Raw genomic sequence first — 70,831 nt, 5'->3', positions numbered from 1 at the left:
GAGTTATCAGCAGACAGTGAAGTGGTTTTTTTTTTTGTTTGTTTGCTTTGTTTTGAGATGGAGTCTCACCCTGTTGCCCAGCCTGGAGTGCAATGGTGGGATCTCGGCTCACTGCAACCTCCGCCTCCTGGGTTCAAGCGATTCTCCTGCCTAAGCCTCCCGAGTAGCTGGGATTACAGGCGCCCCCCACCACGCCCAGCTAATTTTTTGTATCTTTAGTAGAGACGGGGTTTCATCATGTTGGCCAGGCTGGTCTCGAACTCCTGACCTCAGGTGATCCACCCACCTCGACCTCCCAAAGTGCAGAGATTACAGGCATGAGCCACCATGCCCTGCCGAGTGAAGTGGTTTTAAAGATCCAACTATAGATTTGGCTTTAGAAAAGTAATTGCAAATCTTAGATGCGGAAGCCCAAGGGCTTGATGGCTAGAAGTGGCTGTAGAGGGTGGAGGTGGCAGAGGGGCTGCAGCTGCGTGAGAAAGCGCCTTTCCAGTAAGGGGCTGCAGCCATCTGCTCGCCTTTCCAGAACTCTAAGAAAGTGAGGATAGAAACGGGACCGTAGACGGACAGGATCCCAGAGGAAAGAGGAGTTTCAGTTAGAACGTTTTATTCAAATGCGAAGGGGAAGTTCCACCCCCAGTGAGAACTGGGGAGTGCGTTCTCAGACAAGGATGGTTCAGAAGCCACCGTGGTGTGCCCCGGAAACCAGGAGCATGCGCCACAGCTGCCTAATCCATGCACAGTAACCTCGCGGCCCATTCATCTGCGTTTTCCTTAGGTTTTCAGAGAAGTATAATTGTGTGAGAAAGTTGTTGCATTTGGACTTCTAGCCCAGGAACAAAAAGAAAGTCCAGCGGACTGTGTTAGCACACTCGGGAGCCCGTAGCAGGTGAGCATCTGTCTGGCACACCAGGTGTCGATCTCCCTGAGACGAACTGGAAAATGCTCTTCCCGGAAGTGCAACACCTGAGCGTGTGACGTGTACTTGTTCGTGTGGAAGGCCCAAGATGCCGTCCAACCCCATGGCTCTCAAACCGGGTCTCCAGACCTATGGCCTCAGCAGCATCTGCAGCCCCCAGCATTCCAGATTCTCAGGCCCAGCCCCCACCCACGAGTCGGAAACACTGGGGCTGGCTTGGGAAACCCGTGCTCTCCTGGGCTGTCCACACTGACTCTGATGCACCTGAAATCTAAGAGCTTCTGCTCGAATTTGACAGTTCTCACTCAGTCAGAATCACCTGGGGACACTGTTGAAATCTCATGCTGGGATCCTGTTCCCAAGGACCCTGTGCATTTGTCCTGGCCTTCAGCGAGTTTTAAAAACTCCCCAGAGGTGTTTACTGCGCATTCAGGGATGGGGCCATCGGCAAGGTGGCTCGTGGTGGAAGCAGACCTCACAGTTCGAATGCACAGCTCCCATTGTCTCAAGTAAAGAGACAGGTTTTGTGCTTTTGAGCCTTTTAGAAGAGAAGTGACATGGAGATCTAAAAGAATATGTGGTTTATGAAAGTTCAGTTAAAAAATAGTGAAGATGATAAATTGTATGTTATGTGTATTTTACCACAAGAAAAAATAGAGGAAAATGCAGGATATTAAAAACAGTGCCACCTGGAATTTGTACGCGCATGAGTAATTTCAAGTCCAAACTGACACAAGCTCCCTGGGCCGCCTCTGAACCCATGTGCTCCTGAGCCCTCTTCAGCCTCCCTGGGTCACGTCTCTGCAGATTAGAACCGTGCTATGCCGAGCCCACCTTCCTGTTGCCATTTTGTGGGGAAGGAAAATGACTTGAATCTCTTTTCCTGACCCCACCCTTCTTTTCCATAGTGAACAACAACAAAAGTCGTATAATGGAACTTAGAATTGATGGGGCCCACAGCACACCGAGGCTCATTAAGCAATAAAGATCGTGATTGAGAATATTGTTCACGATTAATGACAGGCTGGGGGCCGAAAACGCACAGCTGACGGCCAGGAAGCCCAGTTGGTGAGAACCCTGCCAAGCATCCCCCTCAAGGCAGTCAGTGCCATTGTCAGCAGCAGAGGACGCAGACCTGGGCAGGGTGGGACCCTCCCTGAGAAGCCCGCCCTCCATGCCCACACCTCCCCTCTGTCTGCCGCGCCCCTTCCCCGCGGAGCCCATCTGCGGCTGCAGCCACATCCTGCATTCCATCCACTTAAAGCCTGTTGTGCAATCCCTTTGGACCGGTGGACACCTAATTAAAACAAATTAACGATCTGAAGCAGAAACTGTGTTTAATGAAGCCTCGCTCAGGCTTGCGCGTGGTGCCAGGGCTGTTTGCCTACAAATATTTACCAGCCCTTGGTGCGGAAGAAGCACGGCCACCTGTCCCCAGCCTTCCTTCCATCCGCGGGCAATGCCAAGCGGGGTTCCTCCCACCATCGCCACGACGACCCCTGGTCCCCGTGCCCACGGAGCTGTAAGAGCGGCATCCGCCTCCCTCTGGCCTGCTCTCCCTCGGGTCAGGGTCCTGCCAGGCCCCTGCTGGCCGACCCTTCTGATCCAGTCTGGGTCCAGCTTTGGCAATCTCAAGTTCACCCAGCAATTGGGTGGGGTTTCCTGTAGGTGGGGCCAACAGCCCAAAAGCCACCTAGGGTTAAAAGTAAAAAACTTGTGATTATTTTCCCAAAACAGAGATGAGACCCACCTTGAGGGTACTTGCTCCTAGAATTGCCTCAACTCTCATTTCAGGTCTGGTAAGATGGTGCGATTACTATAACAAAGAAGAAATAATTTGTTTTAAAGACAAATGAAAGGAGATAGAGGAGAGGGGCAAAGAGAAGGCAAGAACTGAGGCAGAAAGTTGGACCAGGACAGCAGGGAGTGGACCGGCTGAGGGAGGCAGGAGGATGCCCCGGAGCCCTGACCTCCGTCCGTCTTGAGTTCTTGGCCTCACCTGCCTCCTTCTCAGCATCTCACCTGACAGTGACTCCAACGAGCACCTCCAGCCGGGGGCCCCCAGATCTGCACACTGTTCCCACCATGAGACCCTACACACGCCCCCGCCCAGGTGAGGGCTCAGCTGCTCTCAGCCCTCCACACAGCACAACACTCTGCTGCCACAGGCGTGGGTGATTTGGATGTCAACCCCACAAGGCAAGGCCCAGAGGGAGCTCAGGGTGAGCCCCTTCCACAGACAGAGGCCCTGAGCCACACAGGAAGCCAACAGTCTCTGCAGGATCACAGACAAGGTGCGGAGCAGGTGCAGAGCTCTGTCACTGCTCCCAACATGCCCAGGACGGGACGGGATGAAACAGCCTCTCCACCAGGTGCCCAGGGCAGGGCCTGAGTCCACAGGACTGTCAGGGCCCCACAGAAATGTTTTCATCTCTTTCAAAATAAGAAGGAAGAAAACAAACTGCTAGGTAGAAGAAAATGTTTTATTGTATACAAATGTATTCACATTTTCCCAATGTGGTTGTAAAATGTCATTTATAATCTTTCTTATGGAGGGCAGGCCCTGCACCAGCAGCTCTAGGGGCCAGACCTGTACATCGTTTCCAGGACACTTCCTGGGCCGGCAGCGACTGCACCAGGCAGCCAGCAACCTTCCCCATCAGCCCCAGCCTGTGGTCTGGGCCTCTCCTTTAGAGCTCACCCTTCCCCTTAAAAGAGCCTGTGTGCTGAGGATGATGTCTGGGCTGGCCCCTGGCCCATACTCTAAATAAGACAGCCCCAATGCTGCCGCACACAGACAGGCAGGTCGCTACCTGTCAGCTCAGGTCACTGGAGACTCCGGCCCCACTGACCACCCCTGTCTCCTGGGCCCCGCTGGGGACAGGGCCGACACAAGTCCATGCCCGCCTCTTCTTCCAGACAGTCCCCGCTTCCCTCTGCTCTGCATTCTTGGTCCCTGCCTGCAGCCCTGAATTCCTGCAGTGTGCGAGGCAGGATGCGCATAACTCTGGAATCCACTTTCTCACCTGCCTGTCGTGGCCTGAGCCCGTGAGCCCGCAGGGTTCAGCACAAGTCCCATCTGCTCACCGGGCAGACGCATGGCAGGCTGTGACTCAGGAGAGGGAAGTCCCTGGGCTACAGACTATTAATTTTAAACCCAGAAGACCAGGTGACACCCTATTCTGAACATCAAATAAGGGGAAATGAATGCATCGCATACCAGGTGGACCAGCTTCCAGGTGCTTGGGCAGGACACGGCCATCCCTGGGGTTGGTTCTCCCTGTGCCTGGCACTCTCCTGTCCAGGTGCACCAGAGCTGACTGCACTGCCAAGTGGGCTTGGGGAGCACTACACCCCACAGGAATGCTACCTGCTGGGAAGGGCACAAGAAGACGGGAAGCCATCAGCCACGCAAAGAGACAGCCTCCAAAATCAACACGTTTGGAATCAGCCACGCAAAGGGACAGCCTCCAAGATCAACACGTTCACAAGGAACCAGCAGCCAAAAAGAGGACTTTACCTCGAGCCATTCCCGGAAGCACGAGTCACTCCCACCTCCAGGGACACACCAGCGTTTACCTGGTTCGGAGCTGCCCAGCCCAGTCCAGCACTCTTGCCAGGGTACCAGAGCCTGGAGGAGGAGAAGAGGTGCCCAATCCCACTGTGCTGTGGGACTGGCAGGGCTGGACACACATGTGCCACTGTGTTGCACGGCCACAGCCTAGCGGGCTTCCTCTGCCTTCACCCAACCCGCTAAGGACAATGCTGAGGTCAAACGGGTCTTATATGCAGTTTTTTGGACTCCTGAACTGAACAGACTTTGTAAACATAGTTTACTTTTTAAATTTAGCCTGTTATCACGTTCTTCCAGATAGAGAATGGCTCTCTTAGTGACATCAAGATCACGTTTCTCCCAACCAGCCATCGTTTGCCAGAAAACCAAGCTCGTCGCCACCACATCCATAGCCCAGCATAATATCTGCGTGAACGGGTTAGTGCTGTCAGCATTAGAAATGCTGGATTCTTAATGCTTAGAGCTGACAGAGACCGTCCTCAAGCCCAGCACTGTGGCTTCACACGAGAAAAGCACGACGCACCATGTACTCTGAGGTCAGCCCTGCAGTCTGTGCAGCTCCACCTCCAGTCTCACCATCCCCACAGCCCTGCCCCAGTAAGTTCACTGGACGCCGGCTGCTAGATACTGGCCTCCTCTGCTTGTAGCTTTCACCCCTGCCTCCCGAGTATTTCAAGTGAGACGCCTGCTCACATCAGTGAGTGCCCGATAGGAGGAATCGTGATCTGAACAATCAGATTTGAATATCTTTCATAAGCCTTCTTTCTAAATCTCCAGCGAGCTCACACTTGCCTGATGGAATCTAACCATCATGCCCTCCCCAACTTGGCACCTCGACAACTTTTGCAATATTATCATGACCTGGCAAGAACGTGCTGTTTGCAGATGCAGGCAAACGCGTGTTCTTTGTTGACATGCCAACCAAAGGAGGCTGGAAGAGGAGCCCTTCCAAGATGCCACCTGCAGTTCTCACTGCTCTTGTCACTACATTGAACATATTTGGCCGTCGTTAGTCACTTCGGATAAAAATACAAGTAGATTTCAGCCATGTTTGGTAATTCCCAAGAGAGGGTTCACAGAGTCCCACGAGGGGCACTAAGACCCTTTATCCCCCAAGACGCCCACCAAGTGCTCCATGTCCCGCTGATTTCCACCTCACACTGTGAATGGTGGTTTGTGTTTTTCAACAACACCCAAGGCTTCATTTTCTTTCACCTTATAAGGAGTACTTTCCCCACGTGGTCTGCAGTGCAGGGGCTGGTGTCCTCGACTCCTGAATCTGCAGGGCCTGTGCCCACTGCTCTCTCCTGCCTGTGTGTGGGTCTGACCTGGGGCCCCCTGTTCTGGATGTGCCCAGGACTTCCCCTTGGTGTAGCCCTGGAAGTCCTGTGTCCTGGAAAGAGGCCTCTGTGCCAGGCAAACAAGGGTGGTTGGTGGGGTCATGTGCTGACCTCCTAAAATCACACCCCCTTCAATTTGTCTTATAGCAAGCAGATTTTGACAACACAAAGCTTTCTCTAAAAATTTAAGGCCGGGCACAGTGGCTCACACCTGTAATCCCAGCACTTTGAGAGGTCGAGGCAGATGAATCACCTGAGGTCAAGAGTTCGAGACCAGCCTGGCCAACATGGCGAAACCCAGTCTGTACTAGAAATACAAAATTAGCCAGGCATGGTGGTGCATGCCTGTAATCCCAGCTACTCGGGAGGCTGAGGCAGGAGAATCGCTTGTACCCAGGAGACCAAGTGAGCTGAGATTGCGCCACTGCACTCCAGCCTGGGCAACAGAGCAAGACCCCGCCTCAAAAAAAAATTAAAGCGCAGTTTTTAGTGAAGGCTAAAGAAAAATGGTGGGAAGCGCTGAGGGATGTGATCTGAATCCTGATAAAGGCCTGAGAAGAGCCATCAAAGGAGTCAGAACCAGAAGGGGATTCTAAGGAGCTCTGGGCCTCCCTTGTCCTCAGAATGCGTGGCTTTTATTTACACGTGATGTAGTCTGCATTTGCCGGGGGACTGCATGGGACATTCCAGCAGGTTTTGCATCTCGAGTTCCTGTAACGGCAGGAAAGCCATCAGAACAGCCACAGGTCACGAAGCAGGAATGCGTCCTGCCCGGTGGCTTCGCCCTGATCTTTGCTGCGTGGGCTCAGCTCTTCTCCCTCAGGAGCTGCAGGGGCTGTGGCCCACACTCCCGGGGCACAACCCTGTGAGACTGAGGCACCAACATCTGCCTGGTTCTCAGCACTTACTGGGATTGAGTTGAACATCACAACAAAACTTGCAGAGAGCAGCGGTCAGTGGCCCCAAGGCCGGGCTAGTGCCGAGGACTCGGCCCTGAGCATGCAGGAGGCAGCCTGCCTGTGCTCGGCCCAGGGCCCTGGGTTTCCCCTTTGCTTTGTTCCCCAGGGGGTGCTGGCTGGCACGCTGTCTCGGAGGGGCAAGGAGACGCCAGCCCAGGCAGTTTCCAGGGCAGACCACAGCAATGCCTGGCGTGCGTGGCGGGGAGTGCGGCCATCTGGTCATTAGGGCCGAGTTGCTGCCAGCACCAGAGGCTCTTTCTCTGTCTCATTCCAGGGGCTTTGGAGCCTACAGCAGAGATCCTGGGGAGAGCCTGGCTAAAGCTCATTCTCACATCTTCTCCGTTCTTGGACAGAGAGAACGAACTGCTCTGTGGGAAGATACACACACATGCATGTGTGTTCTTGCATGTGTGTGAAGATGAAGACACCAGGTGTTGAGGACAGCGGGACAGTGAGGAGCCGAGGGCGGCACGAACACCTCAGAGTCCCAGGGAGTTGCAGGAGGAAGAACGGAGGCCAGGCAAGGGCAGAAGACCAGGACATCGTGCGACGCAGAGGGTGGGGAGGCCCAGGGCAGCAGCCACCAAAACCTAATGAGGGACAAGTTCTACCCTGTGTTGCCAAGGAGAGAGGCTTTGAGCTTTGTTCCCCCATGGGAGCTGCCCCTGGAGCAACGGGACAGATGCAGAGGGGCTCCCGCACTGGCTGTGCACCGGGCTCTCACCTCCTCCTCACCCTCGTGCCGGGCTCTCAGCCTCTCCTCACCAACCATGTTTCTTGGCACATTTTCTTGTTCATCTCTAGCACGCTGACTTCCATGATGAAAGCTGCCACACACTTCAGAGCTAGTAAGAATGAAGCTGTTGAGGGAAAGTTTGCTTCACGCACTGGGTAAACCCCAGGGACTCAAGCTGATCAGGACCCGGTGGATAACACACCTCCCTCAGCTGAGCCTCCCACCTCACTCTCAGCCAATCACAGAGGAAGCCACTGATGCGGACACTGAAGTTGTCCCCCAGACCCTCGGCTCCCTCCAATGAGCCCCCGAGCAGGAGGCCTGGTCTTCCACCTCCGTGCACGGCAAGTCAGTGCTAATGTGACCTCAACCCTCAACTGTCCTGAAAAACATGTAACAAAGCATTGGGAAAATGCATGCACCCAAGAGCATCGCAGAGTCCTTGACAAACATTCACGATCACACTTTTTCAGAGAAGGAATAGGGGTTGGTAACACTCTCTGGTCCGGGGGCTCGGGGAGGTGAGGCGACTTCTCCACACAGCCAGGTGTCCGCTCCTGTCAGTGTGGTCTGCAGACCTCGCACAAAGTGCCCTTGGCACACCCAGGCTGCAGATGGCCGTATTCTCACCTCCACCTCGTATTCTCACTGCCACCCCATATTCTCACCTCCACCCCGTATTCTCACCGCCACCCCGCATTCTCACCGCCACCCCGCATTCTCACCTCCACCCCGTATTCTCACCTCCACGTCGTATTCTCACCGCCACCGCATATTCTCACCTCCACCCCGTATTCTCACTGCCACCCCGTATTCTCACCTCCACCCCGCATTCTCACCGCCACCCCGCATTCTCACCGCCACCCCGCATTCTCACCTCCACCCCGTATTCTCACCTCCACGTCGTATTCTCACCGCCACCCCGTATTCTCACCTCCACGTCGTATTCTCACCGCCACCCCGCATTCTCACCTCCACCCCGTATTCTCACCTCCACGTCGTATTCTCACCGCCACCGCATATTCTCACCTCCACCCCGTATTCTCACTGCCACCCCGTATTCTCACCTCCACCCCGCATTCTCACCGCCACCCCGCATTCTCACCGCCACCCCGCATTCTCACCTCCACCCCGTATTCTCACCTCCACGTCGTATTCTCACCGCCACCCCGTATTCTCACCTCCACGTCGTATTCTCACCGCCACCCCGCATTCTCACCTCCACCCCGTATTCTCACCTCCACGTCGTATTCTCACCGCCACCCCGTATTCTCACCGCCACCCCGCATTCTCACCGCCACCCCGCATTCTCACCGCCACCCCGTATTCTCACCTCCACCCCGTATTCTCACCTCCCACACTCACCGCACTCGATGCTTCTCAGCCTGAATTGCAATGTCACATGGGTCTTCCACTTCAGAGAAATAAACACGCTGAGAGAAAGTGAAGGAGTTTTCCCTAGGGACATGGAAGAGGGTTCTGTTTATCTTGCTCACTTCCCAGCAAATTCTGTTCGGGAGCCAAATGCCCCGATAGGACACAGACCTTAAAAATATGGGCCTAGTTGCTGCTGCTGTTTGTTCTGGAAGCTTCCAGACCCTAAGGGCTGGCAGCTCTGGTCTCAGGAACCTGGCTGTGCTCAGCCTGCCCTGGTGTGGGTCGCTCCAGCAAGGAGAAGGATGTGTGACCACTGGGACCGCACAGTGGAAAGGGAGGTGTCCTGCCCAGCAGGGCAGCTTTGCCTCATCAGCCCAGGGACTCAGGGAGACCCAGGAGCAACAGGAGCCACGGCCACTCACAATGCCACGGGGAGAGAGTTACACACGGGGGAGAGTCACACAGCCACAGAGAGTCCCATGGCCGTGGAGAGTCAGTCACACATCCATAGGGAGTCAGGCACCCGGCCATGGGCCTCAATCAGACGGCTGTGGAAAGTCAGTCACACCAGTCACGCTGTGCAGGGAGTCACATGGCAGCAGGGTAAGTGAAATCTCGCGGGAAGCTACCATGCCAGGGCACTGGAGGTCACTCGAGCTCTGCAGCTGGTGGTCCCCGATGGCCGCAAGAACAACGCCTCGAGGCTCTGCTGTGCCCCCCAGCTTTGTGCCAGGCAGCGTGCAAATGCGGGCACCGAGTGTGCTTTGGCCTGATCCTGGAAAGCGAGGCAGCTCCGATGCCGAGATTCATATCTTGGTGCCAGACAGGGCCCTGCACCAGCCGAGTGGCTGAGTGGGCCTAGAGGGGCTGGAGGGACGCAGGCAGGTGGCTTTGCATCCAGAGGAAACACACGGGTGAAATGGCAACTGACTAAATCCCAGCTTCTTCGGAGCTATTTGTAGTTGGCACACTTAGCACCCTCAGCGGGAGTGTGTGCCAGCCTATAAGGAGCCCAGGACCTGTGTGGGGGCCTTGCAGCCCTGTCAGCCTGCAAATCTGGCTGAGAAATCATGACGTTTTATGCATCTAGAATAAATTGTATTCAGGTTGGAGTGAAGTGCATTGCATTTTCGTGATGAAGGCCATGAGCTCTGAGTTACATGACAAGTATTTTGAGGGAGATATACGGTTGACTGGCTGTCCAAGCGCACTGCCCAGCTAGGGAAGGAGGGTGGAGTCTGGAATACTGGGGTGTTTGCAGGACTCTGGACTGCCCAGCTAGGGAAGGAGGGTGGAGTCTGGAATACGGGGGCATCTGTTGGACTTTGGGGGAGCAGCAGGTGTTGCATGTGGGTCCCATGAGATTATAGACGTGTCTCTTCTTTATCAAAGTTGCAGTTCCTCCAGCCACTCCAGGTTCTGTTTCCCTGGGATCATTTAGTCCCGTTGGAATCCAGAGTGGGCCTGCAGACTTTCATCCCACTCACTCACCCAGAGACACCACCCACAGAAGCAGGCACTGGGGAGGCCTGGTCTGGCCGCGGCTCCCAGGATCCAACGTGAAATGCCCCCTGGGTGTTTGGAGACAGAGCTTGCTCCTAAGGGGAAGCCACAGAGAGAGCAGAAGGACGCGAATGCTGCTGCCAGGTTGCTCCCACGGCTCAATGCAGAGGACACAGGTGATGGGAGGCTGGGCCGCGCGGGGCCTCTCACTGCTCATCTTCATTCATTGCATCTTAGTTCTCTCCTCTGTTATTGAGGCCAAACGTCCTGCTGCTAAACTGCTGTTTTGTGTTTCCTACACTGTGTTCAGGACACAAGCACAGAAGTCCACTCCCTCGGCCAACAGGCTGCTGGTTGGCACCCCTGGTGAGTAACAGGCCCTTGGGAATTAAAAAAATAACAACAATCAGCACCGCTCGCTACCCTGTGGCGGCTGCTTCTCCTTGGCTTTCTCTCCTCCTGGGTACGATGTGTGAGCCCTGCAAAGCCAAGGCTCCCAGAGCCCCACTTGAGGCTTTGCCATCACTCCTCTCTCCACGCGCCCCTTTTTCCTCCCCACTCCGGATAATGTGGGTCCCCAGGCTGCCTTTCCAGGTGAGGGTGATGGAACAGAAGAGCCACAGCTGTTCCTCCCGCATGCGGCCTCCCAGGCCAGCTCTGCAGCTTGCGGGAGTTGACAGTGTGAGATGCGGTTCTTTCTGTGCCTCTGAAGAAAGGGTTTGTTCCTGAACGGCGACAGCAAGACTCACTTTCCGGTGATTTCTCTCTCCTTTGAATCACACCCCTCTGGCTCTTAAGCTCCAAGCGCTGAACATGCCGTGGGGTCAGGAGCGCCGAGATTCGGCCCAGGAAAGGCTGCTGACGCCCCTGGCATGAGGCTCAGCCCTGACCGGATGCCCAGACAAGCTTAGCAATTTGCTGGACTATCCCGGAAAACAGCATCCTTGTCTACGGACTTAGGGAGTTGGACCTGGTCACTTCTAGGCTGTTCCTAACGCTGAAACTCCCTTCCCCTCAGCCAAGTCCACAGCAGCCCATGGAGGACCTGCCTGTTGTCCCATCTGAACAGAAGGGTGAGACGGGCCCGGGGAGAGCCTGCAACACTGACAGCGCAGGGGCCGGAGCAAGTCTGAGGTCAGTGTTGGGGCAGGTGAGGGCCGTGTGCTACCAGGAATAATTCAGAGGGGGTAACAAGCTAATTAATTAATAGGAGAGTTCTATGATCCTTACGTGAAAGCCACGCTGAGAGGTGTTATTAAGTCCCTGTCACAGAAAAAAATCTGAGAAACGAAGGCCTGGTCAGTTGCCACCTCCTCCACCCAGGGAGCTGCACTGTGGCCTGAGGGCCCGAGCACAAGGTCTCAGCTCCCACAGTGTCCCGACAGGCCCCCACCCTGGGTGAGGGGGATGAGGGCAGGGGCTAGCAGGACTAGTGGCTCCATGCAGGCCATGCTGTTTTCACTAATGTTTAGGCGTAATGTCTGTCCTATAAAATAACCGTGTTATCATTCAAACTGCTGACTCACTCACATCTTCAGAGTTTTGACCCGAGCTTAGACATCTGACATTTCAAATCTGTGAGTCAGCTCTTGCATCCGGTCACCTTTTGGAGTTTCTTCAATGGAAATGCAAGGACTTAGAGTCACCTCTGGCCGTTTCCATCCTGGGGTCTGAGCCTTCTCCTCTCTGCTTCCTGTGTGGGGAAGGCTCTTCTCACCTGGGGGGCACCTCGACCAGGAGCAGCCACGCAGCTTCTGCAGCTGCACATCAGCCAGGAGAGGCTTGCGTTTTATTTATTTTTATCTTATTTTTATTTTTTTGAGACAGAGTCTCACTCTGTCACCCAGGCTGTAGTGTAACCTCTGCCTCCCAGGCTCAAGCGATTCTCCTGCCTCAGCCTCCTGAGCAGCTAGGATTACAGGTGCCCGCCACCAGGACCAGCTAATTTTTTGTATTTTTAGTAGAGACAGGGTTTCACCATGTTGGCCAGCCTGGTCTCGATCTCCTGATCTCAAGTGATCCACCTCCCTCAGCCTCCCAAAGTGCTGAGATTTCAGGCATGAGCCACTGCACCAGGCCTGCATTTTAGATACAGCACGAAAATCAATCCCTGGCTTCTTTCAAAACACCATCTGCGCGTTCAGTGCTGTTTTCAATCCATGATGACATCATTTCACGTGAGGGAACAGTCAGAGTTTCAGAGAGCCAATCAGAAGAGTGGGCAGGTGTCTGCAATCTCCACAGACAGCCAACTGAAAGAGTGAGCGGGTGTCCACAGAAGGACAATTGGAAGGGTGGGCAGGTGTCCATGACATCCACAGAGGGCCAATCCAAAAGGTGGGCAGGTGCTCGCAAAGTCCACAGAGAGCCAGTCTGAAGGGTGAGCAGATGTCCACAACATCTACAGAAGGCCAATCAGAAGGGTGAGCAGGTATCTGCAGTGTCCACAGAAGGACAATTAGAAGGGTGGGCAGGTATGCACAGTATCCACAGGACAATTGGAAGGATGGGTAGGTATCTACAGGGTCCACAGAAGGACAACTGAAAGGGTGAGGAGGTGTCCACGGTATCCACAGAAGGACAATTGGAAGGGTGGGCAGGTGTCTACAGTGTCCACAGGAGGACAATCGAAAGCGTCAGCAGCTGTCTGTGGTGTCCACAGGGTAAGGCTCAGCCTGGAGAGAAGACAGTGCTGGTCACAAGCCAGGCCAGAAAGACACAGTCTGGACTTGAGCCCAAACCCTGCCAAGTGCCACTGTGGACTCAGCCTCGCGTGTTTTCTCTCTAAGCCTGAGTTCCTCTGCAGCAGGACCTGTCTCACAGGCTGATGTGACGATCCAGCTCACAGGTGTTCAGCACACTGCCTGGCAAACACAAGGTGCCAGTGTTACCTGTGGTTGACGCCAGACCAGGGAAGGACTCCCAAGCCCTCCCCACACAGAACACACAGCAGACCCTGTGACTGGAAGACACAAAGGCCTTTATTTTATTAACGACTCTTGATTTTCTGTGGATTTCCTTTTGTCAAAAAGAGCATCCTTTGCCCTCCTTTTTAATGTGTCATGCTGAAATCGCAGCTTTACGAAAGCAAATATCGCAGCAACACGCACTACAGAAACAAAGTGAAGTAAGAAAGAATTGCAGATTTGTTTACCCTGCATATTAAGTGGACTCCAAAATTACTTCAGAAACAAGCCCCTTTCAGGGAACAAAAAAAAAGGCTAGCACACTTATTTCAAGTGCGGAGAATAATCACGTATCAAAGGACCACTCGGACTCACCAAGCTTCCCGGGCGGAAGGCTTACCCTGTGTTAGGCTTCCATAATCAAGCTGACCAAGTCAAGAATGCAAGAAATGCCTCCACTTTAACATCAGATGCTGCTTTTCTCCCGTCCTCTCGGTCTCTGAAATCAGGGCAGCAGCGTCTGTGCATGGCCAGCAGCCTCCTTACCGGCCGTCTCTGGCCGCCGGGACCGCGCGGGGCTGCTGGGGAGGCTGTGGCCACCCTGACCGCTGCCTCAACTCCCTGGCTTTGTGGCCAGGATCATCTGTCTCCCTGTTGAGTCGCTCTTTGTCCTGCTGGTTCTAACTGTGGTTTTAAACATACAAGACTGACCAAAGACCCTTAGCACAGAACGGAGTTGTTAGACGTTCCCGTAAAGTAAAGCAGTGAGTTTTTCAGCAAAATTAGTTGAATTCTCCACTAAATTTTGCTTGTCAGACTGGATACTGCTCTTATTAAATCTTTGCTAGCAGATTTGATTAGACTCTGGGAGAAGATTTTAAAATCTGTAAAAGATTTAATACAATAGGATTTTATTTAAAGTAAACGATGACTCCATTAAAGGATCAATTAACAAAACATTCAAAAAAAAGTGACAATAAAAAATGTCTATTTGGAAATAAACACAAGATTCCACCAACAGTAAAAGAAGCTTTTTACAGATTTTTGTTGTGGTGGTTTTCCTGATATCTCTTGTCTGTGCTTTCTTTAAAAACACCGCCAATTAGATGGGTTTAACATTCAACCGAGGCGTGTTTTTATTCAAAGGAGACGATTTTCGCCTGAAGAGCAGTGGATTTAAAGCAGAGACCTTCCTGCTGTGCACTGATCAGCTATTGATTAGGGGGAGGGGGGGTCGTTAAACAAAATCATCAATGCCAAATAATAGGCCCTCAGCCTGCGGGGACTGACCTGGGCACATTTGTGATAGGAAAAGTAAAGCCAGCCTTTGTGGAGAACCAAAGGCTCTGGTCTCTCTTGAGGAAAAGAAATGTTAATTGAAAAATTCCTTAAATAGGTGGAGGCTCTGAAGTCTGCTTTACATAAAAGGTATGAAATCACAATCAGGGAGGAAAGAAAGGCCGTGGTGTTGAGTGGGAGTTTTCTCCCGAACGGCGCTGATTAATTTCCCATTCATGGATGACAGGGGCTGATGGAGCAAGTCCCTGACAGCTGGACCTGCCTGCACAGGGAAGTCTGATTTAATTGGCTCCTTGACAGGGAAAAGTAAAACAAAGAAACTTCCTATTGCACTCAGAGAAATAAAACCTGACGATTTACACAGATAATCAAGGGATGACTGTTTTCCATTTGTCAGTTTACAACCGCAGAAAAATGGTCACTTTGCCACCGTTAGTTTCTCACGATGATCCTTAAAATCACATCTGGGAAGCGACTCTTCCCCCCGCGGGAGCATCTCCACGTGACCACGCTCCCCAGATGGAGGCCCAGGTCGGAGGTCAGCCGCTCACTTTCCACATAAACTGAACTCAGAGCCGCACCAGGAAGCTGGGGCCTGCAGAGCCAGCTCAGGAAGGCTGGGGGGCCGTGGCTGTGAACGAGAACCGGGGAAGGGGTCACTGGGGGGTTCCTCCTCCAGAAACTGAGTTCCGCATTCCCCTATGAGACCTGCCCCCCTCCCTGTCTCCTGCCACCCCCCTCCAGCATCCAGGCCCCTTCCTCCCCTGACACCTTTGCACTGCTCCCCCACAGCCAAGGGAGCAGGTGATGCATCATTAGCCAGAGTCAACGGAAAGAAAACCCTTCAGTTCCTTTTTACTTCACCTAAAAATCAACCAAGACAGAAGAGGCAGGAGCAGCTAGCCAGGGCACCCGGCGTGAGCACTGGCCACCAGGACAGCTGGGGAGACACAGGCAGGCCCAGCATGGTCTCGAGAAGCTGCAGCACTCAAATGCCAGGTCCCCCAAAGACCCCGGGGTCCCAGGACTCTCGAGGCCACAGGAAAGCCTGCACGCCACACTCCTCCTGGGTGCTGAGCTGCTGAGAGCTGCTGATCCAAATACGGGCACACACTCCTTTCCCATCTACTCAACACAGTACATGGCAAACACACAACAGATCCAAGAGTAAGAGGAACAAAGATTTGGAGGGTGACTTTCAGATATCAACTAAGCAGGAACAGCAGAGCTGGCCGGCGTCTGAAACTAGCTTGTATGCCTCAGAAATTCACCCCTCCCCGCAGAGTAAACACGGCCTCAACACAGAGCCTGTGCTGCTGAAGCAAGACCCGGTGAACCTGGGCGAGTTTCAGCTTAAACCACTGCGTCTCCCTCACTGCGAAGGACAGTCTCGTGGGATCCCACATGTGCTCTGTGCCGTCCTCCCAGCCTTCAGGCTTCCAGAAGCGCAGGAGCCCGGTGCTGGGCTGGGCAAAGGAGCACCTGGTCCAGCGGGGCTCGCAGAAAGAGTAACTCCCAGGGGAGCCTGTCCAGGGAGAAACGCAGCCCAGCAACCCTGCGGCTTCCTCAGAAGGGGCCTATGCAGAGTGATGGAAGGAGCCCCAGAGCCGATTTGCACGTGGGGGGCCTCGCACAGCCTGAAGGGGCTGGAGCTCAGGGCAGGAGTCAGGAACTCTCTTGTGTGTTCTTGAAAACAAAACAGCCCGCAGGGTCCAGCGGGTCCTGACACCCCATCCCGGGGCCTCAAGTCCTCAGTCAGGAGCAGCTGCAGAAAGGGACTGCCACTGCCGTGCTCCGTGGAGATGCAGTCGGCCCTGGGTCCCCCCTCAAGCGAGCACTATGTTGCCCAGAGGCAGGTTGGGGGGCTGTGGCTTTCCGGCCATCGCAAACAGGAGAGACCCGTGGACAGCACACCGGGCCCTGGCTGCCAGGTGCCTTGGGGTCTCTGTTCGTACCGACCCCTCTCCCAAGGAGGGTCTTGCTCCTCGGCCCCGTCTGGTCAGGCCCCTGCCGCTTCTCCAGGTGTCTGCTCAAATGCTCCTTTCTCAAGGGAAATACTCTATGGCCTCGGCCGTCCTCAGACTCGGTTCAGGGCTCAAGTACAGCTTCTAGTGACCATGAGCCTGACCCTCTTGGCACTCAATAAAGCCAAGTCCTGAAGGGGAGGGGATTGTGTGAGTCTCTGCTCCAGCCTCTCCCCGGGGTGAGGCCGTGCTGTCGGGGTCCCAGGGCTGACACAGCATCTGGCTCACAGGACCTGAACAGCGGCGGAGCGAGAAGCCTGATGTCTGGGGGTCTCCGGCAGAGCCCCCCGTGGGTCTTCCGCCTGCTTCACGGTGATGCCTGCACCAGCCCACTGTGGAAGAAAGAAGCTCCTTGTCAACTTCTGTGCGGGACACCGTTCTAAGGGAGGTCGGGGGCCAGACTCCCCCAGGAAGAAGAAAGGCAGGTGCAGCGCCACTAACACGGCATGATCAGTTCAGAGCGTCGCTTTCTTCTAAGCTAAAATATCGATGCTTTGGGAGGCTTGAAATGTGTTTTCTAGAGATCCTGTGAGTATGCCTGTGTGGTTTCATCAGCCTCAATGCCCAGAGTGGCCTCGAAAACTAAACTGGGAGTGAGTGGTGGGGGCATGCACCGGCCACTGCTCCCAGGCCTCGGAAGTATAAAAAATGGGCTCAACTGCAAAGACTCCTGTTAGACAGAAGGAACCAAGGCTGTAACACACTAGGCATCAGAACAATAACTCAGTCATAAAAATATATATTTATAACAAAATATAGCTGGAACATAAATGTCCAACAAAAGGGGGCTGGTTAATAAACTTAGACTCTGTACCAACAGAACACCCTGTAGACACTAACGATTATGTGCAGAAGAAATTTCAAACTATCATCTGCAGTCAGGTTCGTTGCTGGCTAGCCTCCATCTCAAATGTCTCTGACTTCTCTGTCTCAGAGCCATGGACTCCTTTGATAAGCCAGTGAAATAAACTGGCCATCTACCTAGAAAAATTCACCAACACCCACCATTTTGCCCAGTTTTAAGAGTCTCACAAAACCAACAAAGCCCACAAGGAGACATCCTACTGGAAATGCCACATCCCCAGCGACCACGCCTCCAGCGGCCATGCACTGCCTGCTGCCTTGTCCCAGAAACCATGGCAAGAGTGCCCAGACTTGAGCCTACACGGGTGTCAGTGGGGTGGGTGACACACATCTCTTCAAAAAGCAGCATCCTTGCTCCCTGCATGCTTGCCGAGCTTGGCAGAAGTAGAGCCCCCCAAACCCAGAACTCAGGTCCCACCAGACCTCAGTTTGGAAAGACTGAACTATTGATCAGCGGGATACTCCAGCCCCAGAAGAATTCGGAAGGGCTGAGGGGTCTAGGGAGTGCCAGCTCCTTCCTAAGAACTCTCCAGCAGACCCCCATGTCCTGTAATACACAGAGAGGAGAGAAAACACCACTGAACCTGTTGTCCATGGGGAAGGGGCCCTGTGGTTTTGAAGAGACTGCAAGATTCCAGACCCAGTTAAAACAGCACAATTCTACCTGAACTCAGGGACACAGGGACGCAGGCCTTGCAAGTAAACCTGGTTTCCCCAAACCTTCTGCAGATCCCACGTCAGAAAAAAAACGGGGCCACACTTTCAGGAAGTAGTATGTAGCATCTGAAGTGGGTTCTAGAATGACCAGTTCACCAAGAGGAAATGCAAGTGAACCATGAACATACTTTTATAGGTGAACTTCACAAGTAATTAAAATTGTAAATGGTACCAAATTTGCAAACTTTTTAGCATGTATATTTATTATTAAGTAATGTGATAAATATTATAGTAAATATATTTATAAATATTCTATAATATGTATTTGGTGTCTGTATTTAGAGTTAGCAAGGACACAGGAAACTGATTATCATAAACTACTGGGGTTACACACACATGTTCAGATCTTGGGAGGACAATGTAGCATATAATTGAGAACCTTTCAAAGGTTTGTACATTTTAATCAGTAATTCTGCTTCCCAAAATTGATCTTAAAGAAATAATTAGAAGTTTATGGAACCATTTTTATACGAGCATATTCATCACAACTTTAATTTATAATAACTCCTATTACTTTAATAGAAGTAATAAATAGATGCAACAATAATGATCAATGAAAGGGGGTTAGTCAAGTAAATTTTAGAACATCTGAATAATTGAACACTTTCTAGACATTATAAAATTATGTTTTAAAGAATATTTAATGACACAGGAAGATGCTCACAACATTGTAAGTTAAAAAACTAGTTGCATTGCACGGCAATGAGTGTGCAGCTGACAGTATCACACCACACTCATGGGAATTTTGAGGAGAGTGAGCTTTATGCTACTTGGTTTTTCCCCACAATTAAAGAAAAGCTACTTACAGAATTGAAGGATCCCAGTTTTGAGAAAGATGTATGTAATATAGGCAAAGGGAGGAAAACTTTAGGGATGCACATTACATATTAATAGTGGCTCTGTTCATTTTTTCTTTCTTCTTTCTTTCAGCTAGCTACAACCTCTCTTTCCAATTTATCTACAATGAATACGTGTTATTTTGGCTCACTGCAACCTCCACCTTCAAGTGATCCTCCTGCCTCAGCCTCCCATGTAGCTGGGATTACAGGTGTGTGACGTCACTCCCAGTTAAGTTTTTTTAGTTTTTGTAGAGATGGGGTTTCACCATGTTGCCAAGGCTGGTCTTGAACTCCTGAACTCAGGCAGTTCACCTGCCTTAGCCTCCCAAACTGCTGGGATTACAGGCATGAAACACCGTGCCTGGCCTTGTTTCCTGTTTTTACATGTGTCCCATTATTCTACTCCTGGAAAGTTACCCCAAAGAAGTTAATTTAGCTCTAGAAAAAGAAAATATCCTGTTTGTTTTTTTTTGTTTTGTTTTGTTTTTGTTTTTGTTTTTTGAGATGGAGTCTCGCTCTGTCGCCCAGGCTGGAGTGCAGTGGCGCAATCTCGGCTCACTGCAAGCTCCGCCTCCCAGGTTCACGCCATTCTCCTGCCTCAGCCTCCTGAGTAGCTGGGACTACAGGTCCCCACCACCATGGCTGGCTAATTTTTGTATTTTTAGTAGAGACAGGTTTCACCATGTTAGCCAGGATGGTCTCAATTTCCTGACCTCGTGATCCGCCCGCCTCAGCCTCCCAAAGGCCCCACAGGTTTTATTTTTCATAAGGTATGCTATTAAGGGATGCCTACACCTATTCACACATACCCCCCCCCACACACACACACACAGCACCCTCATCAGCACACAAGTACACAAAGACGTGCTCACATACATGCACGGCAGACGCCAGTCCCTCCACATGCAAGCACACACCAAGCCACATTCTCCCTCCCCAGAGTCATACTCCTTTCAGTGAAACCAGAACGTCCTCCCGAGAAAGTTGCCAGAGTGGAATTTCCACCCCCAGAGGTCACGGGGAATTGGGCCTCTCCTCTGCCCGCTGACCTTCCGCCGAGGAGTCTGAGATTTGCAAGAACTTCCTTCTGGACACTTGCAATGGCGGACACTCTAAACTGCGTGCCGCCTGAGCTCATGATAAAGAGAGGGCGAGCGTTTGTCTTCGAATGAAAACAACCGACCTGGCACAATAGGATGACAGATAATGCATCAAACCAGCACAGGAGCCCTTTAGAATCGCACATTTGGAATTGGCCGACATCAATTATTTAAACACAAATTGAATTAACAAAATATTCAACATATGTTCTCTTTAAACTCTGCTAAATCGAAGGAGACATCTAAAAGCTGATCTGTGGGGTCAGCCTGCTTTGAGAGGGCGGCAGGCAGCGGGCAGGCCTCGGGGAGGGCGGAGTGCAGCACAGGAAGGCGGTCAGCTCTGAGCTGTGCTGGAGGCCTGAGCTCTCCACTCCCAGAGGAAGGTGATTAATGCCACCACCAAATGTATGCCTGTGCCTAACCCTGACCTCATCAAGCCCTGCTGCCACCATCTGCTGTTTTTAATTCCTCTGCAATATTTGTATTTGCTGCCTCCCTCCGACAAAGAGCGGGGGCGGGGAAGCAGTGCTCCCTACTTAGCGACGTGTGAGCTGGTTGGCTGGCGGGCCCGGCCAGAAGCATCTGTTGCTGCAGTCCAGCAGCATCTGCCACTATTTCTCACTTTCCCCAGCATGCTGGGAGATACGGTTTCTCCCAAAGGTGGCCTTTCCATGCACACTGTCAATCCCATCATTGTCCGCCCGCCTGTTCCCACGGTGCCGGCCCCGTTGCCATGCTGCCGGGCCTTTGCTTGCTGGCTGTCTGTAATCCAAGATATTGTGTGACTGAGTTATGCCATTAACCCTCCTCCTATGCATCGGGACATTCAATTAAGCTCACCAGGAGAGGCCGGCTGAGAGGGAGGTCTGTCTGCTGGGGAGGGACGGCCCACTTCTAGCAGCGTTTACAACAATAATAATAACTGCGACGACCAGCGGGTACTGTCATAAATAGTGCTGACGGCCGGGGAGACAGGAACTGGTTCTTGGCAGGGCAGCTTTCTCCTCTCTCACTGGTTTTGTTTTTTTAACTTAAAATGCTATAAAAGGATGCATTGTTTTCTCCTGATTCTTGATACGGCTATTAAGCATTGTGATAAAATGTGTGTGTGAACACTATTATTTCTGTGTCGAGTGTTAAACACCTTCTGCTCACAGGGTGCAGCCTGGCTGTGCATGCACGCAGCGTCCCAGGCAGTCCCTGGGCCTTGCCCTTGGTCAAACGCTGCTGCGGGGACCTTTCCGGGGCGGCGCCTGCACACAGAACCACATGCCCCTGGAAGATGCTCTGTGACCGTCCCCAGACGTAGAAGGACAGCAGCCTGTCAACAGCAGAGCTGCCCTTGACAACTCGGCTCTGTGTCCGCAAAACGCTCCCGAGAGCTCACGGAGGTCCCAGCGATCTCCCCTGATCACTTCCCGGGAGCAAACGGCCCTCTGGTGAATGGCCAGGTGTCAGGATGGCCCCACAGCTGCACCACCCTCCTCCCAGGCCCCACTGTGGCTGCTCCCAGGCGGGCTGAGCTGAGGGAGCACTGAGGTTCACTGTCCCCACAGGACACAGGGCCCCATGAGAGAGGCTTGTGGCCACCCCAGATGCCCTCAGCTCCCTGTCTGTGGCCACTTTGTCGACTGCAAGGCCTCCAGGCCACAGACCACTTTGCAGATGACATTTGAGTACAGCCAGATTTTTAAAGTACATTCTGAGCAGGAAAAGAATTTCTTCGATTAGAAATTTCAGTGCTGACAAGCAATGCCATATTGAATATTCAGGAATTCTGAATATTCTAAATTTATAAATAGTAACTTGCTGAGCAGGGGATGTTGACTGAAGGCCAGCTGTGCACCTGGCAGAGATACACGAGGAGCTCGTTCTCTGCTCCTGCCAGGCATCGCAGATGATAGTCTCCCCACTTTACGGATGAGAGATGCAGCTAGTGACGTCCCACACCTGTCCCTAGACGGCACCAGCTCCTGGGAGAGCCGGGACAGAACCCATGTCTGGCCTGGGCCTCCTCCTCAAAGGCACTGCTGTCACAAAATGTGGATAAGGAATAAATCCAGGGACGCCAGGGGAGAGCACCAAGGTCAGATGGCACCACGGGGTGGGAGAGCGAGGGTAAGCCCCCCTCACGAGGGCTCTCACACCAAGCCTGCAAACTCAACCCCAGGGTCTGGGATTTTCCCACATGCCTGAAACGCGAACCCCTTCCCATGGCCCTTCCTGTGCTGTCCTCCTGGTCAGAACATCACACGGTTGTTCTCCAGGAGTGGTTCCTGCAAGTGGCCCCCGCTGGGAAGCCCTGTGAGGCCCTGGGACCTCACACCCAAGCAGATGCAAGCAAAGCCTCCCTGGAGCCCTGATGCCGGCTGCTGGGTGCCCAGCAGGGGTGAAAGGGAGATGTTTATGTGGCAGGCGTGGGCTCCCTTCCCTGGGTGAGAACCGTGGGAAACCAAATTTTATAAGTGTGGTTTGCCTCACAAACCAGCTTCTGTGATCATCCATTATCATGTCATCCGTTACACTGTATCCAATCTTAATCAGAACTTCCTGGCCACACAGAACACGAAGGTGAGTGCTAGTGCCCCTCTGCAGGCCTGCTGTGTCTCTGTCTTGCAGCCGCCCCAAGCTCCAGCCCTCATGGCCCCTGCAGCACCCCCAGCTCCGGCCCTCATGGCCCCTGCAGCACCCCCAGCTCCGGCCCTCGCTGACCCCAGCAACTGTGCTCACAGTCCCTCTTCTTTCTATTCGTCACTCTTTCCACACTGAGGTCAAACCTGACGAACAGGAAGGACTGTAAAAGAAACAGCTTTCAGGACAGATCTGAGCCACAGAAAAGATACTGTTCAGGGTGATGCAGCCTCCCTGAGCATCAACATGGGTTCTGCCCATGTGGCGCTCGCTGGAACCCCAGGACAACAAAGCCAGAATGACTTCCCCCCTGGCTCCGACATGGCTCTGCTTTCTGTGTGTGATTGACGACATCGGTCTCAGCACCTCTCCTCACACACTCAGAACACGTTTCCTTAGCTGCCACCAGCGTCCGCCGAGGTGGGGCCACAAAGGGGACTCGGGGTCCAGTGCCTGCTCCTTCCCATGCGCTGGGCAGCTGCAACCCCTGGGCCACTCCACCCCGTGCACCAGGCTCCTGGACAGGACCAAATGATGCCACACAGGAGATGAGCTTGCAGAGGCAGGAGGGCAAGGGCAGCAGCAGACCCAGGAGGCACCGTGGGCTCTTCCCGAGGCACTGCCCCACACGGGCGCCGTCCACCCAGCTCAGCTCCCAGGGGCTGGGAAGTTTCCACCTGGCCCCTAGAGCCAAGCCCACTCCTGCCCACACCTTTGTGACACGTTTACAGAGTGAACAAGTGAATAATGAGACAGGGAGACGAAGGGGCATCTGGCCCCAGTGCCCGTGAAAACCAAGGTGCTGGTGTACACGGAGAAGAAAACTGAGATGACGGTCTACACCAAGAAGAAAACCAAGATGCCAGCGTACACCGAGGAGAAAACCAAGACGAGGCCAAGTTGAGGCCTTCCAACAACAGTCTGTGTGCGGCCCGCAGGGCCAGGGGTCCGGCCAGGGTTTCAGGGGGGCTCCCTGAAGGCTCACAGCTGTGCCTGGCACTGGCCTGCTGGAGACAGCCAAGGTCTTTACAACACAGGGCTGTGTGGGAAGGGCAGGGTTCCCACCTAGAGGAAAAGCTGTTCACCAGCGTCTGTGGCTCAAAGTTACCGCAAGGCAGAGCAGGGAGGACTGGCTGGTGGGAGTGGCTGAATCTCACACCCCAGTAAAGACACTTGGAGACGGATGCTGAACCCTGTGGGAGCAGAAACTGGGGCTGTCTCACTCACTCAGTAGCAACTAAGAGCATGATGTGGAAGCCGGCAATTAAACCCCCTCCAGCGTGCCGCAAGGTGCCCCAGCCACACCCCACCATCAGCGCTCAGAGCGACGCCACAGGGAGAGCAGGGCGTGCCTGCAGGGTCGATGGCAGCCTCTGAGGCAGCTGCAGCCTGGTGCAGGGCCTGCAAGGGCCACGTCTCGGGCCACCCTCCTCCGCAGCCCCACCCACAGCGTGAGGAACAGACATCGAGAGAAGCCAGCCTCATTTCAGCGAGGCTGCCCCCAGAGAATACGGAGATTCAGCGGACGTTGTAGAAGAAGGCAGCTGCAGGTCCCGTGTTAGAGCACTTTAGCCTCAAACAAAATTAAAGAGTGAGCTGGAAAAGTCGACTTTTCCAGTGAATATTGGCTCACGCTCAGGGACCAGCAGTACAGCTGTCCCAGCGGAAATGGAGGAATGAAGTTTCATTCAGAGTCGCGCTAAAGCAGAGCCAGCCCAGGACGAAGCTTGGCCCAGGACTGAGTCCCGCCTGCGTCCACGCCGCGGGAGCCTGGGGGGCGGGCCTGGCTGCCTGCCTTCCCCTCCTGCGGCTGCCCCCCAGTGTGGAGACCCAGCCCTGCGCCAGCCCCCAGGCCTTGCGGAGAGGGGTCCGGCCTGCAGCCCTGGGGGTCCCATTCCCTCTCGGGTCCGGCTCTCTGGCAGCTTCCTGACACGCTCCTTCACAGCGGCACACGCGGCTCCCACACTGTCCCCCACCCCACACCTCCCCTCATCTTTAATTGCACACAGGTTCTGCTCCCTTTCCTTCAACTCCCGGCGGGTGGGGGGTGGGGCAGGGGTGCTGTGAGGGTCTGAGAGGGGTCTCTGAAGACTGTGGGTTTTGTCGTATCCCATCCATCCCATCCTGGCCACCACCAGCCCCAAGGTTGGGCCAGGGCCTGTGACCGTGGCAGGTGAGCGCGATGTGGAAACGGGACAGGCAGCCCCTCCCCAGCTGTGGGGTGCGACCCAGGGCTGTGGACAGAGTAGGAGCCACAAGCTGGGCTGGGCACAGGCCCCACGTAGGCAGAGCAGGAGCCACAACCTGGGCTGGAAACCGGCCCCACGTGGATACAGGATGGACTTCACAGCCCCTCTGCTGCTCCCCTTGTGCTGAAGTGAGGTTGGAGCAAAATCCGCACCTGCCCCGTGCACGGGCCTCGGACCCCCTTTTCACTGCCTACTGGGCATTCCATACCCAGGAGCAAGGCCCAGGAGGGAACAAAGTCTCCCCTCCCCAGCTCAGAGACACACACGGCCCCATGCTCAGGCCGCAGGAAACACGGACCAAACCCAAGATTAAAAACCCAGTACCTACAATCAAATCTCGACCTTTAACACAAGCTTTGTTTCTCACCTGAAAGGCAGAATTTTACATTAAAATTGGGAGTGATTTCATCCTGGATATGCTCAGATGACTAGTGGGGAAACTGAGGCTGAGGCCATGCCATCACATCTTACAGAACCCATGGGAAAGTCCGCACATCCGTGGGGGGCGCTTTGTGTGTGTTCCTGGAAAGTTGCAGGACTGTGGTTGGAGGTTGTGGGCACGTGCATGTCCCATGGCCTGGGCAGGAGTTCGCTGCGATGCCAGCCTGGAAAGACGCTGGCTGCGGCCCCTGCCCTTCCCATTGGAGTCAGACCCCAAAGGGTGTCTGCTTTGCTCCGTGTCTGTTATTTTGAGGAGTTGCCCTAACAGCTCTCCTGAGGGGTGGCCTTGTTAGCCTGCCGTTCCCAGAGCCCCTCGTGGTAGCAGCGACTTGACTCTAGGAGGACCCGGAAAAGCAACATCACCCGTGTGCTGCACGGAACCCCAACCCCCGCGTGTCCACCCTCCTGCTTCTGGGCCGGGACACCTCCAGACTTCAGGAAGAAATGTCCGGTCCCTTTGCTCCTCCCAGAAGGTGCAGCAGCACCTGAGGAGCAGACGCACACGTAGACGCAGCAGACGGCGCAGACGCAGCAGACGGCGCAGACGACGCAGACGGCGCAGACGCAGCAGACGGCGCAGACGCAGCAGACGGCGCAGACGCAGCAGACGGCGCAGACGACGCAGACGCAGACACAGTCACAGCAGCTGACGCAGACGCGGCAGACGACGCAGCGGACGCAGACGATGCAGGCGGGTCTGGGGACGGGGACAGGGAGGGGGACGGAGGTGGAGCCCCACACGCGACTTTCTCTCAAGTCAAGACCAAGTCAGACCTGAAAATTCAGTCATCCCATGGCCTGAGTCCGGCACCGTGAATGGAGCGCTTTAAACTTTCTTAAGGGCTGTGAAAATTTATCTTTTAAAAATATTTTTATTTACTTAACATTTTAAAAGTTCCCACTAGACACATTTTACCAAAAAAAAAAAAAAAAAAAAAAAAAAAAACCCCACACACTCACAGTTTGGGGTGTCCAAAGGCTCTGAGAGCAGCTGCAGGAGTCACCAGGGGCAACACAGGCCTGTGAGTCAGCTCTTTTACTAGGCTTTGTGCTCCTGTATAAATGACCTAATCCATCCACGGTGCATTTCGAGGGGGAAAAGGAAAGGGTTTATGAAACCAAGGTTGAAATGGAGACACCGAGGCACAGTCCCTCCCCGGGACCCGGTGGAGAGTCATGGAGCTGACTGGAGAAGATCTCAGCCGCCTTGAGATCCTGTGCATCGTTTCTGTGCAAGCTGTTTTTAAATTAGAAAACCTCAAAGCTTCTCACTGTGACAACAGCCTCCAGGACGAAAGAGGACTGTAAGCAAGGAGCTATCCTGAGACTTCATCAGCTGACTGACAGGCTGAAAAGTCTAGGGCAAAAAGGAAAAGAAAGGAGGACATAGGGCGTCCACTGATGAGATTCGTGGCTTCCCTCGTGTAGCCACTTATCCTAAGGCTAACACGGGTCACCGGGAACTTCAAAAGAGATCACAAGTAATCCTGCATAGGCAGAAATTCAGATGTGTGGCCTCACCTAATCTGACTGGGATTTATAAGAGGTAAGATGTTTGTTGAACTGACTCATCAGTGATAGCTCTTTTGTTTGAGATAAAATGGAAGTAAGGCTGACACCCACATGCCCTGTGTTCAGCTTGTGGCCTGGAACGGGTTGTTCCTGCAGAAGGAGCTGAAGTATTTCTGGAGATTTTCGATATGGCTTACTGTGCCATGACCATCAGGTGGACGCCTCTCATCTGGAAACCAGGGTAGTAACATGAAGGGCTAAGATTATCTAGATGTTACTGAGATAGAACGTGGAGAACGTGGACCATCTGAGCTGTAGCCCTTTCCTGGGACGTGAGCTCAGCATCTGCAGAAGACGCCTGTGTCACGAGGGACCATTGGCTTTTCCCACCCAACATCCGTGGGGCTCCAGGCCCAGTGGCCCCTGCCATGCCCCTGGGCAGGGACCTGCTGGAGCCCAGGAACATTCCAGGAAGCCCCACAATGCTGGTCCTGCCAACAGACCACCCAGTCATCCTCTCCCACGGGTCGTCTTCTGAGGAAAGCTTCCGGAAGCCAGGGTAGGCTGCAGACCCGGAAAGCCCATGAAATGCCAGGCAGGAACCAAGGTGTTGCTGTGGCACTGTGTGAGCACCAATCAGCAGTGTGCATGGCCCTCCATGAGCTCATGTGTGTCAGCCCCTGCAGAGCCCTCCACCTGCACATGGGGTCCCAGCCACCATTCACTTCTCCTTACGGCTGACACAAATCGTCCCAAAGCCAAGTGGCCTTGGCAGGTCTCAGCAGCCTTGGTGGCTAGGTAAGGCCCTTTCTGGAGGATGCAGGGCGTGTCTCTGGGCTGGACCCACGTGAAGTAGCGGTCCATGTGAGCGTCCACCATGTGAGAAAGGCTCTGGCATGGATGAGCCACCCTCAGGAGACCTGCACCATGGCGGCCACTGGCACAGGAGTTGCAGTCTCACAGCTCAGACCCAGGGCTCGGCTCCCTCTGAGCACTGATGCCCTGGATTGCATAACAGGATGGTGTTCTCTAGGACAGCCCTGCCTCTGGAAGCCCAAGTTACACAACCAACCTGACCCCAGAGTCCTAGGAAAGCAAAAGCCATCTCACCCGAGGTGAGCTCCAGTGACCCTGAGAGCACCTTCACTGTGGGCGGCTGGGGCACGGCAGCCCCGTCACTCGCCCCCACTCGCCAAGCATGTGCTGGGCACCCGGCTGAGCACTCACATCCATTATCTTCTTTAATCCTCCCAGTACCTTATTAGGGAGATATTTTAATCCCACGTCACAGAGAAGGGAAGTGTGGCGAAGTGTACACAGCTATTACAGATGGAGCCAGGCCTCAGAGCTGTTCTGCACAGCTGAGCCGCAGCCCCACAGGTAACCTAAGTGAACTCAACAAATACGTTTTAAACGTGGCCTTTCTCCGGCCTTTGCTCCACCCATTGCAGCTTTGCCATGTTCATTTAGTACCAGCGTCAATCAGCTGTACTTACCAGGCCTAGAATGTGCATCGAATGTTCATTTAAATGACCACTTGACCCCTCATTGCAGCCTGGATTCGCAGTCCTGACCCACCTGCGTGGCTAACAATGCGTTCAAACTGGACAACAACAAAGTTTCAAATGAACAGAAGGAAGAAGCGAAGGTTGGCGGTTTTGCTGGGAGTTAAATCAGGAAATGATTCCCTGGGAAGTCTAGAACGTCCCTTCCTCAGGCTGTCTTCAAAGACTGCCGTTCAACTAAAGGGCAAGAGTCCGAGGTCAGTCCAGGTCTTCCCTGGCAGCCGTGGGTTGGGGGGACAACCCTAGGCCTCCACCCTATGCTTATTTTCCTGAGATTCTGTGATTAACGAGAATGTCAGGTGAATGCCTGGATTCTCAGGATTAAGCCTTATTGCAAATCTAGAAGAAATCAGCCCTGCTGAAACACGGCACACTGTCAAATTCCACGGGCACCGAGTTTTATCCAGCCTTTGTTCGGCATCCCTGGATGCCTGGACCTCTCCCTGGAACTCCACACCCCAAGTACTGCGGAGTGCCCTGTCACCAGGCTGGAGATGCAGATGCATCTCAGGCCGCCAGGAACCAGCACTCTGCCTCCCACCAACATGGGCATCCCCAGGAATTGCCCTAACCAAGGAAATGCCATGGAAACATCACCACAGCATCGAAGCCAGCAGCCATCACACATGGGAGCCCAAAGCCTGGACACAGGGCAAAAACAAATTGGTCTAAAATGAAAATCCACCAGGATGTGAACATATTTTCCCGAGGTTGATGAAGGAATCCACAGAGCAAGGGTCAGACCTGACACCTGCACTCACTGGAGGTCACAGGCAGGCTGCGGAAATGCCAACGCCAGGTCACCACAGGCGCGGGACCTTGACACGCAGTTAGAAACTGCAGCCCCCTCTGCAACCCTCAGCGTTGCTGTGACATCTCTAACTGCTGCCCACACCAAAGGTTCCAATTATTGAGCCAGCATGTTCCCTGTAAAACGCTTGCAGATGCTTAGGTGAAATTTCCAAACTGTAGGAGAAGCAGAGTGTCTTCTCCCCTCTCTGTCTGTGAGAGGCAACCTGAGGACCACAGAGCTGTGTCAGCTGTGGGTTTTATCCCCCTCCTGACTCCCTGGGTCTGCAGCTCTGCAGTCACAAGCAGACCAGCAAGTGTCTTCACTGTAATTACCCCTGAGAAGTCACGGGTCTCAGCCTGTGGCAGCACAGATACCACTGAGAGCCACAGGGATCCACCTCTTAGCTGAGCAGCCAGGATAATAATTCAAGAAGTGAATTCAAAAAGCATTAAGTTCATAATAGGATAAAAACGTAAGCCTGTGGCAGCAGGAAAAGATGTGGAGAGAATGGGGTGTAGTTACTGCTCTTAGAGCATAGTGGGCATCATGGAGCTTGTAAATCTGATACAGAAAAAAAGAAATCTGATATAAATACTAATCAGTACATCTCATCCTTTAAATTTACTGACCATGTATTCAGTAAGCACCCAGTGTGTGCCAAGAACCATGCGGGAAGTGGAGGAAAGCAATGAAAAGACACCACAAGGATCCCTGGGGAGCTTGCAGTACAAAGAGGAGACAGGTATGCCACCCAACAATGACCGGCGATGGAGGGCTTCCCAGAGGAGGTGACTGTGAGCTGGGATTGAAGGATGAATAGGAGTTTCTGTAAGGAAAATGGTGTGTTCAGAAAACAATTCACACAATATCCCTTCGAGTGTGTGCAAACAGGCAGGAGGTCTCTCCAGCCCAGTCCAGGGATGCTGTGTACAGGCTCCATCAAAGTCTCTCCAGCCCGGCCTAGGAATGCTGTGTGCAGGATGCATCGATGTTGTCTCAGGAGTGGCCAAGCCCAGCTCCGGTCCTTCATATATTCTGACACCCGGGGCAAACAGGGCCCTGCCTTCACACAGATGCCTCCTGAGGGCCAGATGAGGCTTTTCACTCCAGAACCCTTTTCCTCCATGGGCCTCGGTGGGCCCCAGGCTGCAGAAGCTTCTGTGCGGCAGTCTGTCAGCATCCGTCTCCAACACGGGTGGAATGCAGCTCCTTGTCAGGCTGTATTGTCTGGACCACCCAGTGTCAGGGCTCTGCAGCCTCAGCACGTGCTGCCAAGTCTGGCCTCTGCCTCTGGTCATGCCCACTTCCCATATGGGAGTGTGCAGGTGCCACCCTGGGCTCTGGTGCCATGGCCTCCAGCCACTCAAAATGCCCTGTGGAATGTGCTGTGTGGGTTTAGTGTGTCTTGGTGCTTTGGCAACATGAAGAGCTGTACATTCATTGTTTCTGTAGGAAGCACTTCATATGGGAGACAGAACTCTCTAGAACGGATGACATACCTCTGAGAAATAGAGAAGACCTGATTCATGCAGACAACGGGTGTGATCGAAGGTGTCCCGTGCAGGAAAATGAACAAGGAAACTCCCAGCCAATGGCAGTATTTGTACTTTCTGAAGTTTACTGAGAATAAGACCTGATACTCTTACTTCATGATACACGTCTCTTTCAAAGACTCTAGTGCTCTAAAAACACATTACTGCATTTAAGTTTACAAGATTCTATTGGGTAGATACTGTTGTTGATAAATGTTTCTCAGTTTCCATCAGAAAACTGGGCTGTATGAGTTTTGGAGACTTGCCAAAAGTAACAATAAACCAAAAACACATCTTGCCTTCGTTACCAATATCCATGAGGAACTGCTGTGTTAGGCAATTTTAGTATATTGGAAAGTCCCTTGGGGCACTGTCCACCCCTCCCTGCCCCTGTGTGAGTGGCGTCCACTGAGCTGCCTTCTCTGCAGTGCTCACAGGGAGAGACCATGGAACCGAGCCTCCTGCACACCACACCAGCCAGCCGTGACCCACTCCCTCGTCGGCGACCATGGAACCGAGCCTCCGTGTCCTGCACACCACACCAGTCAGCCATGACCCACTACCTCATCGGCGACCACGTAGGTCGGACACCTGACTGCCCCACAGTGTTTTTAACCAGAATTCTATCTGGTGCCCTCTTCTCAGCTGAGGGTGCATTTTTGTCCTTGTCAGTTTTGTCTGTCTGAGACCCAAGATCTCTCTGGACCATGCGTCTCACCTGAGAGGCACAAACCTGATGGTGGATTGGCAGAAAAGTGACACAGGTGAGCACCCCAATTGGAAAATCTGAAATCCAGAATGCTCCAAAATCAGAAATGTTTTGAGCCTCAACGTGACCCCACAAGTGAAAAACTCTACACAGTCCTTATGTGACGTGTCACAGTCAAAACGCAGTCCGCACTTTGCTTCACGCACAAATTATTTAAAATGTATAAAATGACCTTCGGTCTATGTGTATGAAACATAAATGAATTTTGTGTTTAGATTTGGGTCCTGTCTCAAGATACCTCATTATGTACCTGCAAATATTCAAAAATCCAAAATTCAAAGCGTTTCTGGTCCCAAGCACTTCAGATAAGAGACCCTCAGCCTGTGCTGAAGTGGCTGCTGCTGCTCCTAAAAAAGCAGAACAGTTTCTCACAAGCGAAGGCTCAGGAGAGACGCTGGGACCCAGGGGAATGGGGAACGAACCTCAACTAGAAGCTCTCTGTGGCACTGAATCTAACCGCCCACAAGTCCCAGCCTGAGCAGTTTTCCCAGGCCTTCTGAAAGAAGGAAGGCTGCTCTTTCTGGCAAGTCAGGGGAGGACTGTTAACCTGGGGGCTGTAACTCAACGAAACATGGAGAGGACTTCTGTGCTGACCCCACAGCAGTGCTTCTCCAACACGAATGTGCAAGAAACCACCTGGGTCTGCTTAAAATGCAGGTTGAGGCTCAGGAGAAACTAGCACCCTGGTGACACTTAACGCCGACAGAGGCTGGAATCTCATCCCTGCATTCTCAATGTTTGCTTCCCTCAAATAAACTTAGTAGAACGATCATGCGTAATACCTGGCTATATTACTATTATGAAGACTGATGTGATATTATATTTTGTATCCTTTAAATGTATTGGAAAACAGACAAAATGTCCGTTGTGATTGTGAAATGTATTATATTCTAGAATCGCTAGTCCCATTCACTAAAATGGTGGTACCCCAAAGACACGAGAAGGATTAAAAGTGAGATACTCCTCACTCTTAGTTCTTGTATCTCTCTTTCCTGTTCCTTTATTTATTTCATCTCATGTTTCTCTTCATGTGAAACCATGTGCAAGGTGTAGCTAGCTGTACCCCCATCCAGGCCGGTGGAGAGACCCCATCTTCTTTTGGGGGTTATCTGTGAAAGTCAATGATGCCAGCTACAAACAATAGACTGGTATGTTTATTTGGAGTGGCTGCATCAAACGGAAACCGAGGTCCTGTCTCCAGGCAGCCAGCTGCTCCCATCTGTCTGTGCCCATGGCACAGGTGGGGCTTTCCGTGGGCTGCAGCCAGCACCAACCAGTACATCTGGTTGACCACAGTGAGCAAAAGTAAAACTTCATGCCAATAAATGACCAAATCAAAATAGAATTTCTTTTTCTGGCTGATGGCTGCCACACAAAGACCTATCTTCAGAATTGGCTGAGTCAAGCACCCAGACTGCCCTTGTCCAGCCCCTGGGAAGGGAGGTAGGATAGAGCCATCTGGCACCGACCACGTGCACTGGCCAGTGTGGGCCTTTCTACCTCCCGAAGGCCAGCACTGTGAACACAGCATTCCAGTTTCCGGCTCACACTAAGGAGTCAGTTTGCAGCTTCTGCTGGAGGACTGGCCACTGTTCGAGATTCTATAAGATATTCCAAGACATCTAACACATGGTTCCTGCCCTCAAAGAGCTTAGAATTTACTCAGGCACAAACATTAAAATGCACACAACAACATAAGGCTAAATGTAACTCCTGCTGGCTTACTCTGTTGAACAGGCCCTAACTGCTGAAAAATCCCGGCTGGAGTAGAAGGGATTCCTGCCTGGGGTAACAGTAAGCTTCCTGTAAACTTATTCACAGCTGGGATCAGCTGAGCCTTGAAAAATAGACAAAATTTGACTCAGAAAGCACTTTTTCCTGGTGGAACACAGGCAGTGACTAAGAATATGAAGTGTGTCTGTACTAAGCACTTTTACACATATTTATCTCGTTTAACCCTCACAGCAGCACTACACAGAGCTATCATCCCCATGTTTTGAATGGGCAAACAGTTCTGAGAATTTGAATCACCTCACCAAGGGGACAGAGCTAATGGCAGAGTCACGCCGACTGGCTCCAGAGCCACCGCGGGCCCACAGTTGTTGTGCGACGCTCCAGCCCTTCTGCTGCTCCTGTGGTTCTGGGCTCTCTCGGGTCCAGGTCCAAGATCTAAAGAGAAATAAAACATTCTAAGTGATGTGGACCAGGCCCCACATGAGTATCACAAAACCAAAGAGGCTTCACAGTCCCCAGGAACCCTGCCCTGCTGCTGAAAACTGGCCACATAATTCCCTCCAATCTCATCATTAGTGGCCTGCTTGGTTAGCCATGGCTGAAAAGAGGAAATCTCAGGGAAACATTCATTTCTTCTGCCCTAAGCCCTGCAGCCATGATTGCTTTTATAAGCAAATTGTCAGCTTCATAAAAATGTTTAAAGCTTTTATTGTATTTTTCTGATACACAGTTATTGTTTAAAAAAATCTTTTAATTACAGAGAAAGCACAAAGAAGAAAATAAATCCCTAGGCAACTTGCCTGAACCATGTAAAGTCCATACTTGGCCCAGAGCCTTAGACCAATTGACCACTTTGAAGCTTCAGGTAAAAGATTAAGAAATCCCAAAGGGATAATGGCAAGAATGGCATCTGTGTCTCTGTTAGGGACCAGGGCCAGTAAGAAGAGCATAAGATTCAAGTTGGATGGGTCACGGCACTGCAAGTCACCCGCCACGTCACCAGGGAACGCTTTACCCTGAGTTTCCGGTTTCTCCAATCTGGAGTTAAAAACCTGCCAGCCTTTTAGAATCATTGTGAGGAGCAGAGACCGTTTACACCAAGCACCAAGCTCAGTGCCTGGCACACAGTCAGCAATGATGTTTATCGATCCAGCTTTCTCACAATGCTTTGGAGGCAGAATAATTTTTCGAGAATTTCCATGAGTCCTCAAAAGTTCTGAGTCCTAATGTGAATTTGCAAAAGTGAAATGAATTCCTGGCACCTCCTCCCTGCCCTGGGACCCAGGAAGCCTCCTTCTGAAAGCCCTCAGCTGCCCCAGAAAACCCTGGGGCATCTGGGCACCTTCGGACTGCACCCAGTGAGTTCAGGCCGAGGATGACGCAGCCTGCAGATGGCTGGAGCCCATCAACCTTCCTGGAAGTGGAAGTCCTGATGGGAATCCCCACGCTGTCATCCATCCTCCTTACAGAAAGGGTCAGAGTTCATTACCCATTCCATGCCCTGCGGATTCGCAGAAACCAGGGTCTTTACTTTGGGCTGGCATGATATCAAATCAGATTTGCACACTGGCTGACTAACTCAACAGCTCTCTTTACCAGTTAAGTGTGACTTCCATCAACCAAATGGCAAAACATTAAATTAAAAATAAATGCAGGTTCTATGGAAAAAATAACAAAAATTGGCCTTTGATGTTCCCGATACATTCTGACAATCCTAGAGATTTAAAAAGCAGCATAAGGGATTATTTATTACATAAAAAGATCAAACAAATTGATAGAAAAATTTATTGATAAATCCATTAATATGATTTAGATAAACATGAAAGAAAAATTGTAAATCTTAATGAGAAAATACCCAGATTTGCTCATGGTCAAATAATGTAATTAAATAATTGTTTATTTCATTGTTACAAAAATGTAATGATAAATTGTGGTGAAATGTATCCTTATATATTAGTGACACTGAAGCTGGTTCAATGCCGGGAGGAGAGATGTGGCAATGTGAATCAAGAAACAAAATTAGGTTTATGTTCTTTGACCCAGTAATTAACATGGCATGAGGAAGGGGCATATATTGGTCATAGTGTCATTTACAGAAGAGAGGATTTTCAAAATAAATGCCCGATTAATTATTAAGCAACCTTTTACAATTATGGTTTTGAAGACTATGTAGCAACTTAGAAATTAAAGTTGGCATAATGAGTAAAAAGAAAAGCAGGATATAAAAATCGTTCCTGGACTATGATTGCAACTTTATAAAAAGTGCACATAGGAAAAAGAAGTACAAGAAAAATGGCGAATGATTGTGGTTGAGAAGACTGGGATTGAAAAGTTCGCTTCCGAACTTTCTGTGACATGTTTTTTTCAATCTAGGATTTAAAACAAAAATTATGCTTTACAGCAAAGAAGAAGAGTTTGGGTTTTCACTCCTGGAGGTGTTCAGAGGCCACCGCAGCCCACACCGTGCCCAGGTGGAGCTGCCACCTGTGCCTCTGCAGCCACTGTGCTGGGAGCTGCCCTCAGACGCAGTTGTGCAGATAGCAGACACTGCTCCTGGTTGAGGACCAAAATGTGAACAAACGGACTCTTCAAGGACAGCGTGACAATATAAAATAAATGTCACATAATGCAAACACTGCACCTAGGTAAAGCCACTTACAAAATTGATTCATTTTGATCTGTTTTAAATTTAAAGGTTTGTAATGTGGAATTACCATGCTGGATAATTGCCCACACACCACATTCTACTGAGTTGAATAACATTCCATGTATAATTCAGTGCTGTATCGAATTTCTTAAACACAACTTTTTTTCCTCAAATTTATGTCACTCCATACAAAGCAACTCTTTTCACAGTAACAATTATAAGTACAAAATATGAAAGTATTTTCTGTACCTTTTCCCCAAATTTCACTAAATCTTGAAAACAGACCTTAAGAATATGTTTTCCATACTTATTTATCTGTCTTCTCCACCTCCTCTGCTGCAGCTCTTTTGGACTTGAAGGCCTTGGTTTTATTGGGATTAATAAAATATGTTTATATACATGATTTATAAAGAGTAAAACAAGGCCGGGCATGGTGGCTCATGCCTGTAATTCCAACACTGGGAGGCCAAGGCAGGAGGATCACTTGAGGGCAGGAGTTTGAAACTAGTCTTGGCAACATAGTGAGACCCCATCTCTACCAAAGGAAAAAAAATGTTTTAATGAGCTGGGCATGGTGGTGCCTGTGGTCCTAACTCCTTGAGAGGCTGAGGTGAGAGGATTGCTTGAGCCCAGGAGGTTGAGGCTGCAATGAGCTGTGATTGCACCACTGCACTCCCATCTGGGCAATGGAGCAAAACGTTGCGTCTATTTTTTCAAAAGGTAAAGCAAGACAAAACTATGACACCCCATCCTAATACAAGTCAAGTCCTGAGCCTCTGTAGAGAGAGCCCACCATGGCCATTCAAGACCTGGAGAATCAGCAGGTGCACAGGTGCTCACTGCAGCTCCCAGCTGCATCCTGGGAGCTTTGGGTCTTGGACGAATGAGGGCTAAGCCTGTAGAGTCAGTTCTGTCAGCCAGAGACTGAAGCAAGGAACTGAAACCACCACCAAAGAACCCTGAGGAAACGGGCACATCCTCACTCCTTGGGAAAATGTGGATAGTTAATGTGACCAGGCGGAATGGTGCAGCAGCCTCGCTTGTGTGAAACCCACGTTGTACTCATCCTGGGAGTGCCTAAAACTTCACAGCCTCAATTCCTCAATTGCTGTCAGATTCTTGGGAACCAGGGAGAGGGAAGGGTGGTGCTGACTGCCTGAGGCTCAGCCCTCCAGGCCTGCCCAGAGCACCAGGACGGCCATTTCCCTCCTCGGAGCAGCCTTGCTTGACTCCACGTGGGCCAGGGTTCGAAAATTTGAGGTGCTATCTCTCAAACTCGGGGTGTGCGGGAGCCCTTACCCCACCGGCTGCTGTAAAAGTTTTGGTTAAAGGCTCTGAACTGAACGTCCTTCCCGCGTCCCCTCAGAGACTCCAGAGGCACACTCACCCCCAGAGTGAAGCCACAGACAGAACCCAGGACCTTCTCTGCACTCACATCGGAGAGGAGCATGGACGGGAGGCTGAGCCTGAAGCATCCTTTCCTGAAAAGCAGGCGCTCCTCCCAGCCTCTGCACCGAGGCCCTGCCCGAGTCACTGCCAGCACTGCGCCTGCCACTCTTCCCTCAGACCCATCAGCAGGAAGTCGGCTGTTTAAAGAGTTTTAAATCCGCAGTAAATCACAGTTCCTAAAGCTGTAGCACCGATTGCAGCGAACCCTCCAGACCGGGCAGCACGCGCACCCCTCAGGAGCAGCAGCCGCTGAGACTGTGATTCTCCTGCAGCTGTGGGGAAACAGAAGTCCAGTGTTTATCCAGATGCATCATTTGCAACGATTCACTCATGTGAATTAGTAACAAGGAAAGCACACACAGATGGATGGGGGAAGCCCGAACTTCGCCCCCATGGCTTGCCCCTGCTGTGTGAGCTCAGGCCAGTCCTTTGGACTCTCTGGGCCTCAGCGATTCACGCTTTTTTTTTTTCTTTAGTGACGGGGTCTTGCTTGTTGCCTAGGCTGGAGTGTAGTGGCACAATCATAGCTCACTTCAGCCTTGAACTCCCGGTCTCAAGCCATCCTGCCACCTCAGCCAGCTTCCCAAGTAGCTAGGACTACAGGCATGTGCCACCACACCTGGCTAATTTGTGTAACTTTTTTTTTTTTTTTTTTTTTTTTTTTTAGAGATGGGGTCTTGCCACATTGCCCAGGCTGGGCTTGAACTCCTGGGCTCAAGCAATTCTCCTGTCTCATCCCAAAGTGTTGGGATTACAGGCGTGAGCCACAGCACGAGCCTACTCACATGTTTTGAAGTTTCCTTGCCACCCTGACACTGTCTTGTATTCTATTCTCTGCACTAAATTATGAGAAAGAATTGAGATTTTTTTCAGGGATCTAAACCAAATTGTACAACACTGGTCTACACACACGCCCTGTGAAAAAGCTTTTATCTTTCAGAGCATAATCGGGACATTGTAAGGCATTGTATGTAGTTTTAAAGGAGGGGACAAGGTAGTCACATCCACTGGCAAAGACAGGAGGCAAGTGACTCATGGCAGGGTGACATTTGGAGGGAAAGGGAAGGGTCCTAGACAGGAGACAAGCGATTCAGGGCAGGGTGACATTTGGAGGGAAAGGGAAGGGTCCTAGACAGGAGACAAGCGATTCAGGGCAGGGTGACATTTGGAGGGAAAGGGAAGGGTCCTAGACAGGAGACAAGCGATTCAGGGCAGGGTGACATTTGGAGGGAAAGGGAAGGGTCCTAGACAGGAGACAAGCGATTCAGGGCAGGGTGACATTTGGAGGGAAAGGGAAGGGTCCTAGACAGGAGACAAGCGATTCAGGGCAGGGTGACATTTGGAGGGAAAGGGAAGGGTCCTAGACAGGAGACAAGCGATTCAGGGCAGGGTGACATTTGGAGGGAAAGGGAAGGGTCCTAGACAGGAGACAAGCGATTCAGGGCAGGGTGACATTTGGAGGGAAAGGGAAGGGTCCTAGACAGGAGACAAGCGATTCAGGGCAGGGTGACATTTGGAGGGAAAGGGAAGGGTCCTAGACAGGAGACAAGCGATTCAGGGCAGGGTGACATTTGGAGGGAAAGGGAAGGGTCCTAGACAGGAGACAAGCGATTCAGGGCAGGGTGACATTTGGAGGGAAAGGGAAGGGTCCTAGACAGGAGACAAGCGATTCAGGGCAGGGTGACATTTGGAGGGAAAGGGAAGGGTCCTAGACAGGAGACAAGCGATTCAGGGCAGGGTGACATTTGGAGGGAAAGGGAAGGGTCCTAGACAGGAGACAAGCGATTCAGGGCAGGGTGACATTTGGAGGGAAAGGGAAGGGTCCTAGACAGGAGACAAGCGATTCAGGGCAGGGTGACATTTGGAGGGAAAGGGAAGGGTCCTAGACAGGAGACAAGCGATTCAGGGCAGGGTGACATTTGGAGGGAAAGGGAAGGGTCCTAGACAGGAGACAAGCGATTCAGGGCAGGGTGACATTTGGAGGGAAAGGGAAGGGTCCTTCACCCACAGGCCCTGCAGGAAACACTCACGGTGGGAGGCGACCTGGGCTTTGCTCATCACCTCCCTTCCGGTCAAGCCCCCACAGCGGGACAGCGGGAGCCCACGTGCTTGTGTTCTGAGCAACTTCGCCTCAGCAGATACGCAGTGGCCAGGCGGTCCCAGGCTACACAGGCAGAAAGACTCAGGCTGGGTGTTGGCTGTTTGTTTTTTCCAATATCCACCTCCCTTGAAATCAGGACTTTGAAACTTAGTTTTGCAGAGATTGTGTTTCCCTGCACTCTACTGAGGTAATTACCAGTTCTTTTGCCGTCCTTTGCTGACCCCAGGGAGCGCTTTTCTTCATGTTTCCATTCTGGGATTTCTATGATCTCCTGAATCCACTGCCTGCACTTCCTTGGAAAGACCCAAAGCAGAGGAGGCAAACACGCTGGGCCCCCGCAGTCGCAAGGCACAGAGAGCACGAGGGTCCTGCGTCCCCCGCACGGTCCCTGCAGTTGGGAGGTGCAGGGAGTGTGTAGCTGTTCACATCTGATGGCAAGGGCGCCGACTGTGATTAGGGGACCTGATGAAATGGATTGAGACTCAGTTTCCCCATCTGTGAACTGAAAGGCTGGGAGAGGTGTTTTCCCCACCCAGGGGGCCTCCAGTCCTGGTGCACTGGGGTCATTTTTGGAACACCCAGGGGCCCTTCTAACAGCAGATTGAATGTGCACTCGCCGGTCCCTGCCACACAGAACACGGCACTTCTGCATGAGTGCTGAGGGGTCTGGGTGGGAGCCATGGGCAGCTGACGCCTTCCGGAAAAGCTTCCATATGTGAGGCAGGAGGAGGAGGAATACAGCTGCATGTTCTGAGAGATGCATGTGAGGTGATTTTGTCACTGTGTTAACATCAACGAGGACACACACCTAGAAGGTGTAGCCCACTGCACACCCAGGCCGTGTGCTGCAGGCCGTCACTCCCAGGCTACAGACCTGCACAGTGCTAAATACTGCAGCCAATTGTCACATAATGGTAAGCATTTGTGCACCTAAACATATCTAAAAATAGAAAAGAAGCACAGTAAAAACAAAATATAGAAAATGAAAAATGGTACGGCCATGTAGGGCACTTGCTGTGAATGAAGCTTGGGCTGGAAGCTGCTCTAGTGAGTCAGCGAGTGAGTGGGGAGTAAGTGGGAAGCCAGGACCTGCCTGCGTTGCTGTAGGCTTTATACACACTGCATACACAGGCTGCTCTGGTGAGTCCGTGAATGGGAAGGCCAGGACACAACCATACACTGCTGTAGGCTTTATACACACTGCACACCCAGGCTGCTCTGATGAGTCCATGAGTGAGTGGGGAGTGAGTGGGAAGCCAGGACATGATCGTACACTGCTGTAGGCTTTATACACACTGCACACGCAGGCTGCTCTGGTGAGTCTATGAGTGAGTGGGGAGTGAGTGAGAAGACCAGGACATGACCATACACTGCTGTAAGCTTTATACACACTGCACACGCAGGCTGCTCCAGTGAGGCCGGTGAGCGAGTGGAGAGTAAATGAGAAGGCCAGGACATGACTGTGCTGCTATAGGCTTTATACACACTGCACACTTAGGCTGCACTAAATCCATTGTTAAAAATTTCCTTCTCCAATCATAAATCAATCTTAGCTTACTGTAACCTTTTTGCTTTATAAACTTTTTAATTTTTTAACTCTTTGACTTTCATAACACGTAACTTAAAATATAAACATGTACAGCTGCACAAAAATAGTTTCTTTCTTTGAATCCTTATTCTATTAGCTTTTTTCTGTTTAAAAAAATTTTAACTTTTTAAACATTTTGTTAAAAACTAAGACACACACATTATCCTAGGCCTGCAGGGGGCCGAGATCATCAATATCACCGTCTTCCCCTCCACATGTTCCCCTCTTCCAGTGGTCTCACTGGAAGGTCTCTGGGGGCAGTGATGCACGGAGCCGTCATCTCCTGTGATGACATGGCTTCTCCTGGATGCCTCCCACAGGACCTGCCTGAGGCTGCTTTACAGTTAACTTTTTTTTTCTTTTTTTTTTTTTTTGAGACAGTGTCTTGCTCTGTCCCCCACGCTGGAGGGCAGTGGTGCAATCTTGGCTCACTGCAAGCTCCACCTCCCGGGTTCATGCCATTCTCCTGCCTCAGCCTCCCAAGAAGCTGGGACTACAGGTGCCCGCCACCACGCCCGGCTAATTTTTAGTAGAGACAGGGTTTCACCATGTTAGCCAGGATGGTCTCGATCTCCTGACCTCATGATCCGCCCGCCTCGGCCTCCAAAAGTGCTGGGATTACAGGCGTGAGCCACCATACCCAGCCTTAACTTTTTTGTAATAAGTAGAAGGAATACACTCTAAAATAATGACTAAAAGTTTGGTATCGTAAATATGCACCCGGGAACAATGTTTATGATCATTATCTGGCTGTATGTGCTGTGCACAATGGCATGTGCACGACTTTTACCTGACTGGCAACACCATGGGCTTGTTCATGCCGGCGTCACCACAGGCGTGGGACCGTGCGTTGTGCTGCGACATGACAGCCAGGTGACAGCCAGACGACTGCACACTTTCAGCTCCGTGACAGTCTTATGGTGCCACGGCCACCTGTGGGGTCTGCCGTTGACCACAGAGTCCCTGTTTGGTGCTGGGCTGTATCTGAGCACCTTGGCTCTTCCAGAAGGGATCTAACCAGCCTGGAAACGCAACTGCCTAAACTTCCTTCTGAAACTGGCCCATTTCGTCAGCGTTCTTGGGAAAATGAGGCAAAATGGACTTAGATATTTCAGAGAAAACATTCAGTGTGAGTTAGAACATTTATCTGACATGATTTACAATCCCTCCGATGACAAGCGGTTGGACGAGGAGGAGGAGGTCAGCCGGCCATGGCGGGGAACAGGGCCTCCTCTCCTGATCTTTCCCATCGCAGCAAAATGCCCCATTGTGTGGCTCAGGGGAAGCTGAAGTCGAAAGCCTGGCGAGTGGAAGCAGCTGCTCGGCCATTGTTTAATCTGAGCTAACGCAATGTCACCACGCCCAATTATGTGGCCGCAATGTGGGGTTACAGTCGCTTTGGTCAATATGATCTCTTTCTTTTTTGTTTTTCCAAGAGGTCAAAGGTTGGGGGCTGGAGGCTGAAGCAGTCGGGCAGTGAGGGGACTGGGGACTCTGAGACTGGTTTCTTGGAAAACACCCCCAGGAAAAAGATACTTCTGTCACAAAATATCAATGCCAGCCAGATGTCACCAGCCTTTTTTTTCTTTTTCTTTTTTTTTTTTTTTTTTTTTTTGCATGTGTTTCTTAACAGCTGGTAAGAATATCAGTTCAAATTATTCGCCACAAGCACACACTTTCTGTTTGTCTCCAGATAAAGGGATTTAAAATCCTGTTTGTCAGCGAGGGAAGGTGGAAACTGTGGAATGGATTTTTCTGAACCAAAAGGCAGGTGATTCCCCCCTTCCCTGCTGCCCAGTCACAGCCCAGAGAGACAGAAAGGTGGAGACTCACAGCCAGGGCCGCACACAGGCCTGTGTTGTCTGCTTCCTGGGACGGTCCCCCGCGTCCAGCACACTCACGGCCAGGGCTACACACAGGCCTGTGTTGTCTGCTTCCTGGGATGGTCCCCCACTTCCAGCACACTCATGGCCAGGGCCGCATGCAGGCCTATGCTGTCTGCTTTCTGGGACGGTCCCCCCCGTCCAGCATACCCAAGGTCCGGTTTTTAGTAGACCCAGTGTGGCCACCTGTCTGGGAAACCTGGACAGTCAGTCATTCCTGTCTCTTCAGTCTTGGCTTTCTGTTAGTATGACACCAATCCCCTACATTGAGTCACCTATAATTCCCTGCAGGGTCTGTCATCACGTGGCCTCTGGTCTGGGCGCCGGCCACACGTCTGCTCATGTGTGCTGTCTCCAACTCCCCCCAGCCCCACATGCAAGCTCCCTCATGGAGTCTTTTTTGGGAGGGCCATTTTCCACATCATTTGTACCATCTGGGTGCTTTGAACCCAAAGCGTTCTCGGAAAATACTCACTGAAAAAAATGTATAACAGATTCGCCTTTGAAAAATTCATCTGATGGACAGTAATAAAAGGCTCTGTAGTGGGCTGAGAGGTGTTCCTCCAAAATCCATGTCCACCCGGAGCCTCGTGATGTGAGCTTGTGTGGAAACAGGTCTCTGCAGATAGCTGAGAGTGGAGATGAGATTGCGTTGGATGAGGGTCAGCCTAGAATCCAGTGACTGGTGTTCTTATAAGGACACGAGACACAGAGGCAAGGGAAGAAGGCTGTGGAAGAGGGACGCAGAGATCAAGGTGATGCAGCCACAAGTCAAGGGCACCAGGATCTCATGGCACCCGAAGTTGGGAGAGGCCCGGAGCAGAGTCTCCCTGACAGCCTCAGAGAAGCCAGCCCCACCCACACCTGCATCCTGGAATTCCAGTCTCTAGGACTGTGAGAAAATGAATTTCGATTGCGTAGAAGAGGTAATTTGCCATGGCAGCCCTGGGGGACTCACTCGGTGTACAGGCAGGAGGAAAGTGCCCGCTAGTCCTAATACAGAACAGCCACACCCGAGGTAAAGGGGCAGCCCCATACCCGGAACAGCCCCCACTGCCCCGCGGTGACCATCAGTCCTTGTCACTGAATGGGTTCAGAACTCGGCAACCTCACCACCAGCTAAGGAAGCCCCGTGGCAGGACGAGTCGCTGTCACCTAGGTGTGAACCCGCACTCCACCCTCGGCCTGCAGCCCTCCCGGAAGGAAGGGTGACATCTGGGGTGCCAGGACCCTTGGCCTGTGGGGCAAATGCTGGGTGGAGCAGGTTGACTGAGGCAGGAAACAAGAGCAGTTGTCCAGAGAAGTCGGCCCCCAAAGCGGGAGTCTTTACTAGCAGCCTGAGAGCTGGCTGCTAGCAGTCACTGGACAATTCCCACTTCACTTTGAGCTGATAAATGGCAGGAAAGATGCCCACCAGGAAGCCTGGGAACTCGGCAGGTGGTTATGAAGACAAGGCTTAGAGACCAGGTCACACTGGCTGGGGCCACTTGCTAACAAAAAGGCCACAAAATCCCTCCCTAAAACCCAGTCAGTGTGGACAATGGGATTCTACCTAATGCGTTGGGGACATCAGAGGTAAGTGTGCTCTTGTTTCTTAGGTGACATTCTTTTTTAATCTTAAAAATATCTGTTGCCACCATTTAACTGTATGGCCCTAAGCAGCTTTCATTCCCACAGGTTCAACACGTTGTGAGTAAATAGCGCCTGTTACCGCAAAGGCCTGTGAGGGAGAAGAGCCTGGAGCCTTCCCCACAGGACTATGTGTGTGGAGACAGCAGGGAAGTTTGTAATCCTCCACCTCAAGAACTAGCTGACTTGACCTGGATCCAGCTTTTCAGGAGGTTCAAAACATGAATGAGAATCAAGAATGGAAACCCTTAGTGTTCCGGTCGCTCAAAGTCTCAGAGCAGCAGTGGGCGCCCACAGAGCCTGCTAGTGATAGAGATCCCAGTTTGGCAAACACCGAGGCCTCACTTTATCTCTTGTGTGGGGAACGCACACACCTCACATCTGTCTTACCGACCATAAACGCTCTCCTGAGAATCATGTTGATTCTGCTCACCGAGCCCAGGCCCAGCACAAAGACACACCATAAACACCTGTGGAGGGAGGGCGGCCAGCCCCAGCCCAGGGACGCTGGGGCTCCTCAGAAGACAGGGCCCTCCCCAGCCATGCTGAGAATGCCGGTGACAGCGGATCAGGAAATGGGGGCAGAAGCCCATGAAACCCTCTGAGTCAGATCACCAGGGCGGGTGCTCGCCCACCCCCAGCGCCTGAGGGTGACATTTGACAGTTTACACACCGTCTCTGTGCGCCTGTTTTAGCCTAGGTTTGTAAAGGAGTCAAGAATTCATCTCTGAAAGCTGCCAGTAGAGAACCAAATGCTATTTCAAAGCAACTGCAGGGGTTAGTAATTGAGATTTTTTTTTTAATCCCTCTATCTTGCTACTTCCCTAGTTCTGCGGCAGGCCTCTTGATTCAGCTTATAAATACTAAAACTGTTGCTGTAATAAGAAAAAACAAGAAACATTCCTTGAATATTTCAGAGCAAAATGCTTGTGAAAGCCCTTGGTTTCCCCACAGAAAACGTATTTAAAAGAAGAAGAGCCATGAATCGGCGGCAGCTGCTCCCAGCACCTGTTCCCTGTTCCCATCATTGAAGTTCTCGTGGCATTTTGGAAAGAACTGAGCAGTTTTCCTAGAGAAGTACTCTGGGTTCTGGATTACACAGTTGACTGCACTCAACTGTTGGCTGAGACAAAGGGGCCTGAGAGGTGCATCCGTGCGCAGAGCTCCACACCCCGAAACCGCTCAGGGCATGGACCACGGTGACATGCTGCCTCCCTCCCAGCGCCCATTGAAGCGTCCTGCTCACTTCTCTGCACGGATGGCAGTGTGGGGTCAGGGGACACGTGGCATCATCTGCCATTTTCACTTTGATTTTTTGTTTGTTTGTTTTGTTTTTTGTTTTTCTGAGACAGTCTCGCTCTGTCACTCAAACTGGAGTGCAGTGGCACAATCTCAGCTCACTGCAACCTCTGCCTCCCAAGTTCAAGCAATTTTCGTGCCTCAGCCTCCTGAGTAGCTGGGATTACAGGTGCACACCACCATGCCTGGCTATTTTTATTTTATGTATGTATGTATGTATGTATGTATGTATTTATTTATTTATTTATTTATTTGAAATGGAGTCTCACTGTGTCACCCAGGCTGGAGGGCATGATCTCGATTCACTGCAACCTCTGCCTCCCGGGTTCAAGCAATTCTCCTGCCTCAGCTTCCCAAGTAGCTGGGACTACTGGCGTGTGCCACAACACCTGGCTAATTTTTGTATTTTCAGTAGAAATGGGGTTTCACCATGTTGGCCAGACTGGTCTCAAAACGCCTGACCTCAAGTGATCTACCCACCTCAGCCTCCCAAAGTGCTGGGGGGATTACAGGCGTGAGCCACCCCACCCGGCCGCCATCTTCACTTTCATAGAATGTCTGGACTAAGTTTTCAAGGCACAAGGGCATCAAGCTCTAATGAGCACACAGGGGCACCGCTGCAGATGGCCAGGGGGGCAGGCAGAGGTCACCATACACCCTCCCTCTTCATCGGCTCACAGCCCCTCCTGCAGAGCTCTCGCTGCCATCACCAGCCGAGTGGCTTACAAGACACACATTCATCCCGTCATGGTTCCGCAGGTCAGGAGCCTGACATTGGTCCCCCTGGGGTAAAAACCAAGGCGTCAGCAGGCTGGCTTCTTCCAGAGACTCCGAGAGAACCTCTTCATGTCTCTTCCCGTTTCTAGATGCTGCCGCATCCCTGGGCTCCTGGCCCCTTCCCTGTCTCTGAACCACACTGCATCTCCAGCCTCGCTGACCCCCACCCATGCCACTGCCAAACTCCTCGCTCTGTCCCCTGTACAGACCCTGTTCTTCCACTGGGCTCCCTGGGGAATCCAGGCTAATCCGCATCTCAGGGCCTGGGACTTAATCCACAAAGTGCTGTTAGCTCTGGAGTTGGGAGGCCAGGGGAAGCCATGCCCAGGGATCTTTCTTCTGTCTTTCACACCATTGATCCAATCATTTTCAAATGATTTCCTAAATGGAATGACTTCCTATCAGCCCATGTCATTGGCTTCACCCCACTGTTACCAGGAGCTGGTTCTTATTGGGCTCTGGAGGCCAAGAAGGGCCCCTTTCCTCTGCCCATCAGCAGGTTGCTCAGCACGGTAGGGTGGGCGCCCCTGTGAGACACAGCTTGGGGGCACGAGGCGGCTGCAGGCCCTGGGCCCTGGCTTCGGGCTGGGGAGGAGGGAGGATGAGGCATGCAGACACTGAAAGGGTGGCTGCAGAGACTTCTTTGTCCAGAAGTAACCCAGAGCGAGGAAGTCCCCGTGGGTGAGGACCACGCATGCCCAGTTAGCACTGATGTGTGGGAAAATGACAAATGGTGCAAGCCACGCAGGTCACACGCATGTCCTGTGCTAATTGTGGATTTTCATTTCCTCTGGAGACCAAAATGAGAAAGTAAAAGTGTACGCAGGAGTCAAACCCACTTTCTAGAATGTGGTTAATTTCTAGAGGCAGCTGGGTTTCCTGTGGAGAAGACAGGTTGGCCCACGCGGCGTAGAGAGGAGACGGCTGTGTGGGCTCCAGCCCCCAGGGAAGTAGGGCCTGGGGATCACCATGGGGAGGCTCCATCGGCTGCAGTGGCTCTGTGGAACCTGAAGAGTGTGATCTCACCTCCCCCTGCACCAGCCGTGTGGCCCGAGGTGATGCCTGTGTGCCTTGGTTTCCCGATGCGTAGAACGTAGCCAGCTGGAGGCGAGGGGGACTGTTGGGTTCTTTGTGTGGAGCTCTCCAGAAGGCTGTTCGTGCTGTAGGCAAATTCCACAAGACCTAGGAGCCAGGACCCAAGGTGCTTTGATGCTGTAGGGAAGAACCTGGCTGAGATGCACCTGCAGCTGTTTGGAGCCGGTAACCTTGGGCTCAGCACACCCTCGCTGCCGGTGGACACAGTACCAGCGGTGCCCCTCACAAGCAGCTGCGAGGCCCTCGGGCAGCGGCACAGGCACTGTCACTTCCTGCCAACCCCACATCCTCATTTCCCACGCTTCTCCTTCCACCTTCCATGTTCACTGGGACCTACTGCGGGACACATCTCAGAGGGACAGAGGGAAGCAGACCACCCTTCTCTTCAGAGAGCTCATGGCGCAGGGAGGGAACGCTGGCTGGGACAATCACAAAGCCTCTCTGGTGCCCAGCCAGTGGCAGGGACCCTCGGAGCTGTGTGGGGAGAGGACACCCCTGCCCTGGCCACAGAGCGTTGGTTTAGAGGTGAGCTGGGGCAGGAGAAGCCACGGGAGCTGTGGGCTCAGGAGGGGCTCACGCAGCTTCGCCTCCTCTCATCTTCTGTGTGCAGGGAAGGACCAGCTGAGTGACAGCTGGGAGCGAAACTGGTTGCCTCCCCTCAGGCTCTGGGCAACTGCAGCTTTGAGTCTCTCCCTCTGGAATCTTCTATCTGGGGTATAATAATGTTATGACACACGTCAGTTATTGACAGTGTAACATGAAAAGGCAATTTGTAAGGACCGGTCAATCTAATCAGGGTGAATCACCAGTCTTCTAAGCCATCGCATTGAGTTCAGTTTCCAACGGATTGCTAAATATCTTCACACCGCGTGGATATTGCCCGGCTCTGCCTCCCTTGCTGCGGGTGTCCCTGTGGACGCTGAGCTTCCACGGAGGGGCTGCTGCCCCCTCAGCTCATCTTGAGTGCCCCAGTGGGGAAGGCTGAGGGCCTGTGGAATGAGGGCTCCGTCCCCTCCCCAAGGAATGAACAGCACCGAGGTTCCGGTTGCCGAGCCTCAGCGCTGTGCAAGCCTGTGATGGGCCATGGACGCCAGGCCCCAGCCCAATGTGCTTCCTTTGGCCCCTCCTGAACTGGGTGGCCTTGTGCCCACCTTGCCAGGGCCCTGGCATCTGTCTCACTGGCCTTTCTCGCCTGGCATTCCAGGAAGGAGAGCACTGCAGTTTTAACTCCCTTTGAGAGGCAAGAACTTCTCAACCCACAAGAAGAGGCGACCAGGTCCTGGGTGACTGTCGAATAAGCCCAGTCCAACTGGGAACAAGTCTTCTGGGCCCTAATTTCCCACCTGGTGTTCTTGTCTGACAAAATCACAGCCTCCCACATTCAAGAATCTTCATTCATCTCTCTCTTTCAGCGAATGTTCCCTAAGCTCTCCCATCACTGAGCACTGCGGGCAACACCCCAGATGCGTGCTATGACTTTGGTCTGATGGAAAGAAGCACTCAGAACCTCGTGCAAGTGGGAGGCAAGCAGAGGTACAAAGGTATCTTCCGGAGCCAAGGCGGGGGCCGCACGAGGGTCTGTCTCAGTGAGATCCCACTGTCTTCCAGGGTTTGACAACACAGCAGCAAGCCCCAGAGTGGCCCCACTCCCTAAGATCCACGGGGGAAAAGGGGGTGTCTCAGCATGGGTTTGTAACATTGTTCCCTTGAATAAGCAGAGGATGCAGAATTACAAGCATTCCGAGGGGTGGTCAGCTGTGGCCTCCGAGGGGCACCTGACCTCTCATCTGCCTTCTGAACACCAGCTGCCCCAGGTGAGGTGCGTGGAGTTCCACAGCGGTGATGAGCCATCACCATGGAGAACGGTGGCTCACGATTGCTTTGGTTTAAATTGAATTAAGGTGAAGATGAATCAGGGCATAACTCTCTTCTTTCAGCCAGATGTCTTTCTGAACCAGTGTATTTATGGCTTAAAAAAGCCATAAGGGTTTTGGGCCCAGGGATCGGGCAGGAAGGAAAGGCAGTGAGGTGCAAGGAGGGGCGTGTTGGAAATTGTATCCAGAACTGCTGTGGCTTGTATTGAAGAAAGAAACTTCGTATTTCTGCTTCTATTTCTACGACAACACCAAGAAAGGTGTGTGGGGTGGGGAGCAGGTACACACAGGTCCTCGGTATTACCAGTGGTCCAGGATTGTACAATTCCGTCTATTCTACCCATCCTACACCCTGACCCCGACTCAAGTCCTGCGGCCCCTTGGTGCCCTGAGTCCCTCCCCTGCCTGTTCCCAAGCAATCAGTCACCCTAAGACCCCATTCTAGGTGTCCACAGATGATGATGAGTTAATCAGATAAATAAGCCATGGGGTAGGTAGGGGTTGTGGTGCTGATTCCTGGTCCCTCCGGCAAACCAGAAGGGAGCCGCCTCCCCACAGTCTCCACCCTGTCTCCAAGCTTCCCAGCAGAGCCCCACCTCCAGCAATTGGACCCAGCTTTAACCAGATGGAGGAGCAGCCTGATGTCCTGCCAGCCCCAGAGACAGATGTGGGCACAGGAAGGGGAGGCAGGGAGGAGAGGAAGCCAATAAAAAGCTGTTAGCATCCGTCAGGGTGACCCTTTGCAGAACCTGCATCAGCCTGAGGACGCAGGGACAGGCTGTGTGGAGAAGCCGCTGGCCTTTGCCGCTTGAAAGCTGGGTCCCTGCAGCCTCCCCAGCCCAGGGCTCCCTTGGAGAAATTCTCACAGAAACCCTAAGCAACATGCCAGGAAAGCACGGCTGCCATCCAGAAGCACGCTGAGGAAGAATCCATTCATGTGAACTTCTAGAGCTGGTCACAGAGGGCAGATCCACGGCCAGCTGCATGGCAGGGGCTTACCCACAGGCTCGGAACCTTGGTGAGCATCAACAGTGGGCACTCTGTTTCCCCAAGAGTGACCCAGGGCGCCTTCAGGCCAGGCGCAGCTTCTACTTCTCATTTATTTCCACCACGCAAGCAACGTGCAGCACAGACGAAGGACTCAGTGAACATTTAAATGAATCTGTGGGACGCACCTAGAAGAAATAGAAGTTTTCCAGATAATAAATGGGTAGAAGTTAGACCCCACAGAAAAGATAGGCAGGCAGGCATTTGTTAAGTCCATTTCCTTTCACCTTAGGGTTTTAACATCAAATTATCCCTGTAATGAAGAGGCATTTTGTTACCCAAATTATCATGCTCTTCAAGAGGGAGTAGAAAGGGAAAAAAATGTGAAAAGGGAGAAACAGTACAGACCCTACCTTCAAACTTACTACCCCTACCACACACACACACACACACACACACACACACACACACACACACACACACGGTAAATGACATCAGGTATTTATCCAGTCTGCCATGAGACATCTGACTCCACCTTATAAATGAGGGATGCTTGGGCCAGCACAGTGGATCACGCCTATAATCTCAGGTGGGAGGCTTACTTGAGCCCAGGAGTTTGAGACATGGCAAAACTCTATCTCTCCAAAAAATACAAAAATTAGCTGGGCGTGGTGGTGGCACATGCCTGTGGTTTCAGCTACTCAGGAGGTTGAGGTGGGAGGATCCCTTGAGGCTAGGAGTTCAAGGCTGCAGTGAGCTGAGATTATGCCACTGCACCCCAGCCTGAGCAAAGGAGTAAGACCCTGTCTCAAAAAAAAAGAGGTATGCTCAGTGCTTGGTATGTCAGAGATGGAAAGACAATTTACAGTCTTTATGTCTCATCTGACAAAGTGAAGTTTCAACTTCCAGGGCTGCTCAGCAGAGCCAAGTCTGGAAAACAAGCTCTTGGCACCTCATCACCAGCGCGTTTTCCCTGAAGCCCAGGCTGTCACCACTGTATTCATAATTCTACTCCAAGGGCCTTTCAGAGTGGAGGAGAGAGCTGTGGCGAAAGGCAGTAAGAGGCAGAAGCCCAATGCCGAAAAGCCAGATTTCAGCCTCAGGGAAGAGCCAGTCCCAGCCCCGCTCTGGCCTCACCACCCCGGGCGACATCCCAGGCCTCTGTGCAGAGATCGTGCTCAGGCCCAACACTCACGCTGGAGAAAAGGCGGAGACATTCCGAACCCAGCAGATTCCAGGCTGCCTTCTCCACAAGGGTCAAGTTTGTGGAGGAGAAAGGGGAAGATTCTCCACCTACCAGGCGCCTCCTGGACTGTCAAGAACTAACAGGGACTAGGTCACCCGAAATAGCAGACCAAATTGAAACAGCATACTTAGCTTTTGGAACGAACCACGAAGCAGGCGGGAGGACCGGAGATTGCAACATACTGACCTTCCGAGTTCTGTTTGGGTCAGTTTGTTAAAATTAGTTTGTCCTCCCTGGAGACACGGCCAACGCAGCCTTTTCTGTGGCAGGGGTCCAAACACAGTCTCTGCTGCTCTCTACGCACGGCAACGGGAAGGCAGCTCTCCCCCTCCATCACTCCGGGGAGCTCATGTGTGGACAGGGTCCTCTGTAGCATCTTTAAATAGGAGGTGACTTTGTACCGTTGGAGCCGGAGTCAGAGTCAGCAGTGACCTGAGTAGTTCGGACCAGGATGAGTTCCTTCTGCTGAAAGAGGATGTTAAGATGAGAAGTGCTTGGTGGGGCATGGTGGCTCATGCCTGTCATCCCAGCACTTTGGGAGGCCAAGACGAGTGGATCACGAGGTCAGGAGATCGAGACCATCCTGGTTAACATGGTGAAAACCCATCTCTACTAAAAATACAAAAAAAAACAATTTGCCGGGCATGGTGATAGGTGCCTGTGGTCTCAGTTACTTGGGAGGCTGAGGCAGGAGAATGGTGTGAACCCGGGAGGCGGAGCTTGCAGTGAGCAGAGATCACACCACTGCACTCCAGCCTGGGTGACAGAGCAAGACTCTGTCTCAAAAAAGAAAAAAAGATGAGAAGTGCTTTTAGAGCATTTAGAGCAACGGGATGATGAATTTCATTTTCCATTTCATGTCTCTGAACAGCCCTCATCTTAAATGTTTGTATTTCTTTCTCTTCCTTACCTTCCTGCCACCAGTCACTGCCCAGTGACCTTGCTAGGTCAGGGCTAGAGTGTAATCATGACAAATAAACTGGGGGTTTCATGACATTTCTGACACCTGTTTGACTACAGAGACACTGAACTGTCCTCTGCCAGGTCCGTCCTGGGCACTGGAGCCTGCGTCTGGGGCCCCTGCCCCTGTCCTTGGCAGCAGCTCCAGGGCTCCCCCACCTCCCTTCCCTCACCTCCCTTCCCTCTCCTGTGTCAAAAGTATTGACTTTGAGGATCAGAAAGGGTCCTAACTGAGGCTTTTTCATTTTAACTAAAACTCTCAAATTTAGAGTGTTTTTCCCTTTGTAATATGCCTTTTTAATATTGATTTTTTTTTTTTTAATGAAGTCTTGCTCTGTCCCCCAGGCTGGAGTGCAGTGACCCAATCACAGCTCACTGAAGCCTCAAGCTCCTGGGCTCAAGCCATCCTCCTGCCTCAGCCTCCTGAGTAGTTGGGACCGCAGGTGCCACCACCACGCTCAGCTAATTCTTTTAAAATTTTTTTGTAGAGACAAGATCTCACTCTGTTGCTTATTGCATTTTTTTATTTCAAATGTTTATACCACAGTTGTTTCTAAGCTTCTAAGAAAGAGCTGAAATTCACAAAATCAAATTCATACAAATTCTTGAAGAAACAATACTTGCCCTTCAGCAGGTGAGCAATTCCTGTTGTAAGCATCTGACACCAGACACCCTTCCCCGCTTCTTCCTTCCTTCCTCCCTCCCCCCACAGGTCAGGGTGAGACAGTGCAAGAGAGAAACATGGAGACACCACCAATCCCGTCACAAACACTGCTCAGGCCACTTCCATAAAAGTGTAAGAGGTTCTAGGCATCAGGCTAAAGTACTGCTGTTGAGATCCGTGGTGTCTACACCAGGTACCACTTGAGGGTTTGGAAAGGCAGGCTGAGGGGCAGGAAGTAGCAGATTCTGATCCTGTTTCTGAAAAGTGATTTTATTTGTTGAATATCCCAGCACTGTTGTGAATTAAGAGTCACTAAAGCAATCAAGGTTCTTGTAAAATATTCAGGACCACAAAGCAGACATATTTTTCCTTATGGATCAATAATTTTTAAAGTTCAAATTAACTTAAAACATTAACACACTTTTCGTGAATAGTGCTTTGAGCATGGGTTTAGACACCGAGGAAGCAGAGGAAGTTGGTGTGCAGGAAACAGCCTGGAAGGCCCTTAACAGCTGAGGCACATGTCTGCACCTCTTACCATGGAAGGTTGGTTCGGCTTCTAACAGTCGTATCCAAGGAAGGTTCTAGCACTTCCTCGATAAACCACTGACAGCCTTGAAGTTTCCTTCATGCCTTGATCCAACGAGAATTCCCCGTCCTGCAATTTTAGATTATTTCCTCTTACACTGACCTTATTTTCTTTGAGAATGTAATTAATGACATGAGTCTTGTCATTTTTCTTTTCTGTGCTTTAAAAAAACCAAAAGGTTCTGATGCTCATGTTGCAACACATTTTAAAACGCTGTTTCATTCTGGCTTCCTCAGGTACCTCACTCCGGATTCTATTAAAATCGTAATCTCTAGAAGATGGATTCAGCAAATGCCAGGCATGGAGCCATGAATGTTTTCATAAGAAACAAGAATAATAGAAAGAATGTGTGTTAGCCAGACGACACCCTGATGACACCTCCACCACCTCCCCAGCCCTTCCCAGCAGCAAAGTGATTTAGCTCAGATGGGCTTCTCCAAAATGGAAATAGTCACTTGTTTGAGCAAATAAATGTAATTAAAATTGTTCCGGAAAAATGCTAGTACTCTTCACTAATACATATCATCTTAAAAACTTATCTCTGAATTGTTTCCAAATGACAAATGTGTAAAGTTTCAAAGTACTCTCTGTTGTCTTATCCTTGTAGTGGAAGACACTGGTTTCAACACAGACGTACTGTGTGCCTCCTGTGTGTGAGGCCTGGTGCTCATGGCGCCTGTCCTTGCATGCAAAACACCACTCTTCATCTTGACGTTTCTAGACATTCAGGCGTTCCTCAGGAAACCATTTACCTTCCCTCTCCCTTTTCTATAAAATGCATGGACTGAGGAATTACTAACTGCATAGCGCTTTGTTTGCTGAATATCAAGTAAACGCACTCTTACCATATACAGGGCTGTATCTAGGCGGCCAGTTATTAGAATAAAAACAAAATACTACCTTCACCCGCTCAGATAATCCCTGCGTTTGGCTTCATGGTATGATTCCAAACTCCTAGTGACATTGTTAAAAGTGAACACGACAATGGAACTTATTTCGTGATGAAATGTCCTGAGTGTGTGTCTGTGTGTTCTCAAATTATAGCTCACATGGACAGAGAACGTTTTCTCGCTCCAGCACCAAGCGGGGATTGGGTTGCAGTGGTGAACAAAGGCCAGCGCGGCCCGCCCTCTTTGAGGCTGCAGTCTTCTGGGACACACGCCCACTAAGCAAACAACTCCACACATTAATCACGCCACAGGGCAAGCGGCAAGGGCACCATCACGTGCGGCAGGTAACCCAGGCGGGTCCTTGTCGTGGCGGAGGAAGGTCACACTGGAAGTCACCAGACAGAGGGAAGGTCACACTCCAGGTCGCAGAGCGGGGGCGGGTGGAGAACCAGGCTGCCAGGGCGCTGGCTGGAGCCCAGCGGCCACGGACCCGTGGGAGAATAACCAAACGAGGCTCCAGGACCGGCAGGAGCCGGACGGTGCATGACCGGAGAGGCCAAGCCAAGGATTTTGAACTCCACGCTACAAGCAGCCGGAAGCGTTGGCTGGCGCCAGCCGAGCACATGCGCAGAACTGCGCCCTGCAAGGCGCACTCCGCCGCAGACCCGGAGGAGGTGCTCCCAGCACCGCTGCGGACACTGCTGTTTCCTTCCAGGGACTTGGCAGAGCGGGTGATCACCTACTGTGAATCAGAACCCCCGAGACGCTGGTGCCGACGTCCTTGACCAGACTCCCGTTCTCCACCCAGTTTGATTGGCTTAGTTTTGGTCTTATAAGATTTCTCGTCTGCAACGTACATCTGCAACCGCGGCAAGCCTCCCTAAGATGCATTCTGCTGTAGGTCAGGTCATGGACACGGCGGTCCGTACACACCAGGAAACTGTGTTTGTGTGTGCGTGTATTCACTGTATAATCCAGCTTAATGCTTTCGCTTATGGGACGTTTCAAACGAATACGAAAGAGGAAAGAACAGTAAAATGAGCGCCCCCGTGGGCCACTCCCAGCTGCAGCGACCCCCAGCAGTGCCCGTGGGACTCCCCCTGCCACTGTGCCCACGGCAGGGGGTGGGGCTCTGGGTCAGTCCCAGACCTCATATTGTTTCATCCATAAATATTTCAGAATGTTTCTCTAAAAGAGAAGGTCTCTTTTAAAAATGAACAGTAATAACACATCACATCTGAAATATTTAGCAAGTACACTTTATTCTTTTTTTTTTTTTTTTTTTTTTTTTTTTTTTTTGAGATGGAGTCTCGCTCTGTCGCCCAGGCTGGAGCGCAGTGGCTGGATCTCAGCTCACTGCAAGCTCTGCCTCCCGGGTTCACGCCATTCTCCTGCCTCAGCCTCCGGAGTAGCTGGGACTACAGGCGCCCGCCACCTCGCCCGGCTAGTTTTTTGTATTTTTTTTTTGTTTGTTTGTTTTTTAGTAGAAACGGGGTTTCACCTTGTTAGACAGGATGGTCTCGATCTCCGGACCTCGTGATCTGCCCGTCTCGGCCTCCCGAAGTGCTGGGATTACAGGCTTGAGCCACCGCGCCGGGCAGCAAGTACACTTTAAAATCATTCGGATATCCCAGTCAGTGCTTACATTTCTCCAGTTAGTTCATACATTTTTTAAACTGTTTGAAACAGGAACCAGATCCAGACACTGCGATGGATTGATATGTCTGTGTCTCTTTGAATCTATAGGTTACCCTTTACCACTTTCTTGTTTTTTCCTTGCAATTTATTCGGCTACAGAGTTCCCTGGATTTGGCTGTGCAGATCCGTGGGGCATCCAGGAAGGAGTTTTCAGTCCCCTGTGTTTCTGTAACTGGTAACTAGACTGAGAGCTGTCATCAGATTCAAGATTCAATGTTGGTAGCAAAACACTTCTTCTCTTCGCTGGTGTTGCTGGCCTCTGTATTTAATGTGCCCTTAATGCAAGGAGGAAAGGCACAGCGGAGTCCTGTCTGAGGGAGAGTGAACAAGTCCCTCCATGGTGCTCCTGCTACGTAGGTCGCCCTCTGTCCATCCTGGGAACCGCTCAATGCTTTGAGGTATGCACAAGTTAAAAATGCAATCACTACCATTTCCACTAGAAGGAACCAGGGCTTAGTCGGGGAAAAGCAGCAAATTCCAGGGCCGGAGTGGGGTCAGTCCACAAGGAGCCCGTGGGGTCCTGCTGAGGCAGAAGGCGGGACATGCTCAGAGACAGGGCTGCCCACCAACAGGAAGCAGAGGAGCCGCTTCCATGACTCCCACACCCAGTCCGAGGCCATGTTAGCGCCAAACGGTGACAAAATCATGACAACTGTCACCCACTGGATACAGAATAACTCATGAGTCTACACTGACATGAAGGAAGGAATGAAGGAATGAATTAGGAATGCTTATTCTTTCTGTGGAAAGAACTAATAAATGCATTAGGGAGATGGAATTAGAAAATCGCAGCTGCTTCATGAGTGTACTTGCTCTTACCATCTTCACCTCATGATGGCCAGCAGGCAGCTTCCTGATGGAGCAGAGGGATGGGTCGCTTCTCATGGATCCAGGGAAACCAAAGCCTTGAAAAGAGAGACACCAAGGCCACCTCTGCCCTCAGCCTCTCAGGCCGCAGGCGAGCGCAGGTCCACGCTAAGGCAAAGCCGAGGAACGACGCGAGAAACACCAAGGCCACCTCTGCCCTCAGCCTCTCAGGCCGCAGGCGAGCGCAGGTCCACGTTAAGGCAAAGCCGAGGAACGACGCGAGAAACACCAAGGCCACCTCTGCCCTCAGCCTCTCAGGCCGCAGGCGAGCGCAGGTCCACGCTAAGGCAAAGCCGAGGAACGACGCGAGAAACACCAAGGCCACCTCTGCCCTCAGCCTCTCAGGCCGCAGGCGAGCGCAGGTCCACGCTAAGGCAAAGCCGAGGAACGACGCGAGAAACACCAAGGCCACCTCTGCCCTCAGCCTCTCAGGCCACAGGTAAGCGCATGTCCACGCTAAGGCAAAGCCGAGGAACGACGCGAGAAACACCAAGGCCACCTCTGCCCTCAGCCTCTCAGGCTACAGGTAAGCGCAGGTCCACGCTAAGGCAAAGCCGAGGAACGACGCGAGAAACACCAAGGCCACCTCTGCCCTCAGCCTCTCAGGCCGCAGGCGAGCGCAGGTCCACGCTAAGGCAAAGCCGAGGAACGACGCGAGAAACACCAAGGCCACCTCTGCCCTCAGCCTCTCAGGCCGCAGGCGAGCGCAGGTCCACGCTAAGGCAAAGCCGAGGAACGACGCGAGAAACACCAAGGCCACCTCTGCCCTCAGCCTCTCAGGCCGCAGGCGAGCGCATGTCCACGCTAAGGCAAAGCCGAGGAACTACGCCTTCTGGTTGTCATTCATAAAATTTATTTTGGAAAAATATTTTAAAAAGGAATTTCTTCATTAACAAAACAGTAAAAAACTCAAATAACATTTGCACAATATTCCATAAATACATTTATATACAAAAAATATAGTCACATAGACCCGAAGTGCCTTTGTACATATTTACCAAAATTTAAATTATAAAAAATGAACATCACAAAATACTCAAGCTTTACAGATATCATGAAAAATATTTTTACAAATCCAAAAAATAACACACATCTCTTCCATCTAGAAAAAGCACATTTTCGTATCAAAAAGGACAATAAAGGCAGTGTTTGTGTTTCTAATTCAAGAAAAGACTGGCTCATAAGAATCCAAAATATACACTTCAGGCAGTGCATGCTTCTTATGCGTAATTCAGTTCACCCATTTAAATATATATTCTCTTAAGAGCAACTGTCCATAGTGCAACGGCGACGTCACGGAAGGCAGAGCCGCAGGCGGCCGGGCCGTGGCAGGCTGTCGGCAGGCGTCGAGGACCTCAGGAGGAGAACCTGCTCGGTCTGAACTCATTTTCTCAGCAGCAGTCCACGAGGCCTCCCTCCTCTTCAGCAGCATTCGTTGGGGCATATATCCTTGGAATTTTACTTATGTTAAGAGAAACAGGAATCTTGCCATCTCACTTCCATTTTACACCTGGAGGGGCCACAAGACAAATGGGAAGTTAGCCTGAGACAGATTCCCATTCTCCGGCTTCAGGTGCTCCCATGCTGAGGAGGAGCGGGCGGCCGCTGCCGGCACTGACCTCAGTTGCTATGACACACTCGTCCTTCTCCTCGGATATGACGTACACCGACTGGTACTTCGTGTCTTTTGAAGTCGAACAGCCCGAGTCCGGCCTTTTTCTTTCCGATGCTTCTCCACTAAAAGGAAAATAGAGAAAATCCACAATGAATGCATGAGAACATTTGGGAAGAGAAATGGGCCGGTGCTTCCAGGAAGACACCCCCAGGTACCCCCTCCTGAGGCCCCGCCCACAGCACGCACCCCCTGAGTGTGGTCGGGGTCCCCTTCTCCTCTCCTGAGGAGCCCTGGGGCTGGCACTTGGTGTCACGCTTGCTATGCGCGTCCCTGACGGCGGCGTCGTCACCCTTGAGGTCCTGCACGAGGTTATAGTCCACCGCGGGGTAGCGCGCCTTGAAGCCATTCTTGTCAGCACTGTGGTCCCCGTGGAAGTCCGCCTTCTTGTTGGTGTTTTTGATCTGTGTGGCCCCGATGACGCTGACTGAGATGTCCTTCTCACGCTGGCAGTTGGCCAGGTTGTTCATAGTCTCCGTCTCCCCCCGGCAAGGGTCGGCTGGGGGCCGGCGCTTCTGCAGCCTCAGCCGGACGCAGACCACCACGGCAGCACAGCCCAGCAGCAGCATGAGGACAAGGACGACCCCGGCGCACACGGCCACCCAGGGGAATGGCCCACCCTGGCCCTCTAGCTTCTCAGTGAGGTCCACCACCGCTGGGCCCGGGGGCAGCTCGGGGAGCAGGAACTGGCAGTTGGGACCCCCGTAGCCCCGGGCACACTCGCACACGTAGCGGTGGCCCCTCTCGTGGCAGGTGGCCCCATTGTGGCAGGGTGCGTGCTCACACCTGCTGACAGGGGCACTGCAGTTCCTGCCCGTGTAGCCGGGCGGGCAGGTGCAGGAGAAGTCGTTCATGCCGTCCCGGCAGGTGCCCCCGTTGGCGCATGGAGCGGAGGCGCAGTCGTCCACATTGTTGTCACAGTGCCTCCCAGAGAAGCCGGCCTGGCAGCGGCACAAGTAGGCATCGCCGAGGTCCACACACTTGGCGCCTGGAACACAGGGACATGAGCGTCACGTGTTTCCTTGTAGGTCTGTTCACCAAAAAGTCATTCTGAAGCATCTATCTGTCTGTCACCGTAGAAACCAGACAAACCAAAGACAGCCTGTGGCCTGAATGAGTCAACAGTGCAAGGTGACGTGGTCTAGGACCTCAAATACGAGAGGTGTCCAGGTCTAGCTCTACAAGTTAGAAACCACGCGGGGTAGTATCTGGACAGGCGCTGTGCAGAACCCTCCGCCTGGTGACTGCATTAGTCGCCACAACAGCCCGACAAGAGCATGTGCCACTGGACCCAGGTTTCAGATGGGGAAACTGAGACTTAACGAGGGTGTCCTTGCTCCCGGTTACACAGTGAGTGAGAGGAGCAGGCACTGACAACAGGGGAGGGAGGGAGGGAGAGAGGGAGGGAGGCAAAGGATGACCATTCCAGAATGCTCTGGCAGATCTGGGGCCCAGCTCTCCTTGCTGTGTGTCTGCTTTGGGCAGCCAGCCCCTCACTGCTAGCAGGAGGCTCTCTGTCCTCACTCAGGGACACCCCTGACTATTGTGCTGGATGGCCACACAGCTGAGCCACTCTCCCAAGCTGGAGTGGCCGGGGCCTGTGGGCATCACTTACTGAACCCGAGGCGGCCTCAGGTGCCCCGAGCACCTCGTGGCCCTGAGCAAGTCATACACTGCTTGGTCTAGGTTTTCGCAGAGAACTTCGTAATAAATGCCCCAGCCTCTCTCACTCCCCAGGTCTTTCCAGACTCAAAGATAGAGTTTCCATCGAGAATTCCTGGCGGTCTGGATAAAAGTGCTTCCTAAACTGGAGGTTACTCACAAATGCTCATTCTTAATGCCATCTCAGTATTGACCACTCGCCCAAGTCTCTGAGCAATCGCCAGCTGCCCCCTTACCATTAGAACAGGGTGAAGAACTGCAGTAGTCAATTTTCTTCTCACAGTTGAAGCCGGAGTAGCCCACGGGGCAGCGGCAGCTGTACCCTCCATCGGGGCTGTCTGAGCACCGGCCCCCGTTAAAGCAAGGGCCGTCCGCACAGGTCATAGCACTCAATTCACAGATTTTGCCATAGAAGCCAGGTGGGCAGGTACAGGAATAGCTGTTCTCGAGATCCTACATGATGGAGAGGTCAGAAAATGCTTTCCAAAGTTGCTCCAAGGAGCCCAACACTCCATTCAACACCAGGGCACCCCAGCTTTGGGGTAAGATGCCACGGAGCCTCCAACTCACCGTGCAGCTCCCTCCATTCTTGCAAGGGCTGGGGTCACACTCGTCGATCCCCAGCTCGCAGGTGGCACCTGTGTACCCAGGCCGGCAGGAGCAAGTGTAGCTCCCCTGGCCCGTGTTGGTGCAGGTGGCCCCATTCTTGCAGGGCTTATGGTGTGTGCAGTAGTTCAGGTCTGTGAGGGGTAGGGACAGGAAAAGTAGGAGATAGGAAGCTCGACGTCAAATGCAGGAAGACTTTATTTTTCCAGTGACCAAACAGCCAGGGAAGTCCAGGGCTGCTCTGGAGGGAGCAGGCCGCCTCAGGGAGAGAAGGCTTACCCTGGTTGCAGAAAAGGCCCCCCCAGCCTTCCTGGCAGTTGCACTGCCAGGGCTGCTGGCAGGTGCCATGGAGACAGCCTGGATAGCGGATGCACTCGTCACAGTACCGGCCCTGCCAACCCACTCTGCACCTTGGAGAAAAGCAGAAGACTCAGATGGAGGCTGCCTGTTGCTGGCTGTGCAGTGGACATCTTCACCCTAGAAGCCATCTTCCCGCAGCACCAGTGAGCCTCTGGTTCTCCAGGTCAGCAGAACACTGGGTCACCTTGGGAGCTGTGGCCTGGCCTGGGCCCCACCAGAAGTTCTGGCTTCGTGGGTATTAGGACAGCCCCAGTGTCAGCATCTCAAAAATCACTCCCTGAGTGATTCTGGGATGAGGCAACATTGGAGAACCACTGAACGATACTGTCGTTTCCTGTGCCAACTCTTTTTAAACTACTCTCTGTAAATCCTCATAGCCATGAAGGGGCGTAAATGAATGACAACGCCATGACCTCACATGCTGCCAAACATTTATTAAGTAGAACCACGAGAAAACAGCCCCCTGCTCAATCAATCCTACTGGAGGTTTTTGAATGATCACCTATAGGGCTGTTTTTACAAATACACCAGGTATGAAAGGGTAACAAGAAAAGGCAACACAACAGACCACCACCTTGTGCGGACTTACTTGCATTCCCCTGGCTTGTCACAAAATCCATGCTGCTCATCACATCCCGGCAGGCAGATCGCTACAAGCAAAGGAAAAACAGGGTCAAGCCCCACGCCAAGTACCTCCCAACAGGGCTGCTGCCCTTGGGGCTGGGACACAAGGTGCCGGCTTCAGTCAGCAAATCCCAGCTGAGTTAATCTCCCCAGGTTGTGGAGGACTGACCCCCCTGCCTAGTAGCCTGGGACTTGACTCAGCCCTGGGGATGAGCATTCTTCTTAACACAGTGGCTCAAGGACAAAAGGGCTCTCGGAAGCCCCCACCCCCACCCAATCCCCTTTTCTTCTAAGAGAGGGTCAGAAGTCTTCCCCCTCCTCCTCCCCCATTTCCCAATTCTATGCACAAAGCTCCACCTCTTAATATCCCAGAAAGTGTGTGTGCAGATAAGAGTGGACAGCTGGTATGCAGGGTGCCAGGGCAGGACAGCTGCTCCATTGTCTGTCCTCTACGGCAGCTGCCCCAGCGCAACAATGCCGGCCTCCCCCGCGCCCCCAGCCCCACCTCCTCACACACACCCCTCGCGTGTACACACACACACACACACACACACCCCTTCTGCCAATGGGAGCCGGCGGGTGTCCCTGCGCCTATCCCCGGAGAGATCTAATCTACGGCACGCGCAAGCTGGGGGCGGGGAGACACTTCAGTGTTTGAAGAAAAAAGTCTAAGTTTCTGGCTACCCTGTGGTGAAGAAGAGGCAGGGAGGCAGGCTGGGAGGCAGCAGACTGGCCAGAGGCTCCCACAGGGCAGGGGGTGGACATTGGGCTTGAGGCTTGGAGCTGGCTCTTGCTGCCTGGTTATGAAACTCATTAACAAGCAGCTCCACAAGTTTTATTTTGCTTTGTTAAAAAAAAAAAAAAAAAAAAAAAAAAAAAAAAAAAAAAAAAACAGAACTAGTTCAGGCCAAGGCAGAGCTTAGAAGGAACTCAGTGAGTTCTAGAGGGAATTTGGGAAGCTAAGTAACCAGGACATCAAGGCACTCAGTGAATGGGAAGACCCACCCTCAACCCCAGGCACTACCCAGCTCCTACCAGAGGTTCTGGGCCTCACAGAGCGCCTCTCCAAGGTTGTCTGTTTCCAAGCAAGGAGAATGACAGTTTCCTGGAGTTTCTGGGCAGCTCCAGGTCCGACCCAATCCCCAGCTGTGACCCAATCCCCAGCTGTAGGGAAATCCGGTACCAATGGGCTGGGACGGCCAGGCGTGCAGATGAGGCCTCAGTAAGCTGGAGAGAGGGCTCTTGAGGTCCCCATGAACCAGAACCAGGAGCCAGCATGGCCCCTACCCCTGCCCTAGTCACCTGCCTGCCATTAAATTGACATATCAATACCTAATAATCAGGCAGGCAGAGCCACCGTCACTACTGGGAAGACATTGCTTTTCCAGACAAGGCGCTGCCTGAGCATTCAAGCCAGATGGGGCTATGCACCCCTCGCCCACACAGGCCTTGGAGACCCAGCCTCAGCAGCCCACAGGAGCAAAAGCCTGCCCTCTGGCCAGCACAGACAGTGCACGTCACAGGGAGTATCCGGAAAGGCGTTTGCTCCAGAGAGGTCAAGCACACCAGCTCCAGAGAGAAAATGGAACGTTTCCCAGTGTGATGCTGTCACAGCACAGGGAACTCTGGTTGAAAGCGTGCCCCTGACACACAAGCTCTCTCTGTGTTCCTCCCTTCCTTCCTCCTCTCCCTCTCTAATACACACACCCTGAGGGTAGCACTGGCTTTACTTCCTGACCCCTGGCCCTGCCTCTAAAATCCTCCCTGATTAAGAAAGGCAGTTCCGATAGTGGATAAACAGTCTTGGATGTTAAAATGTCTGCACTGACCCCAATCCCCAGACTCGGGACCTGTGACTTATAGCAATCCACTTCTGTCCTCTGGGCCTCAGTTTCCCCACCAGAACATCTCTACAGTCCCAAGCTCCCCCAGGCTCAGGAAGCCTCATCCCTGCCCGCGGTCCGTGATGGTGGATGAGTGAGCCAGCGGTGCCTTCCCAGAGACTCACGCTCTGTGCAGTAGGGCCCTTTCCAGCCAGGGTTGCACACTTTCTCCCCACGCTCCCCACAGGTGAAGTGGCCGAAGGCATCGTCCCGGGGGCGGCAGAAAACGGAGCAACCCTCTCCATAGTAGTGTTCGTCACACACGAAGCGGTAGGAGTACTTGAGATCCGTGCGGCCGCTGCTGTGCAGGTCCTGGGACCACTCCTCACCCACCGTCAGGTGCCTCTGGGTGGCCAGGCGGCTGATGAGTCTTTCTGGGTTTTCTGTGGGGAGAAGATGTTCCTGGTTGGTTCTGACCGAGAACCTTGAGACTGGGGACAGAGCACGGGGTGGGACCCAGACATTCAGCACAGGAAGGAGGGCCAAGTCCTTCTACCCTGAACTTTCTGGGGCTCGTGAAGAATGAAAGCTGTCTGGGTTTGGTTGCGGGATGGGTGGGCAAAGTCCAATGCTATTAACTGGGGGAAGCAGTTTTGGGGTTTGGGTTTTGTTTTTACCTGTTGCGAGGTCATCAGGAGAATCTGTGTGGAGAGCTTCAATAATCAGAGAGAAGGTGCCCTAGGAGAGAGGGTAGAGGACGTAAGACAACCCAGAAATGTAACGAAAAGAAAAAGGCAAAAAGCAAAGTCATTCGTAACAACTAGGTCAGCAACAGAGGCCTGAAGGCTGCAGGTCTGGGGCAGCGTGTCTGGGGAGGGTCTCCACGCATCTCCTGCCTGCTCTCACCTTCCCTAAGGAAATGGAGTAACATTTTTAAAGAGTGGTTTCCTGACGTGTGTTTTCAGGATATACTACAGGATATTACGTTGTTTTTTTAATGAGAGAGAGAGAGAGAGAGAGAGAGAGAGAGAGAGAGAGAGAGAGAGAGAATGCAGGCAAAATGGGGTGGAAAAGGGCTGAGGGCCGTTGTCACTTTTCTCGGGGGATGGGCACGCTCCGGGTGACAGCGGTCCCGCTGCGCGGGTAATTGCGCCACCAACGCATCTAGGAGTCGGAAAACCAGAACCTTCCCACGTGAAGGGGCGCCTCTGACTGGGGACCCGGCACAGAGGCCGGATACGGAAATCTCCCGGGCGCGCTCGGCCTCTCCTCTTCGCCCCAGCGCGGGCCCCTCCTGCAGCCCGCGGGGCCCCGGGGCGAGGTGTCCGCGCTGCTGGGCCAGAGCCCTGGGGCCGCCGCCAGGCAGATCGCAGCGCCCACCCGCGCCTCGCGGGGTCCCCGAGGTCCCGCCACCGAGCGCCCGAAGCGGGATCTCAGCGCGTCCTTCCGCCCGCCACGCTTCAGGCCCGGCCCGGCGCCCGCAGGTGCGGCACTCACCGGCCAGGTGAAGCCGAAGGGGAAGCGGATGGGGTTGCTGAACGCGGGGTCGGCGCCCGCGCCGTCGGGCAGGCTGAAGGAGTCGACGCCCAGCACGGGGGTGACGACGCTGCCGTAGGTGCAGGGCGGCTCGGGGGACACGCTGGCCTGGTAGTGCTTGAGGCACACGCGGAAGAAGGTCCGGCAGGCGCACGGCGGCGGCCCCGCGCCCCCGCGGCAGCAGTTGCGGTTCCCCAGCAGCCCCTTCTTGTTGACGAACTCCTGCAGCTTCAGCTCAAACACCCCTGAGCTCCAGACCTGCGCGGGGGAGGGCGGGGGCGTGAGGACGCGGGACCCGCCCGGGAGAGGGGCATGGGCCCTGCGTGAGGGGTGCGCGGGGAGCCTGGGGGCGCTCAGGGGCCGAGCGCGCTCGCGGCACGGCCGGCGCTGGGGTCCTCTCCCCCGGGATTCACCTTCGGGGCCGTGATTGGCGCGGCCTGTGTCGCTGTCCGCCCCTCCCTACGCGCTCCTGCCCCGCGCCCCCGGTCCGCCGTGCGACCCCGCAGGGCTGCGGCGCCCCCACCTGCCCGCCTACCTGACACAGCAAGGCCGAGAGCACCGCCAGGGCCAGCGCGCACCGACCGCCCATGCTGCTTCGCCCCACGCGCAAGCCTGCGGGGGGCCTCTTCTCTCCTTAGAACAGAGGCGGACGCGCGGGGGATCGATGGGCCCCGGGGAGCGTGGGCAGAAAAGCTCCCTCGCCTCGCCCCAGACCGGAGGACCCAGGACTTCTTTCTTTAAAAGCCGGTCTCCGCCTCTTCCCGAGGCCGCGGTTCTTTATATCCGCCCTGCGAGGTCCCGCGGGAGCCCCAGGGATGCCCGAGGAAAGGCGGCTCTCGGGGGACAGCGCGGCGGCGGCGGCGACTTTCGTTTTCCTCCTTCCTCCCAGTCCCCGAGGAGGTGAGGGTCGCCGGCTTCCTGGTTTTGTCTTAAGCTTCTTCGCAGGAGAGGGAGGGGGAGAGAGAGAAAGAGAGAGAGTCCAGATATTGAGCTTAATTCCCAAGAGAGCTGCAGAGCTTCCTCCCGAGCCGATTAGAAAGCCGCGGTCTGGAAATCCCACGGGCGAGGCGATAATCCGGGGCCAGCGGCGAGCGCGGAGGGGACGGTCGGCCGCGGCGGGTGTGCGCGGCGGCCCCTGCGGATCGCGGCCGGGTGTCACTCGGCGGCGGCAGTCGTTCCGGGAGCACTCCGGGCTCTGATCTCCGGTGTCACAGCAAAGATCCGCGTCTTTCCGATGAATCCAGCCAATGCCATCCAGTACACACGCGCAGGACCGGAGGGGCCGGGCCGTGGGAGGAGGATCTGCGCCGCGGCTGCCTGGGTTCCCCTGCGCTCTGCCCTCGGCCCGGTCGGGTCTCCGCGGGTGCGTGCAGAGGATCTGGCTCTCGTCGGCGCCTGCCACACTTATATTCCACCGGCCGCCCGCATGGCTAATGAGATGCAAATCAGCAGCCCCCCAATCTGGCGAGAGCTGTCACAAAGGAGCCACTTTTCCAAACCCTCCTCTCAATGGATCGCCAAATGGTCAGTGAGCTGTAAAATGTGCAACCCTCCTCCCCGCCCCCACCCTTCCCCGCCCCCCCAGTCCTCCCCTGCCCCCGCCCCCAGCTCCCCCTTCCTCCCTCACCACACAAAACGCACTCATTTACATTCCTGCAAAATGTTCACCGCAAGAATCCCCCTGCTTCTGGAGCTTGTGCCGCCGCCCCGTCCCCTCCGCACGCCCTCCCGGGCCGCAGACGCCCAGAGACCCTCGGCCACACGCGGGGGGCGGCGCAGCGGGCCCCACTTGAGCAGCGGGACGCGGCCTCTGAAACTCCGGGCCGCGGCGCCCGCCGAGGGGTCTCCTCGCGCCGACAGCGTCCCGGGGGCTTGGGGAGGGCGGCTGCGAGCAGGAGGATGAAGTTCCAGGCCCAAGCTCTCGGGGGGCCGCCCCTTCTTCGGGGCAGGCGCTTCCTAAGGAGGAGTCTCTCGGGGGCGGAGGCGGGGGTGGCGACTGGGGAGCATCGTAGGAAAGGGGCGGGCGGAGCGGTGGACCGAGGGCTTCTAGAGCGAAGCGGCAGTTTCGGGAAGTTTGGGGAGGTCCGACGCGGGGACACCTCCTGGCCCAGGATGGCGACTGAGCCTGGGGGAGTGCAGAACCGGCCCGCGGGCGGGGCCAGGACGCCCCCGGGACACCGGCATCCCCCCGCCTTCGGTGCCCTCTCGTGGTCCGCGGCCACTGGGAGTGGGGGCCCGGGGGCCGGGCAACACATTCCCGGAGCCAGGAGAACCTGGCCTTCAACTCCCCCCATAGACACGCGCCCTCCCCCACAGGATCCTCGGCCGCCGCCACCTTCCCCGGGTCTCGGCCCTTCTCTCCCGGGTATCCCCCTCGGCCTCCCTCCGCCTGGTAAGAAGTGAGTTTGGTGTGTGTCGTTCGCGTGGCTGTCATTAAGGCAGCCTGTTATTGTGCGAGGCTGAATCAGTGGCTCTTTGTGCGCTCAGCTGTATGGTAATGCAGACAGCACCTGCTCCCCGCACAATGCGGAGAGAAAGAGCTCCCCTCCGCGCGCGCCGCGGCCTCTGCAACAATGTCCGGCACATGTTCTAAAGCCCCATCCAGCCCCGGCCCCCAACCCACAACCTTTACACAACCGTCACCTTATTAGGTTTTTACACGTCCATCAGACACTAGAACTTTTGTTTTCATTTTTTAAAGGGAAATGAGTTTATTGGGAGGGTCGAGAACACACGTATCATACAATGAATTATCTAAATTGCCCTCTTAGGCACCATGGAGAAGTAAGTTGGGGCAGAGACTCCTCCTGTGGCACCTAGCTTTGCACTTCTCCCTCTCTTTACCATCCCCGCCAGCGGCTCCCTGACCACCCCCAACACCTCCGTAGCTTCATTAGGGTTCCAGGTGAGTGTTGGAGTGCCCCCTTTGATTGTAGCTCAGCCCCAAGGAAGCAGCCTGGCCAGTGTCCTCTGTAGGTGTGTTAGAACTGCCTTATTGGTGAGAACAGGGCACCGTCGAGGCAGAACGTTACTTTCATCCCGGCAGATGTCTTGATCACAAAGTGTCTAAGCAGAGGGAAAGTCTTCAAACACCAAGGACAACCACTGCAGCCAGACATCTGAAGGTCACGTGGCAAAGTCGTCCAGGGCAGGCCCTCTGGCTGTCGCGCAGCTGGAACTGCTACTCTGTGGCTCCTCTTCAGGTGACCCAGCCTGTCTCCTGCTACCTTGTTTCCCAAATACCTGTGAAGTTTTAGGATCAACAGAGATGTCCACTTTAGGTTTTCCACTGTTGCCTCCTGGAATAGTGAAGAGTTAACCACCAGAAACAAGCACGTGATGGTTAGTGCCAGGTGAGAAAGCCAGGCTGGGACCTCACCGTGAACCCCCTACTGTTTGGTTCAGAGCAAATGGAGTCTTCAGAAGATGCTGCCACCTCCATGATGGTGTCCTTTTTGGGCTCTAGAGGGACTTGCTGTCACCACAGGGAGGGGCCAGCTCAAATCCTAATTTAATCTTGCCACCTAGTGTCAGGATCCTTTTTTCTCTAGGTTGATGTTTCCTCCAAAAGCTGACTTCTGAGCATTCTGCTTCCCTAAGGCACAGGAGCTGTTCCCTGTGCTGGGGGGTGGAGGTGGGGGTGGGGGTAGGTGAGAGGGTTTCAGGAGCAGAAGAAATGTAAAAGAAAAGAATTCGAGGTCAGAATCCAGAATCCTCTGCCTGTAAGACTGAGTGTAGATTTCAGTAAGAAATGAAATATCAGGAACCTTTTAATTAGAAAATGGAAGTGGAAAACAGGCTCATTTGAATGCCTGTTTAGAAAACTGGAAATAAAAAGTTCCACGCGCAAGGGCTTAAACCTTGGGGGAAAAAAAGACTTGCCCCAAATCTTTAACAAACCCCCCTCAGTATCAAGTATTTGTTAAATTGACACGGCACAGATTTCTCGATTACGGCGGCAAAGCGGAACTGAAAGGCATCGTAAAATCCATCAGAATCCTGCCCAAAGCGTTCATTCTTTTCCAACTTAATTTATGCCACGCGATTCTGTATTGGGGAAATCAAGCAGAAAGCCCTTTTCTTCTTCTCCCTCTCCTTCCTCCTCCTCCTGTTCTTCTCCTTTCTCTTTCCTCCTCCTCCTCCTCTTTCTCCTTCTCCACCTCCTTCCTCTTCTTCCTTCTCCTCCTTCTTCTCCTTCTTCCTCTCCCCCATTTCTCTCTTCCCACCCCCAAGTTTGTTCCTCTCTCCCTTTCTCTTTCAAAAGCTGTGCTAACGGGGAGACTGTTTAACTTCAGCGTTTCTATAGGAGCCTGTTGTAGTTTAACTCCTGCGCACCAGTAGCTGGGATGAACAAAGGAGAGACTCGAGGTCCAACTATTCATCCTTTCTTTGCACTTTAATTTTCATTGATTGGGAAGACAAGGGGAGCCCTTAGGGATTCGAGCTGGAGGGGACGACACGCCTTTAGACGCCATCAGCCCCCTAGCCAGCCATCTGCTCCGAACCAAATGGCGTTTTTTCACTCCCTAACTGCATGTCTCTATACTCCCACAACTAAGCACTCTGAACCCCACAAATGCATGAGGGTGCTTAAGCCAGGGTATGTTAAATAGGCTTGCCTCAGTGTTGGCCCTGGCTGCCGGAGTCCCTCCTCCCCACACTATAAATCCTCACCTTGCTCATTAGGAAAAAAAACAGGAAACTTTCTTTTAAATACTTTTTTATGTCTCAGCAAATTTACTGTGCAAAGTGAGGCTCATTAGGGCTTAGAAGGCACCCAATACATCAGACACAGAAATGGAAGGAGGAATTTGCTGCCTGGTGGTGGTGTTTTTTGTTGTTTTGTTTTCTGGGCAGCACAACCCCACAGGCTGAGTAACTCCAGTGTCCAGGGTAAGCTTAGGCTGTATAATGATCAGAGC

The 70,831-nt window shown here is 52.9% G+C and overlaps 1 protein-coding gene across 1 annotated transcript; it reads right to left on the bottom strand.

The window, feature by feature from the left end:
• Positions 1 to 58,456: 58,456 nt before the first annotated feature.
• DLL1 (delta like canonical Notch ligand 1) lies at positions 58,457 to 67,457 on the bottom strand. Its single transcript, XM_010378707.2, has 11 exons — positions 66,445 to 67,457; positions 65,871 to 66,167; positions 65,051 to 65,111; positions 64,559 to 64,816; positions 62,516 to 62,576; positions 61,846 to 61,976; positions 61,531 to 61,700; positions 61,197 to 61,413; positions 59,488 to 60,286; positions 59,246 to 59,363; positions 58,457 to 59,136 (listed from the first exon to the last, which is right to left on the bottom strand). Exons 1-11 carry the CDS (start codon positions 66,496 to 66,498, stop codon positions 59,131 to 59,133), a joined length of 2,172 nt encoding a protein of 723 aa, XP_010377009.2. The 5' UTR covers positions 66,499 to 67,457; the 3' UTR covers positions 58,457 to 59,130.
• Positions 67,458 to 70,831: the final 3,374 nt, after the last annotated feature.

The sequence above is a fragment of the Rhinopithecus roxellana genome, chromosome 4 (assembly GCF_007565055.1).
Source record: "Rhinopithecus roxellana isolate Shanxi Qingling chromosome 4, ASM756505v1, whole genome shotgun sequence".
NCBI lineage: Eukaryota > Metazoa > Chordata > Mammalia > Primates > Cercopithecidae > Rhinopithecus > Rhinopithecus roxellana.
This window is presented reverse-complemented; position numbering and strand designations above follow the sequence as displayed.

Coding starts and splice junctions, on each gene's coding strand:
- DLL1 (XM_010378707.2), bottom strand. CDS start 66,498: ATGGGCGGTCGGTGCGCGCTGGCCCTGGCGGTGCTCTCGGCCTTGCTG. Junction 66,168..66,444: donor TCTCGGCCTTGCTGTGTCAG/GTAGGCGGGCAG, acceptor TCCCCCGCGCAG/GTCTGGAGCTCAGGGGTGTT. Junction 61,701..61,845: donor GGGCCTTTTCTGCAACCAGG/GTAAGCCTTCTC, acceptor TACCCCTCACAG/ACCTGAACTACTGCACACAC.